General features: G+C 41.2%; 1 long non-coding RNA gene across 5 annotated transcripts; it reads left to right on the top strand.

Annotated features, from left to right (window-relative positions):
- The first annotated feature begins 14,636 nt into the window (after positions 1-14,636).
- LOC144377688 (uncharacterized) lies at positions 14,637-57,138 on the top strand. 5 transcript variants are annotated; one of them, XR_013438668.1, is made up of 6 exons: positions 14,637-14,856; positions 15,123-15,252; positions 46,900-46,969; positions 47,074-47,119; positions 50,499-50,614; positions 54,936-57,138. It is a non-coding gene; the product is annotated as an uncharacterized LOC144377688 (long non-coding RNA). The 5 variants fall into 5 exon arrangements; XR_013438666.1 differs by having other exon boundaries at positions 46,900-47,119; XR_013438669.1 differs by having other exon boundaries at positions 46,900-47,119; positions 50,499-52,018.
- Positions 57,139-61,211: the final 4,073 nt, after the last annotated feature.

The following is a 61,211-nucleotide window of genomic DNA, read 5'->3' as shown; positions in this document are numbered from 1 at the left end:
AACATGCTACAGTGCACAGATTGGCCTCGAAACAAAGAAGTGTTTGGCTCAAACTGCCTATAGTGATGAGATTAAACAATGCTTGTCTAAGGAAATGTTTCTGCTGGAAAAAGAGTAGGCTGGACCCTCACACTGCCCCACCCCGGAACTCTGGTTTTACTCAACCCTGACTCTGTACCTCACAGACTCCTGTTTTGCTAGTGAAGCTCTGACCTACTCTCCAAGCCTGTTAATAGTCTCAGAATCTCTTCTCCACTCACCAAATCCTTTGCTTGTTCCTAGTCGCAGAATTTTCTTCTCAATGTCTCCTCCCCAATCTCAGATTACATTTCAAAATCCCTGCCTTTCTAAAGTCTATACCCAGAATTTCTCTACCCCATGAGCTAGCTTTCTTAGCTGCAGGCATGAGCTCATCATCCCCAGAACCTTCTTTACTTTTCCTTGGACCTGGGAGCATAGTGGCTTCTAAGGAGCCTCCCCAGCTCTGAACCAGCAACTCAGAGTCAATCATTACCATGTAGCAGACATACACAAAGCTGCATTGAGCTGCACCCCCAACTGCCTAACTAAAAGCAATGGAATTCTAGGCTTTGGGCTGTCTGTTCCCATCTCTTTCTGGCACCAATGCCCCCTAGAATGGTAAGCCTGGGGCTTCCTTTTGCACTGGCTGAGTAGACAGAGAGGTTCCCTAAAAGAGCAGTTCCCCCAGCCCAGTGTGTTGGCTTGTGACCAGGGGCTAGGGTGAACCATTTGTCCTGGTTGGTACTGAGAGTTCTGACACTGGAAATTCAGGGACAACTGGCTTGGGGCCATCCAGGTCCTACAACTGAAAGTCCTACATCCTAGGAACTTCTCTGGGATGACTGTCCACATTGCCTGAGGTGGTCTAGCTGGGAGCACCTGGCTGAAGTAGAGCAGAGCTGAGCTGCGGCTTTCACTGGCCTTAAGCCAGGAGCATGGTTTCCCATGATGCTTCACAACTGCTTCCTGGGTTTAAGTCTGGAGGTATGTCTCAGAAACCCCGACTCCATGTTTTCATGGCTCATAGCTCAGTTCACCAGATGTCCAGTGCAATCACTCTTCTTTGGGACAGAAGAGAATAGGCTACAGTCCCCACCCTGGAGGACCTCTGACCTTTGTGTGTGAAAAGATAAACAACACAGTGTAGCAAGTACTGACTGTGGTGGGGGTTGGGGAACAATCGGTGAAGGCTTCCTGAAGGAGGCAGTACCTAAGAACAGAGACTTAGAGAACAAAGAAGGTTTGCCAGGCAAAAAAGGAGATTTGGGGGAAATTTCCAGATCAAGAAAATAATACATTGAAAAGCCTTGGCAATACTTACAGACTAAGGTGGAGTTGAGAGAAATGTGATTGCCTTTGATCATTAAATGAAAGTACTTCTTTATACTTATAATGTCAGGCTATAATTTTTCAAAATGGATCTACATCTATCTTCCTATTTTTCATTTTTATGACCTCTACAAGAGGGTGACAAGACAGAAGCTATTTTTTCAATTTACATTTTGGGGAATCTGGTCCCAAAGAGTTGAGCAATTTATGCAAATCACAACCTGCTGAAGTCTCCAGACTTTGACCTTGAGGCAGGCTGCAGGAATACAGTGGGGACTGCCTAAGCTTTGATGCTAGACAGGTGTTGTTAGGATCCTAGATTCTTCTCATATGAATTCCATGACTTTCAGAAAATCAGGGAGTCACAGATTTCTCATGTGCAATGGGGACAATAACACCTCCCGAGCAAGGACCGTTGTGAGGATGAAATGGAATAAGCAATTTAAAGGATCTAGTAAGAAGCTGGCACTGGGTAGACCATCGTGAAATGTTCTCTACAAATCTGGGCTCTTAATTATGAATATCAAAGAGTCAACTTTCTATTCAACTGAAGAGGCTTCCATTGTGCGGATCTTCCTTCTGTGACTCTGCTCCCTTGTATTTCTAACAATTTGATTCTCGGTGCGCTCAAATTAATTAAACAACCTTTCTTCAGGGATGAGAAAGCTGATGTGCTTTTGAGGGGATGCTAATTACACTTGATATCTCCTTTAATAACATGAGATTAAAAAGAGCTGGAAGTGAGATTTTTAAACATACGAGGCAACCATGGTGACGGCGAGCTGATCAAGGGTGGATCTACAAACTTGTTTACTGGGATTCTTTTCTTTGCTTGGTATTTTTATACGGATCTAAAGCAAGAATTAGAAAAGTGACTTTAAATGGCGAGTAACTCCAGCTTTCTACTTTTCATTCCAAATAGCCAAGGAGAGTTGATTTACACAAGCTCCATTATCTTTGTTCTCCTCAAACCTGCTCATGGAGTTCACTGTCCTGGTGTTGGTTTTGCTCATCAGTATGGCTTCCACTTGGATTTATTTGTTTGTTGGTATTCCTCTTCTTTCCCTTTATCTGCATGGAGGAAATAGCTCCGTTACTTGGGCAAGTTGGATTATAGGCAGCCAATGCCTCTTCCCTACCAATCATCAGAGGAGTGAGCACTCCAACCATTGATTCCAGGTCTACCTCCGCTGTTCCCTCTACTTAGCCATGGAAACAGCAGCATAAATGAGGAGGAGCCTGAGCTGCTCAGACAGTCTTCAGTTCAAATCCTGACTCTGCCTCTTATGACAATGACCCCTGTTTCTATTTCCTGAGTCTCCCCCATCTCATCTCGATGATGCTCATTTATAAGACTGCTGGAGGATTAAACACAGCAAAATATGTAAAGCACCTAGGCAGAGCCTGCATATAGCAGGAGTTAAATAAGATACTTTCTGCTTCTACGTGATCGCTGCCTCAAAACAGCCACGGCATTCAGGCCAAATTGGCTCGAATTCTGTAGGCTTTATTGTAAAGGCTATATGTAGATGAGACCCAAAGTGATTTTATTTAGTATCATTTGTTAAGTCATTATTCATGGATAAGATCTCCAAAATAACTCACTTTATTAGTTGATTTATTCCTTATCCTCTACCATGAGCCTGCTGCCTACCAGGCACTAAAAGCACGTCTGGGATCAGGACATGGACAGCCTCTGCTTTCCTGGAGCTCATAAATAATGAGTGAATTTCCACCTTCAAAGCAGTCCAGATGGCTCCAAGAGGGGTGGTAAAGGGTGGGAACTGAGACTTGTTATCGCTGAGGAAAACAGCTATCATTTCTTGAAGGTGGTATCACTCAAATCTTAGAAAAGCAAGCCCAAGGGGCCAAGAGCACAAAGAAACTCCATCAGGGAACTGTGCATATTTCCACTCAGGGCTACAGAAATCCCTGGGAGGCTGCCTGGTCAGACCAGGAAGAAGATACTTTAAAGTATCTCCTAAGGATAAAAAGACAATAAAAGGATCCATTCCAGTCCTGGAAAGTTTCCCCTAGCTCCATTACCCCTATAATTAGGCTTCATGGGCAAAACCCTAGGACGGTTTCAATAAAAAGGCATATGGTACAGTAGCCCTTCAACCAGAAGCCTAAAACTGCCACAATGGCAGAGGTTGGTAAGTAGCTCCCGTCAGGCAGTCCTGGTCTCTGAGTCAGAACTGGGAAGTATTTTTGCACTACATGTTTTTATGTAATTCTCAGAAAAAAGAGAAGCAAGGTCACTCTGGCCTATGATGGAGGAGAGAAAATCCTTGGGGTCTAAGTCACAAGTCAGGATAGATACTTATTGCAGGAGCCTGAATGATGTCCGTATGTCACAGCCAGGTCCACAGGGTGGATGGAACTTGACAAGGAAACACCAGGCACAACACAGCCCAGTGGCTCATGGGGTTCAACCAAACAACTGATATCCTGGGCTGAGGCCAGGGCAGAATCCTAGGCCATAGCTCCTGGTGCCTGCCACTCTGACAACAATCCCTCATCAGAGTACATATGATTGGCACTACTGTCTCTTACTTGAATATGTCAAAAAGGAAATTATTTAGTAAACTCTTGTATACATTTTAAATCACTCTGATTCTTCTTGTGCTGATTCACTTGTTTTCTCGAAGACTTAAAGATCTTTTGAAAGCAGAAATTTTAGATCTTATTGAACTAGAAATATCCCAAACCAGCTATATCCAACTAGTCATTCCAGGGCAGTGATTCTCAACTGGGGTGACAAGTGTGCCTTCCTCAACTCAGTGGTCCAAGGAGCTTCCTGAAGATATCTCAAGACACCTCAGTGATTGTGCTTGGGGTGAGCAGTGTTACTGGCATCTTATAGGCAGAGGCAGGGATGGTATTAAATATCTCACTGTGCATAAAACAGTCTTATACTTTAGAGAACCACTCTGCCCAAAATGTCAATTTCACTGAAGAGGAGTTGCCTTGCCCCTAACATTTGCAGAGTCCCAAATCAGCATAAAATGGAGGTCCTTGGCTCACACTCACATCTTCCACCACGCCCCAGGCTCCTTCTTGCACTGAGATAGGCCTTGCACACATGTGTGGACAGTTGTGTTCATACTATCATAAACCCAGTGGTACAGAGACAAGGAAGAGACCTAGAGAAGAATCATACATACCCCAGATGCAGACATGGGAGCCATTTGAGCAAGGAATTCTGGGACCATGAACACTTGGACCATGATTTAGGAGATAGGCTCAGTTTCATTGCCCCTGAGAGAGAGGTACAGCCACTGGGGAGTCATTACTCTAAAGCTTGGGGCCTAGACTCTTGGATCAGACTCAGATTATGGAGCAGCATCTAAGCAGATGTAAACCATGAGTCTCTGCCACATCACATACTGGGTATGGATACTGGAGGAGGTCAAGAATAAGGGGACCAGAGTTAGGAACCAAACATGATTATAGAAAGACTTTGCATATGTATTTATCCCTGGTTCACTCTCTCAGTTCTTTGGATCTCGAAATGTAAGGGAATCTCAAGCTTTAGAAGAAGGTAGGGTCCTGAGAGGAAAGAACACAGAATGAGAAGAGCAATATAAGAAGTAGAATGAAAACAGCCTCACAAAATTCTAACGGTTTACCAATTGTTGTTTTTGTTTTGATTCTTATAACTCTGAGATTTCAAATCCTATCACTAATTTTTCACTTCATAGTTATATCTTGGGAAATGACCCTGTTAAATACTGAGTCCAGGTTCAGCAAGTGGATGGCAGAGTTGACCACTCAGCCCTCCCTGTCATGTGATGTTCAATATTGACATGTCCTGGCATTCTACACCTGAAAGTCCTTCAAATCATGTGATTTAGTTAGCTCTGCATCACCATCCCCAAAAGATCTGACAAAAAAAAAAATATACAAGGGGTAAATACTTATTTTGGATCATTGTTTCAGAGGTTCGAATATTTATTTGGATCATGGTTGGCTGACTCCGCTTGCCTAGGCCCCAAGCTTTAGAGTAATGACTCCTCAGCTCTGGGGCTGAGGTGAGGTAGAATATCATGGCGGAAGGGCATGGTAGAGAAAAGCTACCCAGAACATGGCAGCCAGAAAGCAGAGATAGAGCTCCATTCACAATGGATAAAATATAAACTCCAAAGTCACACCCCCAGTGACTTACCTCCTCCAGCCACACAGCACTTGCCTACAGTTGCCACTCAATTAATCCATATCAGTGCATGAATCCACAGATTAGATTACAATTCTCATAATCTAATCATTTTACCTCTGAACTTTCTCACATTTTCTCACATATCAGCCTTTCTGAAACACCCCATATCTAAATCATAACATTCTAACCTCTGCCCCCAAAAAAGCTCGTGTGCATCTCACAGTGGAAAATATATTTAGTCCACTTGCAAGAATCCTAATATCTTCTTAGACTCCAGGCAAACTCCTGGATGATTTCCCCCGTAAAGGTCAAAAGCAATATATCCAATATATAATGGCACAGAGTAAATTTTTCCATTCCACAGGAAAAAATATAAAGAAGGGACGGAATCAAAGCAAAATCAAAATCCAGCTGGGCAAACAAGTTCTATAGATCCATGTGCAGCATCTGGGGTATGTGGCATTGTGATGTTCTCTCCAAAGGGCTTGAACAGCTCCATCCCTATGGCCTTGCTGGTTACATCCAACATGGCTAGCTCATGGCTAATCTGCTTGATTCATGAAGTTTCCTCAGCAAATATTATACAGTACTGGCATCTCTTAATCTTAGGAGTCTTCACTGCAGCTTTGACTTCCTTCTCACATCTTTATGCATCACCCTCTCAAGTGCTGCCTTCAGAGATTCCAAGCCTTGTTATACTTTGTCTGGCCCCCCAGGCCCTCCTTTGAAATCTTAATGGAAACATCCATGACCCCATAGCTCCAGCATCCTGTGTTCCTATAGAAACAGTACCACATGGCTGATGCCAAGGTCTGACACATCTCAAGCAGTACCCAAGCCTACGGAGACCACAGCTGTAGCAGTCTCTGAGTGCCTGGGTGACTGAGCACAGTAAAACAACTTCCTAATCCCCCTTGTGCAAAAATGATGGCCCCATCTTCTCTTCTCAATGGAACTTCTACTTTTACATCCTTGAAGTCTGAGATGGATGTGGACTTGCCAATTTCTGAGACACCCTCCAGCAATTTAGCCTGTTGTTTCTAAGCATCACTTTCATGGCTATAGCTCTTTAACACCTTCCTTAGCCCCGGTTTTCTTGCACTTTTCTGGCCAAACCGAAAGTTTTTCAAATCTTTCTGCTCTGCTTTCTGCTCTTGATTATCAGGGTAAATGTAGCTAACGGCCACCAGCAATATCCATGCTACTGCCTGAATATTGTTCTGCCTTGAAATGATCTCCACCAAATTAATTAATGTATCGCCTTCATATTCATTTTCACAGAAAGTCTCAGAACATGGGTAAAATGCACGCAACTTCTTTGCCAGAATGTAACATGAATGGCCTGTAGCCCAGTTTCCAATACAGTCCTCTTTATCCTGTGAAACTTCATGAGCCCAGTCTTTACTGTCTGCAGTCCTAACAGCATTGCTCTCTTGAGCCCCTACTAGAATAGCCTGTTAAATGTCACTTACAAAAAAGGAGAGCTTTTTTTTTTGGGGGGGGGGGGAACTGAAGTTTTTCCAGCTTGCATCTCCAAACTTTTTAAAATTTCTTCCCCAACAATCCAGCTCCAAAGACTTCTGAACCACATGGCCAAGTTCGTCATAGAAATGACGCAATTCTCAGTACCAATTTCTGTTTTAGTTAGCTTTTGTGGTTGCTGTGACCCAAAGATCTGACAAAAACAATTCAAGGAGGAAAAGTTTACTTTGGCTTATGGTTTCAGGTTTAGGCCATGGCTGGCCAATTCCATAGCTCTAGGCCAAAGGTGAATTAGAACATCATGACACAAGGATATGCCAGAGGAAAAAAGCTCAGGACATGATAGCCAGTAAGCAGAAAGAGAGCTCCACTCATGATGGATAAAAATATAATCCCCAAAGTCACATCCCTAGTGACCTACATGCTCCAGCCACACCCTTCCTATCTCAGTTATCACCCAGGTAGTCCATATCAGTGGACCAATTCACTGATTAGATCACAACTCTCATAATCTAATCATTTTACCTCTGAGCATTTTCACATTGTCTCGCACGAGTTTTTTGGTAGTCACCTCATACCTAAGCCATAATATCTATACTCTCCCCTTCCATCGCCGTCCCTCTTATTTCAGGTCTCATCATCTCTCACATGAACCAGAGAAACTATGCCTTAATGGGTCCCCTGATCCCAGACTCCTCCATTCCATTCTCCACACAGGCTGCCAGACAACACTTCTTATAATATATTTCCAGACATGTCACTCCAAAGCTCAGTGACTTTACCTTCCCGAGATCAATGCCCAAACTCCTGTCCATATCACTTTATAGTTTCTGCTCCAATCCCAAGTCCCAGTGTTCATGCTCAGATCCTCCAGCCAAAGGGAGTCTCCCAGGTTTATTATCCCAGAACATAAAGTGGTGTTGGATCTGAGTTCTCCAACAGTCACTGAAATCCAAAGCCTTTGGTGCCCTGGAAGTTTTATGTTCTCCTAGCCCAATGATAGTTTCAGGGGAATGGATAACAGAAGCACTCTCATCATATCCTAGAGGGACTTAAAGAACACCTTCAGGGACAAAGGCTAGAGGAGAGGTTAACATGGAGATGTGCTGCTCATCTCTTCCTTCCAGGAAGGATCTGCTAGCTGTGTAAGAGGTGTGCACACAGCCTGCACTTTCAGCTCCTTCAGGTTCTTTCTCCACTGCAGAGCCCTGTTTTTCTAAGATGCCCTTCTATGTGGAGCTCTCACCCAGTCACTAAGAGAGGTGGAAGAATAAACCCTAAAGTCCTGGATCAAGAGGATGCAAGTATGGTGATCGCCACTTATTCTAGAGAACATAAGATTGGCAAAAAAAAAAAAAAAATTGAACCTACTTGCAATTTTATATTTTATCTCCCTTTCTGTCCCATTTAACTGGAACACACAGCAGATTAGATTCCATAGAAAGACCCAGGAAACACGTCATTGACTGGACTTATAAGGAATGTGCCCCCACCTACATTAAGTCCAGCAGGGCATCTCTGTAGTCCAGGGCTGGGGGCAGGAGAGGTTGTTTTAGAACTTGGTTTGCTGACTGCAGTGGGAATAGTAATAACCTGAAACAACAGGGGAAGGGAAGCTGAACTGCCAAAAGGCAAGGAATTACAATTATCATAATAACCAGCAAAGACAGAGTGGCAATTAAAGGACCATGGCCCATAATAGACTGTGGAGTCTCTGGGAATCAGACAGATGGATAGTAGATAAGGATACTGTCCAGCTCGTAACAGCAGAAGAAATCAAGACTAGATCACCAGCAAATTGATGAGCCAAATTTCAGACTGAGAACTCATTGTCTGAACATTTATTTTTCACAGTTCTGCAACATGTGAAGTCCAAGATACAGGCTCCAACAGATTCGGTGACTGGTAAGGGTCTACTCTCCTGGTTCACAGATGGCAGCTTCTTGCTGGGTTCACATGATAGGAGGGGTGAGAGAATTCTCTAGGACTTTCTTTTATAAGAGCTCTAATCCCATTAATGCGGGCTCTACTCTCATAAGCTAATCTACTTCCAAATGTCCCACCTTCTAAATCAAGTTTGAGTTAAATTTCAATATAGTGAATTTTGCAGGAAGTACAAACAGCCATCCTATAATAGCCACTGAAAAGCTATACACAGGTAGGAAGCCTAAGGAAAGTCAAGAGACTTGCCCCTTCTTCTCCCTCTTGTAAGAATGATAAATGCAGAGGCTGAGACATGTCAAAGCATGAACTCAAATATTTTATGGGGGGTGATATTCACATTGGAGCATTAAGCAGGAGGCCACAGCTGGGCTGATGCCATTTCTTTTGCTCCCATCAAAGTTCTGGAAATCGCTGGTACTAGTGAGGAATGAGTAAGGACTAGGTGCCTGTGAACTGTGTGGAGCTGGCACTATCTCCTGCCATCAACTAGAGTTGGCTTTTTTCTCTGCACCTGTATTGTCTGCCCCAGACTGGTCTAAAACAGTGGCATATGGTACACACCTCTGCCCACTCTGGATACCCCTCTCCCTTTGATGCAGAAACATTTGTGCAAAAACTCGTCTATTCCAGCCTTGAAGGGTGAATCAATCAATCCAATTAACTAAGAAATCAACTAATTTCACTCTTTTTCATTTCTTAGATCCCACTCAATAGCTGTGGCTTGGCTCTAATCAAGAAGCAATCTAAGAGCTTCCTTCCTGTGTCTTTAGCCAAAACTGCCATAAGTTTCTGGAAATCATTTGTGGAAAAAAAATGACTATACTGGCGTGCATAAGCTTTCCTATTTTTCCCTAAATTCCTAATATTGATAATATTAATTATAATATTTGTTTAACTTCTGTTTGCTAGTTTGTAATTTACCAAAATTGTTACAAGCATTCTTTAACTTCCCAGTTCCTTCACAGAATGGGAGAAAATTGTCCTCCTTTAAAGATCTAGAAGCTCACAGAGTTTAAGGAACTCTCTCAAGCTCACAAAGCTGACAAAGCACAGCTAACTTCACTATGGCCAGAGAAGAGGAAAGAAGAATGTCACGGTCCCAGCCACTAGCCTAGCTCCCTGAGAATCTGTAAGATTTTCTTTCCTTCCTTTTTTCTTTCTTCCTCCACTCCCTCCTCCTCCTCTCTCTTCCCTTCCCTTCTCTTCTCTTCCCTCTCTCTCTCTCTTCCTCGCTCCCTCCCTCCGGTGATTAAACCTAGGAGCCCTCTACCGCTGAGCTACATCCTACCCCTTTTTATTTTTTATTTTGAGACAGGACCTCACTAAACCACTGAGCCTGGCCTCAAACTTGGGGTACTCCGGTCCCAGCCTCTCTAATCTCTGAGATTACAGGTGTGTGCCACCATGCCTGGCAGGTTTGTTTGGTTTTTAACCTTGTCCCAAATGAAGAGTTAGCCACATCACATGGTTCTCTGGAAAGAGACACAAGAATCGGAGCATTTTAGTTACATGCATGCTAATGTTCAAAACCTGTTAATTGGCTACATCTATAAATAAATGAGACGTTGTCAAGGTGGGCACGTGTCAGAATGTGAGAAGTATCATTCTCATGTGAGTACTCTCCAGAATTAAAGAAAAAAAATCACTGGGTATCTCAAGCCAGCACTTCCTTCTAGGAGCCAAAAAGAAGTTTGCTTGGAGTCCTGCAGCACCCTGGTGGCCCAGCTAGCTGGGATCCAGGGCAATAGTTTCCTCACAAGCCCAGAGAGGAGAGAGTGAAGGGGTTCTGTTTGCTGAACAGCCGCAATAGGTCAGGTTCTATGTACCTTACAGTGTGCTTTATACTAGTTTCTAACAACCCTGCCCCCAGAGTCCCCATGCCTCCAAAATTATAGAAGCTGAAACTCCAGAGAAGAAGGAGGCAGCTAAAGGTCACTGTCACAACTTCCTCCTCTGAAAACTCACCTTGAACTCTGCTGCCTGGCACACATTACTAAGGCCAAGTTCTGTCCTTCAGAGAAATTAGTGTTTGTCAATTAAAAATAAATAAAACTTCAAAATAAAATCAGAACTTCATGTAGAAGCCAACGAAATGTGTGCACATGCTACAAAAATAGATATATTTAGTATAGATATCAAAACATAGCTGCTAAAGATAGTCTGTTAGAGTGAGAGCGGTAGTGTGATATTGCTATTCCCATGGACTACAAATAAAAAAATCCACAAGTCAGTCTCCCTTAGAGCATGGAGGGAGCCCAGAGCCAGCTGGGCCAGGAAAGTCCCTGGGCCAGGACAGTGTGGGATTCCTTCGTGAGCCCTGCTCCCATGCCATCTCATCAGCACCAGCACTTCTAATTCTCACCCAAACACTCTTACATTTAAGTCTTAGTCTGTATTCATTATTTGCTCCAAATGCAAAATGTATCCTGGCTGTTTTTTGTTTTTTTTTTTTTTTTTTTTTGTAAAGCACTGGAATAGCAACACAATGCTGTGGAGCGCATTCTCTATCCTTGAACAATGTTTTGCAGCTGTGTTCCCTGTTTTAATAGCCTGCTAAGCCAATGAGATTTTGCAGCCCCTTCCTAGGAAAGTCTTTTCTGTTTATGGTCAGCACTAAAATTGATTCCCCAATTGCTCAGGCCAAGGCCTGCTGTCGTAGTCTGTTTTCTGCTGCTATAACAAAACACCTAAAACTAGATCATTTATAACAAATAGAAGTTTGTTTTGCTCATGGTTTTGAAGGATGGGGAGTCTAAGAATACGGCACTGGCATTTGCTTGGCATCTAGCAAGGGACTCTTGGTGCATCATGACATGACATGGAGCACCAAATAGCAGGACCGAGCAAGCATGCTAGCTTGGGTCTCTCTTCCTCTTCTTGTAAAGCCACCAGTGTCATCAGTGGAGATCCCTCATTAAATCCTAATTACCCCTTAAAGGTCTTACATTCAAAGACCATTAACATGAATTTGGGGTTTAAGTTTCCAACACATTAACTTTCTGGGGACAAATTCAAACCACAGCACCTGTTTATGGAACACCATTAATCCATCTTCAAACCAGCATAGTCAGGACATTGAGGTTTAATTGTTCCATACCCATGACCTCTGGGTTACCATAGCAACTACTTTGTATTTCAATCCATCTGTTCCAGCGCCCATTTCCCCTAGTGATTTGGGGGTTTAAGAACACCCGTATTTGTATTCTCAGCACCAGCATAGATGCTCAAAGTTTGTGGAGTGAATGAGGAAGACTGGGTCCAGCTGACTCCTCACCAAAGGGGGATCACATCATTCACCTTTGGGTCTCACTTCCCAGCCCAGCGTGTGCTCAGGTAAACCAGAGGATACCCACTCAAATGCCCACTGGGACCAGGAAGGTGCCCCATGTATAAGCACAATTGAGATGAGGTGTTTTAGTCACCTTTTTTGCTGCTGTGACTAAAATACCCAACTAGAACAATTGTAGAGGAAGAAAAGTTTATTTGAGGACTCATGGTTTGGAGGTCTCAGTCCATGGACAGCTGGCTCCATTCCTCGGGGTTTGAGGTGAGGCTGAACATGTGGTGAAGGGAATAGCACAACATGATGATCAGGAAGTAGAAAGAGGTCAGGTAGCCAATATATATATCCCAAAGGCATGCCTCCAATGACCCACCTCTCCAGCCACACCTACCCATCTTCAGTTTCCACTTGGTTAATCCCATCATGGGATCAATTCATAAGGAACTAATGTGACTCCATTTTAAAAAACAAATAAATAACAGCAGCTTCTACCTCAAGGCCTGACCCAAGGAAGGGGGCATGACCCTTGTTCTTGGAAAAACCCACAGAACACTCCTAAGCACACACCCTCCCTGCTGAGTGTAAATAACAGGAGAGGTCTGTAAATAACAGGAGAGGTCTGAGGCACCAGGTGTCCCTGACTCAGTCAGGCTAGGTGAGGACCCATAGCAAGCCCCCTAGCAACCTCCAATCAGCATGAGACAGGGAAAATACCTGGAATGCCAGACGACCCCCCAGTAGTTTCTGGTGGTTGATAACATATTGGGAAACCATGTAGTTTAGCATGTACACCTCTCGTGGCCTAAACCAATCAGTTCAAATGAATCCCCCTATTGTACTAACCAATCACCCCTACCCAACTTGTTCCCGTCATTGAATGTGCTAATCAATGTTAAGAGTTGTTGTTTGATTTTCCCGCGGTATGGAATGATTTGCTGTGTGATGTTGTGACGCATAGAGTATCCCCCCATAACCTATAAAATCTCACTGAATAAAGGACCGGGACTCACTCCCTGGGACCTCTGCATCGGAAACGGTTGTGAGTCCAGGCTCACAAAGACTCTTGTGTGATTGCTTCAGAGGTCTATTGGGGTCCCACGAATCTGGCATAACACTCACTGATTATGTTAAGGCTCTCGTAACCCAATCATTTTTCCTCTAAAACTTCTTGCATTGTCTCACACATGAGCTTTTGGGGGACATCTCACATCCAAACTATAGCAGGTGGGATATAGAGAACAAGAGAGCACCTACCCATCTAAAGAGAATGACTCCTCAACTCTGATGATTTGGGGCACAGAGAACGAGGGCCCACTGTTGCTAGATCATCTACTTTTTCAAGAGAATCTAGAAAATGTGATTCTTTTTTTTAGTTTTTGGTGGACACACTATCTTTATTTTATTTTTATGTGGTGCTGAGCATCGAACCTAGCACCCCGAGCATGCCAGGCTAGCACGTTACCGCTTGAGCCACATCCCCAGCCCTAGAAAATGTGATTCTTATGCCAATTTTCTCAGTATAGGTCAACAACATATGTCTATAACCCAAATACCACCCACTCCTCTGCTCTGTGATTCTTCCTGTTGATGCTCAGAGACTGGCAAACAGTTTGAGGGATGAACACCTCAGGTGAGTTTCATTCTAGCCTCAAGTGTGACGGGGCCTGGGACCGCTTCCTCTAAAGCACCACATTCTGTGTCTGCCTGCGCTCCCACAGAGTTGGTTCTGCTTTCAGAAGCAGAGATCCTGTGGGTTTCACACCCCTCTTTCTTATTCTCAAGGTCAATGAGTGGTTCCCAGTCACTGCTATATAGTTTCTAAGACCTGGGCTTCTACGCCCTTTAAAACTAGCTGCAGCCTTGCACTCGAGCGAGCTGCTCCCAAGCTGGTTCCCTGAGTTAGGTGCATATTGCATTAGAGCATAGGTCTTCTTTAAAAATCCGTATCGCCTTCATTCCAGTGAATGGTCTCTTGCTCAGTAGCAACTAATTTTGTATGTCAGCCGAGAGCGACAGGAAGGAGAGGATGTAGATGCATGTTAGCAAGTGGGTGCTGGAAGGACCCCCGCTCCCTGTGCTCTGAAATACAAAATGGCTCTGCTATTAAAAGCACCAAGTAGACCTCTTTATCTTGGTAGCAGTCCCAAGGAATCAGAAGCCATCGATGTGTATCAGGACTTTAAATTGTTTTGTTAATATGCATTAAATTGTAATTATCTGCATTAAATTCATTAGCCATTGTATTACCTAATTACCCCCTGTTTGCTGAGATCTGAGAATTCATGAAGTTTTCCCTCCCAAGCAAAATCATTCTGTGTGAGCCACACCTCTGTGTCTGTGCTCCCGCCAGTTCTTTGAGGTGGCACGTGTGCTGAGTCACAGCAGACCAGCCTTGAAAGTCCAGGAACTGATTCAGAATGGACAGGGAAGGGACGATGAGGGAAAGGAGGCCTGGGGCCCCAGAGACACTGGAGGGTGGGCTGTGTCACCCACTCTTACCCACAGACACCGTCCGGCTGCAGGCACTTCCTTCCCTGGAACTGTGTCTCACATAAGCCTGGCTGCTGCTCCAGAGGCCTCACCTACTCCAAGGACCTCAGGAGCCCAGTCTGCTCGGAGGTCACCATCGGAGGGTGGGGTGAGTCCTCTTAGAGTTTCCAATCTGCCTTTCTCCTTTTCAGCTGTCACTGTGGTGGGTCTGAAACAGGAGGGCTTATACCCAGCAATGACACAGAATCACAGTGTGGGGACTTGGGGACTTTGGGAGAACATTTAGAAATCTAACTCTGGGAGGTTTGAGAGGGCCCTGTGCACCATGAGATTGGGATATATTCCCAAAGTCTGGTTGGATGGGAGAAGGAGGCTCCTTCTAGTAGCTCATTTCCTCATTCCTTTAATCAACAGATACACATGAGTGCCTGCTCCATGCCAGGGTCTGTGCTTCTGTTCCTGGCGTCCTAGACCAGAGGCCTGATTGACTCTGGGGGTCCCCACAAACCAGGTCCAGCTACTCACCCAAGTACCAGCAGAACAGGTACTGGTGGAAAGCAGGAAAAGAATTTTAATCTGTATTGAATCAGTATTGAATCAGTACTGGGAAGGCAAAGTGAGATCCAGCCTCTCAGTCCTATCTTCGGGTTGCTGACAGGAGCTTTAGGCTTAAATAGAAGAAGAATTAGGGCAGGGGAGAGTGATATGCATAATTAAGCAGCCTCTGTCAAACTGGTCTGATTGATTATTCTTTCAGTGTTTGTTCTGCGAGGTGGCGCTGAAAAAGTCCTTGTTGCTTGAGGGGGCAATTTCCACTTGTTGCTCAGGATTTTTACCTATTAGACCGGTGATGGTGGACGGGAAGATGACTGGAATTTTCTATGCACCACTTCAGGGGTCTGATGTTGTCAAAGCTGACAGTCAAACATCCCTGCAAATCTTGGCTCAAGCTTGAAGGGAGACAAGATAGTTTAGGTAAATTTAAGGCTAATAAGTCTTCTATTGCTAGTTTTTAGATGAATACCCCTTAATGGATCAATCTGCCTACATGTAGAGCTAAACAGGAAACTGACCCAAAGTCCAAGGCAGAGATGCCAAGCTTCATCCTGCCTTTAGTTTCCCACTGGGCACCTCCAGGCCTAAGTAAGGAATCACTGCTTCTAGAAAAAAGGCAGCCTCTCTAAGTCCCTGTCACACTCCCAGTGAGAAGGAAAACAAGTTCATGCTTCCATGGAGTCTGCAGATCAGTACAGGAGACAGATGGCATTTAAAATAATTACAGAAATAAATACACAATTATCCACTTGCAAAAGGAAGAAAGAGAGGGAGGAAGGAGGAGGTGATCGAGAATGCAGAGTGACATGAATACAATTAATTGTGTTACGGTGGGGATCAGGAACAAAACTCTCCTGCATAGAAGGAACAAAAATTAATAAACTAGACTCAGAGAGGAGGGCATACTCCCCAGGACAGAGGTACAAGGAGGGTCCTTTGCTTTCTTCAAGCTCAAGGTAAGTGGATTTGAGAGTGTCAGCCAACTCACGTGTGGAACTGAGATGATGTTCCACACTTTGCACAGAAGTGAATGTAGATTCCACCCAAAGGAACCAGAACCTGAATAATTTCTGATTTCGAGGCAATGACATGAAAGGAAAAGCACATGCTTTGGAATCAGATGGATTTGGGGGTTAAATTTGAGCCTGGCATAGAAATGTTGTTAATTATTTGCTAGTACAAGGATTGTCATCAATGAATCACAGACTGACTGTCTTGAACAAAAGAAAGATATTTTCTCACAGTTCTGGAGGCTGCAAGTCCAAGACCAAGGTGTGGGGGGGTAGGGGGCTGGTTCTGTAGTGCCACCTCTCTGTGTGCATTCTTGGCATCTCCTCCTCTTTTGTGGACACCAGCCATAGGGGAATAGGGCCCACCCTATGATCTCACTGCACCTGAATTACTTCCAAATACAATAACATTGGGGTTCAGGGCTTCAGTGTATGAATCTATAAATCTTGGGGAGACATGATCCAGTTTATAATAGTGTTCATTAAAAGACCATTTCTTCCTTCACTTTTCCTCCCACTTGCAAAGGTAATAATAGAAGAAACTAGAGTCATGACTTTCACAATCCTTTAAGAATTAGGATGTTACCTAAGAATGTGCTACAGATGCCGGGTTATTTCTTCATAAGGTCTACAGTATTTCACTTTAAAATGGTCAAATAATATAGCTTGCAAGAATCCACTCCACACTGGACACTCACAAAATATAGAAGAAAAGGGGAGTTTGAGTTTAGAAAATTACTCAGGAAATCTTATGTCCCCATCTGCTCATTAAATTAAAAAAAATGACAAATAATCTTAAGAATGGTTATGTTATACTTCATTTTCTGTTTTCAAGTGCTTTAAAGGGTAGTTATTTAATTTTTATTTTTGAATTTGATTGACAGATAATGATCATGCATCTCCATGAGGATAAAGGGTGATATTCCACCATAGCAGAATAAGATCATAACAGGAAAAAAATAGAATTAAAGAATTTATTTTACTAACTAAAGCTAGGCCTCAAAAAACAGAAATGGTAAATGTTTGAAATGAGAGGACATGAAAATATAAAAAAGAATGAGAAGAGAGAGTAGCGTGCACATGCAGATTTTACCAATTAAGAACAGGACAAGCAAGAAGGAAGAAAGAAAAGAAGCAAAGCTTATACACTCTTTCAGCATTTATAAATGGGAATTAAATTGCATTTGTTTAGAAATCTTAAAAATAAGGATTGCAAAAATGAGACATGGGGGGCTCATATATTGGTCACAAATCATCTTTTATGGGATGGTGGAGAAACCTAAGGATCCTGAGTTGATCAATACAAATGTACAGCTATGGCGGAATATCACCCTTTGTCCCCATGGAGATGCATGATTGTTATCTGTCAATCAAATTCAAAAACAAAAATTAAATAAATACCCTTTAAAACTCTTAAAAACAGAGAATGAAGTATAATATAACCATTTGTCAAATTATACATCAAAGATCAAAAGAAAAGTTCTAGTGTTGTATGTATGCAGAGGGACATTGTAATTAGCAGTATTATAGAATTCAGAATAACTAGTACAGAGGATTTTGAATGTTTTCATCACAAAGAAATGGTAAATGTTTGAGATGAGAGGACATGAAAATAAAATGTGATGATAGATAGACTTGATTATAAAAATGGCAAGTGTCCTGTCTCAAGCTTTCTAAAGATTGTGGGTTCTTTTTCAAGTTAGTGTTCAAGTGAGCATAAGATACATGTCTATAACATAAAAATAAGAAAAGGTTAAAAATAATTTATTGGGCCCAAATGTGCCAGTCGAATTCAAACCAAAGAATAACAGAGTTCATTCTGAATAGCATAGCATTTGAAAGATTCACAAGTGCATAAAGCAAGAACTGTAATAAAATGTGGGAAACCAAACACAAACACACTTGTATGGGAGAATGAATCTTACCATTATCAATCTGTTACAGACCTGAATACACAGAAATTAAATGAGGACATAGAAAAAATGCACAATGCAATAAATCTTGTACATCTGATATACTTTAACCAATGCCGCAGTCTGGCTGGGCACAATTCAGGAGCCACTTGTCAAAAGAAACAAACTTTATTTTTAGAACCACATAGGCCAAACACAACAGCTCCTCAGGAAAAACCCTCAGAGCCCAACTGCCACCACCGGCTTCCCACAAGCCTCTCTCTCAACCACTAGCCTCTCCATCTCCCACAATCCTCCTGTTCTTGAGGCCGATTGGCTGGGTCACATGGGCGGAGCCAAAAAAGTCCCCCAATGAGCAGCTCCGTGGTCTGAAAGGGCAGGGAAACAGCCCAATGAGCATCACCGCAGAGGAGTCAATCAGCTAGATGTTGCTGGGGCCGCTGTGAGCCAATCATCAGCTGGCAGCTGGAAGTTTGCTGGCAGCTGGAAGTTTGCTGGGGCCCCTTCGGCTGTGGCTCTCAACAAACCAAACCTTATAATCCACAAATATGTTTTTTTTTCTTTTGAAGTATATGCACTTGGTCTATAAGCAAAAACGGATCATAGACTGAATCATAAGGAAAATATACATGAGCAGGAGTTTATAGATAATATTTTGAGATCATAATGCAATACATTCATAATGCATGCTAAAAAGAAAAGAAGTTCATGCATGTGGAAACTAAAAGTAACACCCTAAAGACTCTGCTAAGACAGAGGAAATTAAGAGAATAGGGGTGGGGTGGGAGGATGAGCAGTCAGAATTAATTTAAAATTTTTGGAATAGAAAACCACATCAAGAGAAAATAGAAAAATGAGTGAAAAAATTTGAAAAGAAATAAATAATTGAATGAGAAGGAAAAAAAGAAAGAAAAAGAAAAACAACAGAACGTAACCTGACAAGACCTAATTTTCACGTCAGCTGAGTCCCGGTTTCTATCGCCACTCTTACACACATGGCTCTGAGACTTTGGAATATTTAATTTCTTTGTTCCCTATTTTCTCATCTGGAAACATAGCACCATCTTCATCAGGTTGCTTAAGAAAAAATTAAGCAATGCCTGGACAAGTTCCAAGAACAGTGTCTGATAAGCAATTGATAAAGGCTAATAAATCTCAAGAGGCCATGGTGGTAGTTGCTGTTGTAATAAGAATAGAAGTAGTCACTTGTAATAGTGTCACTAACAACCAGAAATTTGAAAGGAAAGCAAAACAATAATATAAATAATCTCTTGGTCAACCTTTTAACACCATGTGAAAATAGAACAAATAGAAATGAGAATGGAAATCCAATAACAAGTAGAAAAGGACAAGTTTAAGGTATGTGGCAATGTTACATATAGTTGTATGATGAGAAAACTTCAAATTTCAAAGATAGATATTCCTTGCACACTTATGTGTTTGTGTGTGTGCACATGTGCATGTTTGTGTGGGTGAGAATATGCATGAGGATTGCAAAACACACCCCACTCATCCATCCCCCAGAATGAATAAAAGGCAAAAAGGAAAGATTTCCCAAAGAGTCTCCTGGGTTTATTGATAAAGGTGCACAAACATTTAGGACACTCACAATCTCCAACCAATTGTCAATTCTCAAGCATTAAAGAAAAATTTAATTCATTCCATACATTTCAAATTGCTGCTCTTGAAGAGATGAAGTCCCAACACAGATTAGATGTTGAATAAAATTTTTAATTAAACAAAGGAAGATTGAATCAATTAGAAGAAAATATCAGATAACATTTTATGGGCAGAGGGTGGGGAATTATTTCTTAAGGACAAAAAGCACAAATCATAACAAAATACTTTTAAACCTAACCACACCAAGGTTAAAATCTTTGTGGTGATAAAACCTAATAACATTAAAGGAAGAAACTAGAAAATATATTTGTGATATGTGGGAAGCAAAATAATCAATCTCCAAAATATTTAAAGAGCTTCTACAAATCAAGAAAAAGCCAGTAAAATTTAAACAAAAATGAAAAAGAAAAAGAAACAAAGAAGGGAAAAAAAACAGGTGATTCCCAGATGGGAAAAAATCAATGGTTTATATATGGAAAGATATTCAAGGTCATTAGTAATGATATGTCATTTCATACCCATTGAATTGCCAAGAAAAATTATTTTTAATTGTCAATATTGGTCTTGCTGAAGCAATGAGGAATCAGGTACTCTCACACTCCACTGGTGGATATGTACATTTAGATAATAACTTCCAGAGCAAATTAACATTATCTAAGATAATTGAAAACATTCACCCTGTGCCCCAGCATTTCAGTTCCAGGTCTACACTTTAGAGAATCTCTGCTCTGTAAGGAGACGCACTCATTACAGGATTGTTTGATGCAGGAAAGGAATTGAAAAGCCCTTGAATAACAACAGAGAAATCGATAAATAAAATGTAGTAATAAAAGTCAAGTTGCTGAATGTTCTATTCAGTATATTACTTTCGATGGAAATTTTAGAAAACACAAAAGAACACTATTAATCTTTCATGGACTCGTATGTGTGTTTTTAAAATATAACACAGAGAATGGAAGACACTAAATTCATTTAAGTGATTTCCTCTGGACACCCGAGGGGAGGTGGTAAAATAATAGGGTGCTACAGTTTGGGCTCTGAATGTCCCCCAGAGGCAATGTGTGCTTGACTCGCTTGCTAGCTTGTAGGGTAACTGGAGGGTGATGGAACCTTTAAGAGGTGGGGCTTAGTGGAAGGAGGCTAGGTTACTGGGCGCTTACCCTTCAAGGGAATTCTGGGATCCCAGTTCCCTGCTTTACTACCTGGATGCCATGAGGGGAACAGCTTTCCTCTGCCCTGAGCTCCTGCCACAATGCGCTGCCTTCCCACAGGCCCCAGAGCAATGGGAGAGCAACCACAGATGGAAACCTCTGAACCCATGAGCCAAAATAAATTATTTCTCCTGTTGAGTTTTTGAACTCAAGTGTTGGTCACAGAGACAGAAAGCTGACTAACATGCAGGGCATTCTTTTTTTTTTTTTTTCCTTTTTTCTTAACTGTGGTAAAATGCATATGATTTAAATTTTATGATCTGATCCACTTTTAAGTGTACAGTTCAGTGGCATTGAGCATATCCACACTGTCGCGCAGCCGTCACCCCATCCACCCGCAGAACTCTTTCCATCTTACAAAATTGAAACTCTATGCCCATTAATTACTAAATCCCCACTTTCCCCAGCCCCCTACCCCCTGGCAATCACCACTCTACTTTGTTTCTAAGAATCTGGCTACTCTAGGTACCTCATTTAAGTGAAATCAAACAGGCTTTGTCTTTTTGTTTCTGGTTTATTGCATCTAACCAAATGTCTTCATGTTTCATCCATGTTGTCAAATGTGTCCAAATCCCTTTCATTTTTAGGGCTGAATAATATTCCATTGTATGGTTATATCACATTTGCTCAGGCATTCATCTGCCAGTTGTCACATGAGTCACTTCTACCTTCAATACCTCGAATAATGCTGCTCAAATATCTCTGAGTCCCTGCTTTCAATTCTTCTGGGTATAGACCAACAAGTGGAATTAAAGGAGACTTTTTTTTGGCCTCAAAAGTTACATATCTTTTAAGAAAAACAAAACAAGTCTTGAAGCAAAAATGGCAAGCCGGTGATGATTTTTCAGTTCTAGGAGTTTCTCTGCTTTTTGCAGCTTTGCTGACCGTGTAGATTTCTTAAATTATAATTAAGAAGGAAAAGTTTTAAAAGAACCACATAACCCAGAAAAACTCTAAATTAAACCAATCACTTTTATTCATATAAAAATTATTAAAGTAAATTACTAAGAAAATCTGTAAGAAATGAAATAATATAGAGTAAAAGAAGTTTATGCTGTGATGATGAGGATGAAGCCTCAACAGGGAGAAATCTGTTAAAATTCATTAGAAGATCAAGCAAGAAAAATCTCATGGTCATTTTGATAGATACCAAAATGTTATTTGCTCCTGCTCTTTGATGCAGTATTAATAAAATACACTTCATAATATTATTAAAAAACACACTCTTTAGAAGAGGTTATAAGCCTGGTCATAGGAGCCAGATGACTGGATTCATGACTTCTCTCTGCTGTTGACCTGGGCACTTACTTATCAACCCCTCTGTGTCCTGTGGCCCCATCTGTAAAATGGAAATAATCTTTTTGCATAAAGGATGAATGAAGTGACCTGTGTGTAAAGTACATAGAATGGTGCTTTGCACATAATACCACATAATAATATGCACCAAGATATGGATTTATACTGTTGGTATTGTTATAATAAAAACAATATCTTCAGCTCAGTCTCCTCGAAGTGATACTTAAAGGTGAAACCGTACAAACAGATGTTCCCTCTCAATTCAGGAACTAAGAATGCTCTCAATCACCATTTAAATTTCATATAATCTTGAAATAACCCAAGAATGAAAGGACACTATAACAGACACAGATTAATTAGAAAGAGACAAAGTACCATTATGCTTTGTTACTATGACTACATACTTTTATAAACAGAAAGTTTTAACTGAAAACCTCCAGAATTTTTTTTTAAATGTAGTAAGTTAACCAGATACAGGATAAAGGATAGATGGATAGATAGAGATGTAGATATAACAAAATGGCACTTTTTTTGCACATTGGCTGTGGGCAAATAAAATATAGATTAAAAATTATAGCAAAAACATAGATTGTTATAATAAACATCAATATTTCATGGAAGTGACCTTTAAAAACAAAACATCCTATTTTGGATAAATTAAAAGAATTTGAGTAAAAGTAAAAACATAATACATTTGTGGATGGTTCTAGAAAGGTTATATTGTAAAGATGTTGGTTTCCCTAAATAAGTCTACAGATTGAATACAATGTAAAAAAAAATTATTTCTTTCAGTATTTTTGGGGAACTAGAAAAAAAAATCCTTAGTATTCTAAAGACAAAATAAATAGGATAAACTATGAGAAAAATCTGGGATGTGCTGGCTCTGCCAGATATTAAAATGTATTACAGTTCAACAATAATCAAAAGAGCACCGTATCAGCCCAAGAGAAAACAAATATAAACTATGTGTGAATTTTATATACAACAAACAAAAGAGCCATCAAAAACTACTGAGAAAGGAAATATTACCCAATCTAATGTTTGTGGAATCAAAGTGATTTAAAAAAAAAAAAAAGACCTATAACTATACACATCTAACATAGAAATAAATTGCAGCTGGATTTGAGATTTTGAAACACTTGACTGTGGAAAACTAAAATAAGAAATGAATATTTCACAAATAATAAAAGTAATTTGCAAAGAGAAAGGTAGGGGATTCTCAACCTTAAAAAACCAGAAACATGTCTGTGTTTTTAAAAAAATAACAAAAATTAGAAGGCAAGTAATAAAACCAGGAAAAATATTGGTGGAAGGGGTATTTTCTGTCTGTGCCCTGTTCTCTCGGCCTCCCCGCCCACCTTCCGTACTGTGTTAGGGAATGGGATGTACATAACTCACCTCCAGATGCCTAGCACTGAAAGTGCTGGCCCCACAATAAATGTGGAACTGCTGAACTGAACCATTAATTATATTAAGACAGAAGGAAAATGGCTATTGACAAAAGATGGGTTCCAACTGGAAAACTGACATATGGAAAAAGGTTTCAGCTTCCTGGTGATCAAAGGATTGCAAATTAAAACGACCAGGGGTTCCTGTTTTTCACCTACTTCATTAACAAAAAAAGCAAGTAAGATCCCAGCCTGATGGCCTTAAGCAACAAGGCAGCCAGGTTGTGCCCACTCCCGCCGCTCACTGGAGCGAGAAGTTGCTTAAGATTTACTGTGATAGTTGTGGCATTGCTGCTGCTTTGATTTGCTTATTTAAAAAAAAAAAAAAAAAGGCAGTAAACCTAAGCGTACACAACGTGGTGGCTGGAGACCATGAATGCCCATCTTTCTCTAGCGGCAGTTACTGAAAAACCTCAGAGGGCGGTTTTAATTTCCTCTTGCTGTTCGTCTGGGGTCTGGTTTCCCAGGCAGCCAAGGTGCTGGGTGAACACAGGGAGACCCATCCATCAATTTTGTGGCTGCCATAGCATGGCGATTTTGAATCTTGCAATAAAACAAGATTAATGGGCTTGACTTCCTTCGGTTTGACATTTCAGCAACGAGGGCTGTATTTGCCAGGTTTCTACACCTCTCTCCTCCTTGTCTCAGCCATTTTGTAATCATGAGCCAGGTCCCTTTTGTTCCCTTGGACTCCTGGAGAGAATTGTGTAAGAGGAAGATGTAGGGTACACTGGGAAAAGACAAATCACTCTGATTTCTTCTCATCTTCAAAGACAAATGGGGGTTTCAGTGGGGAAGCAAGCTCCCCCAGCCTGGGTGGGGGGATAAAGCATTGTGTATTTAGTCATTCTGTGATCACTTTATCCATCCACATGCACCCACCGCGCATCAGCACTGTGTAGGCACCTGGGAGAAGAAAGGGGGAATACACAGAGAATTACAGCAGCATCCCCAGATCCCGCAGTTTCATTTTCTGTGGCTTCAATTACCCGGAGGCAACTGTGGTCTGAAAATATTAAATGGGAATTTCCAGAAGTAATTTATAAGTTTTAAATGGCATACCCAAGGTTAAGCGCCCGGGGTTCGACCCCTGGTACCAAGGAGAGAGAGAGAGAGAGAGAGAGTGAGAGAGAGAGAGAGAGAGAGAGAGAGAATGAATTTAAAATAGAACAAATAAGTTCATGATTTCTGTTTCTTTGAGATTAATAATAATAACAAACCCGTGTTAAGCACTTGACATGTATGATCTTATTTACTCTTTCCAACATCCTAGAAGATGGGCTCTATTACTGTCATCTTCCATTAGCAAATGAAGACTGGAGGATTTTTACAGTAGCAACAACAATGAAAACTTCCAGAAAAAACAGGGGTTGCAACATCAATGTCAGAAAAAGTAGAGTTCAAGGGTAAAACATTATAGCAACAGAGGGAATCATAGTATTGTTGCTGTTGTGACGTCAATTCATGAAGGCAACAGTCTTTGTTTTGTTTATAAGTAACAGCATATCTAAATATGCTTTTTTTAAAAGACAGAAATAACAGAGTAGCAGTGAGAAAGATTGGCACACTTCCTTCGGATTCCTGCAGATGAGGAAGGCATATAAGAAATAAGAATAGAAAGGACCTAAATTAGTAAAGCAGATTAACAAATTTATAATCTGGCTCCTATGAACTTTAGGCTATTTTTATGGTGCCTGTAAACATGGTCTATGTTGGATGATGAAGAAAATTTGATAAGACCCTCTTCAAAGTAGAAATGATATGAACTCATTTTCCAAGCCTAATAAGATATTTATTTTTTAAATCTAATGTCTTGAAATTTTTAAAAAGCTGCATCCTAAATAATTCCAAGAAAAATTAAAACAAAAGTTATGAAATGCTTAAAAAATAGTAGTAATCAAAGACAAACTTTTGGGGGAAAGAGGAAGTAGTGGGGATTGAAAGGGAACAAATTAAATTCCATGCATGTATGATTATGTCAAAATGAACCCTACATCCTCATTAGAATAAGTTATACTCCACATATGTATAGTATGTCAAAATATACTCTACTGTCATGCATATAGATAGAACAAAAATAACTCCATAAATTTTATATTGATTTTATTACTAGGTATTTTATAGAAATTATGCTTGTTTAAAACTGTGTGTACATTGATTGATTTATATACAAGTACATACATAATTATATGTCAAAAATGAAATATTATATTTTATTAACAAAAAATGAACCCCACTATTATGTATAACTATAAAGCACTAATAAAAACATGAAAAAACAAAGTTATTATTATAAATCTATTAATTACTGAGGAATAAATATAAATTAACTCAATATATTAGGTAAAAAAAATGGAAAAGAGGAAAAAAGAATAATGATATAGACCAAAATTAAATATTAGTAAGAAATATAAAATTGATAAATTCACCCAAAAGCTATTTTTTTATTACATCAATATACTATATAAAACTAGCCTAATCAGGAAAAGCAAGTATCTATAATATGCTCTTATATTTAGCTGCGAACAGGAAGAATATAAAAAATAGTCATTGACACTCATAACAGATCTGGGAATCTAGATTTAAACTACTTTAAGTTTGTACCTCCAGGGACACCCAACCCCTTGCTATGGCACCCTCATGCCGGCTACTCTGACCCATAGTAACCTCTCTGGCCTGTTTGTACAATCCTAGAGCTCCCCAGACCATAATTTTTTAAAAATATTGGTCAATAGAAACATCAATTCTCAAAACTGACCCCCAAAGAAATAGAAACAATAAACATTGAGGAAACCAACAAACAAAGACAAAGTTTCTTTTCTCTACTAGACCATAAGCCAAGTGGAGACAAAGCCCACACCTCAGACATCAGTAGAACATGAGAAGAAGGTTAGAAATCTCAGTCCTCAGATCACATCTTTCTCCCATATCTTAGATGAAGGAGTCCTGCACCAGTTCAGGAGCATCAGCAAAATGGAGATTATAGCAGTGCCTTCCTCAGAGGCTTGTGAGAAATGATTGAAATTGTGTGCCTTTTGGATCTCCCCAAGAGATGCCTCCCATAAATGTTGGCTATTATTATCAACAAAAATAACAAGTAAATTGCAAGAGCATGGAATAAAAGGAGGACATTTACTTTTAGGACACAAAAGAAAACTGGAATAAATGAGACAGAGTTCCATTTCCTAATTTAGATATAATGCTTAAGAGTTGTCAATTTTTCTTGATTTAACTTATACACTTAATGCATTTTAAACTAACAATATAACAATCCCAACAATGGCAAGTTATTGCTTGCTGCCCTACTTTTTGGTTGTTCTTTTCATATATACATGACAGTACAGTGTATTTTGACATATTATACATAAATAGAGTATAAATCCCCATTCTTGTGGTTGTACATGATGTGGAGCTACACTGGTCATGTATTCATAAATGAACATAGGAGAATTGTGTCCAATTCATTCTACTATCTTTTCTATTCGCATTCTCCCTTTTTTCCTTTTATTCTTCTTCATCTAATCCAGTGAACTTAATATTCTTCCCTTCCCACACCCTATTATGTGTTAGCATCCTCATATCAGGGAGAATATTTGACCTTTGGATTTTGGGGATCGGCTTATTTTGCTCAGCATGATAGTGACCAGTTCCATCCATTTACCTGCAAATGCCATAATTTCATTCTTCTTTATGGCTGAGTAATATTTCATTGTGTATATATACTACATTTGCTTTATCCATTCATCTGTTTGAAGTGCTCCTAGGTTGGTATCATAGATTAGTTATTGTGAATTTTTGCTGCCCTACTTTTCATATCTCATTTAATTTAATCCCCAAGCCCATGAATTAGGATTCAGTTCTATTCTATACACGATGAAATAGTACTTCAATAACTTGCCAAATATCTCAATGCTAAAGGTAGAAAGACCAGAATTTACAGGTGGGCAGCACACTCTCTTAGACAATGTCTAGATGGAGACCATGTGCTCTCTTCCCCACAAAGCCTTATACCTGGTGTAGAAGAGATGGTCAGTGATGGGCAGGTCCCGCCACAGTACCACCCAACATGGACCAGGGCCATAGTGAGGAGACAGGGTCAGAACCTGTTGACACTGGCACAGAGAGAAATGATGAACAAGTGAATTTGATTAGTTTCCATGGAAATCCATTCACCTAAAGAGAGATCAGTGTGTTCCTGGATGGATGGAGGAGCTTCTAAAACCTTCATTATGGGCTTGAAGGAAGATTCACTGTCAGGCTGAAAATGATAAGATCTCACTGTTCTGCCTTTATTCAAACACCCACTGGGCCAGGCAATAGGACAGACAAGAAACTATACTGCAGCCAACAAAATTTTTGTGGCCCAATAAGGAATTTGAGAAAAGAGGAATTGAATGAGTCACTAATACTTGTCCCTTTTTGTCTGGGAACAGGACCTGCCCGAAAAGCAGCACTGTCACCTCTTCTGTCCTCCTTCCACTTGCCCCTTTGTGCTACTGGGTGCAGGGGATCACACCCTCCCCCACCTTCCTTCCTGGCTTCTCTTCATCACCCCTTCCTCAGCCTCCTCCTTCTCTGAACACCTCAACGGTTTGTCCTCTCCCTCTCCATACATTTTCTTTGGTGACCAGGACTTCCAGTAACCCCTGCTAACAAGCTCCAAGGCAGCATCTCCAACCTCCACCATCTCCACCCCATGTCCCTCAAGCACCTGCATCCTCATCCAACGGAAATCACCTTCTTCTCCTGCTTCTTCCTCCCGCTTCCTCCTCCTCCTCCTCCTCCTCCTCCTCCTCCTCCTCCTCCTCCTCCTCCTCCTCCTCCCATGCCTAACTTGAGCTAAGGAGACCATCTTCCTTCTCTTGTGCCCAAGAGATATACTCAATCATTCCTCTTTTTCCCCCTCCAGAGTTCTATCAGTAATTATTTTCTGATAATGCTACTTCCTCCATATCTCATAAATCCAGCCTCTCATTTCCATTTCCATTTATAAAACCTTAGGATGGGCCCCATCATCTCACACCTTGACCAGTGCTTCCTACTGTGTCTTTTCCTAATTGATCTAATTCATGGTCTCTGTCATCAAAAGTGCTGACTTTCCACATAACCAGTGGTGCTTTCACTATTTACTGACCTTCATCATTCCTTCAGAGGTCGCACTGTCACTTTATAATCTGTGTCTTCATCCTAGTCTGTGCTCCATCCTCTCCCCTACCTCAGGGTCCCTTGTCATTCTCTGAAAATGGTATAGAGTCCTCCACCCTTTCTCCTCTGCAAGGAGCCCATTCATCCTCCACACTCCTGCAAGAAAAGCCTTCCCAGACTTCCAGGAGAATACACCCTGCCTCTGCTATGTGCTCACTAAAATATAAGGAGACCAGGTATAAAAATAATGGCCATCAACATTTCTTGAGAGGTTATGAGCCATGCACCATGTTATCAATGATCTGTGTTTATTATTTCATGATCCTCTGAGCCCCCCTACCTTAATGGTGAAAAAAAAAAGCATTGTTAACACTTGCGTTCCATATGGTCTGTGTGCTGCCCTCCCTGTTAGGTTGCATATGAGCTTCCAGGGATAGAAGTGGTTAGCTAGATATCCCCAGCACCTGGCAAAGACAAGGCACATGGTAAAAGCCCATGCAGTCCTGAATGAAAGTGGGTGGGGGGTGGGGGTGGAGAAAAAGGAAAGGAGGGAGGGTGAAAGAGAGGGAAACCATTCTGGATTCTTACTATAGCCTAGACAAACAATCTTCTTTGCTCTAACTTCACACTTACCAAGCATCAGTTTGATTTGTCATTAGCCTCCTAAGCACATCTATCCCCCTCACTGGTCCTGGCCCTCCAATAACAAATTAGTACAGCGTAGCTGGCTTAATCATGGCTTCCCATGGGTTAACCTGACTTGTTTTCCCAGGATCTGTCTCCTCTGGGTGACCAAAGAAACCCAAGGTTAAGAGAATCCAAACGTGGCTGGAGATCTGGACCTGCATGACCTCCAGGAAGGTGTCTAACTTGCCCTACACCACCACCCTCTAGGTTACCCCTAGTCACTTGCTGCCTCTCCAGTTCCTCTCTTTAGAATCATCTTACAATAAGAGAGTGATGCACCAAGATTTGACTTCACCATTATTTCAGTATCCCTCACTAGACAGCTCTTGGAGCCCAAAGTTGCTCTCACTTGTGGTTCTAGATCCATCGTGTTGTCAGCTGCACCATGGGCTGGCTGGCTCACCAAGCTGTCTTTCCTGCATTAAAGCAACAAAGAAGCTGCCTTTTGATTAACAAGAAAGTAACTGCATGGCAGAAATCTCCTAGACCCCCCTCCAACAATTCACTGTGCACAGAGCAGAGTACTGTGTAGACAGCAACACCCAAGGAATTGACTTCTGGAGATAAAATACCCGGGCAAGACAAAGGGCTGAAAGAAATTCTTCTCTCTGAGGTTGGCTGCACAGTACTGTTTTTTTTTGTAGTGTGATGTAGCTGAGAAAGTTCAGTTACTTCCCTAATGCATGTGAGCCTGTGCCTCATATTTCATTAAAGTTGTCACTTGACAAATACAGGCTTCAATGCTCCCAGCCCAGGGCAGCTAGTTGAGAGGAGGCTGGCTAGACATAGCCATTTTGAAATCCAGGGAAAATCAAAGAATGCCAAGGCTATAGAAGAGGCCTGGGGTATTTATTAGGGGCACAGGGTAGGGGCACAGGGTCAGGCCCAGCTGTTGTCCCATACCAGGGGACCCTAGAATCTAGGACCCATAGTCCAACTAAGAATTTGGAAGAATAAATTCTGTTTATATCCTACTTTTAAACGATTGTTTTCCTTCAACTAAGTGAAGGGGAACAGAAAAGAAGTCAACATTTATTCAACACTTACTGTGTGCCAGCCACTGGTCTACATATTCTCTATACATCATCTCACTAAGCCAGGTATGATGGCATGTGCTGTCATCTCAGCAGTTTGGGAGGTTGAGGCAGGAGGATTGAGAGTTTAAAGCCAGCCTCAGAAACTTAGTGAGGACCTAAGCACTTAGTGAGACCTTGTCCTTAAATAAAATTAAAAAAAAAAAAGGGCTGGGGATGTGGCTCAGTGGATAAGCACCCTTGAGTTCAATCCCTGGTACAAAAAAAAAAAAATCTTATCCAACACTTTGATCAGGACACCCTCACTTTATCGGTAATGAAATCATGCTGGGACTGAAGTTCAGTTCCTTTGGCTCTGAAGCCTGTTTGCTGTGCTCCTGGATAATTTTGGCAGAGGATGACAGTCTCAGTAGAGGGTCTCTCAAATGTAGACATTGGATACAGAGTGAGATGTCCTGGCAAAAGGGGATTCTGGAGATCCCCTTAATTCCAGTTTGCCAAAGTGTCTTTCCGGACACCTTTTCTTTCCATACCACAAAACTCTCCTTTAAGTGAACCAAAGCTCTCCAGCCCCTGGATACAAACGGAAAACAACACAAATGTCCACATTCCACTGCAGCCTTCAACTTAGCCACAAGACTGTGGCCCCCCTGAAGACTTCCCACTCCACAGAGTGCCTGTGGGCTCCTGGTAGACGGGGCAGATGGGGGTCCCTTGAGTTAAAGCTTAGCCTGTTTCTGCTCAGAGCTCCCATCCGGATGCTCATCTCCCACCAGTTTTCCACCCTCAATGCTGCATCACTGAGAGTTCCAAGATGACAAAGTGGCACATCTTGTGCCCCAAGTTCTGAAAAAACCTCCTATAGCCACTGCTGGGAGCCCCCATTCCAAGGAGGCAGGATGTAAACTCAAGCACTGGCCCTTCTCCCATGTCCTTATCTGTTGAAACTCCCAGCCTTATGTCTCCTCTCCTTCAGCCAAAATAAAATGCCTCACAAATCAACGTACACAGTGAAATGATTTCTAGGCTCCAACCTCTTGGCAGACATGTGCAAGAATCTCAAGAAACCAGCTCTTACCAGACCACCTCACCACCTCCATCCCCATCCCCAGTAAAATATTTACAGCCCTTAGGCAAGTTTCCACACTCACCCAAGAATAGTTTTGTAAGAATACAGAATCTTTGGGACTAAAGAAGGCTGAGTTGGTTAGGTGGGTGTGGCACCTCCACCGGATGTGAGATTTTTGCTTACTCATATATTATCTCGGCACCTGTAACTGATGGGTTTTTCAATAATTTTGACTGATACCCTGAAAGTCATCTGCCCAACAGCCTTCCCACTGCAGGGCTTTTCCCTGGATATTCCTGACTAAATGTTATAAGATGGCAGCTGTAGTTGTCTGCCATCATGATTTGGTCTTAAAAGTAGCAAAGAAGGAACTGATCCCAACTATCTTCCCTTCCATCTGGTAGGGCTTCACCTATGCCTCCTACCTCTCTAGCGCACAGTCACCATATTAGATGAAAAGAGAAAGGCCATTTTATCCATAACCTCCAGGTGTGGCCCCCTTAGTGTGTCAAACATGTCTCTTTGTAATCTGCTTTCCTCTTCGGGCTTGCCCCACCTCCAGCCACGGTTGCTTACCAGAAAATGAGAAATGTAGGGAACCAATAGGAAAGGACACAAAGAAAAGGCTTGATAAATTGTCGTGTGAGCTGTCAGAGAGACCTTCGCTGGCATTCCTCTACTGGGACAGAACTACTCTGACCAGATCCCATTTTAACCGCTGGGGGCTACCTTTGACCATGCCTTACTGTCCCACAAACTCCCTGACCATACAGGCCACGGGGATATGCCACTTCATCAGCTGGAGGTCCAAAACAGAGTGCTTCCTTTATGATCTTTTAAGATATAAAGGCTCAGCTTGTATGGAAAGGCCCCTCTCTCTTTTTACTGGGGTCCCTCTTTTTTTTTTTTTTTTTTTTTAGAGAGAGTGAGAGAGGAGAGAGAGAGAATTTTTAATATTTATTTTTTAGTTCTCGGCAGACACAACATCTTTGTCTGTATGTGGTGCTGAGGATCGAACCCGGGCCGCACGCATGCCAGGCGAGCGCGCTACCACTTGAGCCACATCCCCAGCCCCGGGTCCCTCTTTCTTGTACAAAACCCTAAACCTATGGACTTAGCCCAAGAGCCAGAGGTGCAGCCTTTCTTAACCTGGTTACCTTCCCAGTGACCACCCTGACCTCACAGTGTCCTGTTGGGAACGTTCTGTGCCTGTGAGCCCCATGGGGGCCTTGGGGAAAGCACTGTGCCTGGACTCAAAGCAGTTTCTCCAAGCGCATGGGGTGAAGAAAGAAAGGATCCCTCTCCTCAGTGGACTGAGCCAGGAAATACAGCACATCTTTGCTGATGCCCGCTCCCTCCCCAGAGGGACAGGGTGCCCCATTAGGAGGGTCAAAGCTCTACCTGAAAACGGCCACTCCTGCATCTGTCTTGATCTGCCAGCTGAGTCTGGTCATTGGTCTGGCTCCTGCTCTCTCTCCTTTCCCTCCCATTTCTGGTACATTTGCCAGGGATGCAGTGGAGGTCATAAGAAGAGGGTTCAGGTCTGGAGAGTGTCCTTTTCTGCAAGTTGCCCCCAAAGACAAGCCACTATAATCACCAGAGAAATTGTTAAATTACAAGAGGTAGGGCTTCAGGTCTGCTGTCCTTATTTCCCCAGGAGGCATCTTTGCCTCCTCTATACAGATTTTTTTTAATTAAGAAATTTTAGTATAAGAGTACTCAAACTTATTAAAAAGTACAGAGAATCAAATTACTCTCAACTCACCACCTAGATTTAACCAACGTTCGAATGTTGTCAGGTTTGTTTTGATTTTTTTCAAAGAAATAAAAATGAAATAATCTTCATCCCTAGCCTCCTCTGTCCCTGTATCCAGAAGTGATCGCCTCATTTGATCCTAAAATTAGTATGCATTGTTCTAATATGCCAGAGACAGAGAGTTCCATAGCAGGCCTCAGGGACCAGGAAAAATAATGTTAATTAGTTTCTCTAACTACTGGTCCTGTGCGTCGGTTTCATCATCTGTAAAATAAAGTTTGGTGAATTAAGTGAGATAATAGTATCTAAGTTCTTAAACAGTGCTTAGCCCACGTAGGCTCTCAATACATCTTACTTGATAATACACATGAAAAGTAGCATGCTGCACATATCTTTTTAACTCACTTAAAAAAAACTCTACAGTATATTTTGAGGTTTGGATATGTTGAGATGTAAGTATTCAGTTCCTTGTAATAAGCTATAATATCCCATTATGTGCATATACTTCAATTTAATTATGCATTGCCCTATTGATGGACCCTTGAGTTCCTTCTAATTTTTCTCAATTACTGCAATAAATCAGCACATCCCCATGTGCATGTTCAAGAATTAGAGGCCTCAAAGGGAAGCCACTAGATGCACACAGCTTGAAGTCCGGTAGATATTTTTACTTCCTATAAATATTCTTGAGCTCTATCCTGGGACACAGTTAAGTTACTTGAAGACATTGTGTGTGATCTTTTGGAGACTTGCTTTCATATTTTGTTCAAGCAGCCTTTAGTCTAGAGCTAATTTTTCCCCACTATTGATTTCTTCTGATCACTCTCCCTGATATCCTGTGAATTACGAGGGTTTTCTATTCTGGCTGGTGACACAAACTATTCCTGGACTTGTATAAATTGCAGATATGGCTCCTGCTAATTCTTTCCATTGTTTTTCCCCCCAACTTTGGGTAGTTCCTTAAATAAATGATCAGTGTTCAGCTGAAGGCTGAGGGGAGCTATCTTCAAATCTCTCAGTTGTTCTTGTTCTCTGCAGCTTTTTTTCCTCCTCTGCTATTTCCTGTGATCTGCAGCTCCCCTGTCCTCTGTGGACTCCCGACTCTTCAACACAGCTCAGGAGTGCACAGGGCTCGGCCTGAGTCAGACACTAGAAATTCTGAAGACAGAAGCTGAGGCCATTGCAGGACTTGCCTTGTTTTCCGTCTCTCAGGGATCACTGTCCTACACTGCCTGATGTCCAGTGTCCCCTCTTCCCTATGATTCGTCTCATTTTTTCAGTCAATTCAAGAAAAAAGTACATATAGTCCCTGTGACTCCATCTGGACCAAAATGCTATTTTCTCTTTGAAAGGTCAAAACAATTTACAATTGTGTCAATAGTATGGGAAAGTTCCAGATTCTGCACTTCCTTCTCCATTGTCAAGAGTCTAAATTTTTCAACAATTTAATGTTATGCAACCCATCTCTTAACTATTTCATCTTGCAAAAGTGGTGCAAATGGGCATCTCACAATTTAATTTTGTATTTCTCTAATGATTGGTAGATTGTGCATCTTTTCATGTTTTGGCCATTTGGGTGTCTTCATGAATTTCCTACCCACTACTCTGCTCATTTTTATATTGGTTTATTGATCTTCTTCATGTTGATTTGTATGTTTCTTCCTTATATAGTCTGGATATTGATCGTTTGTCAGGGGAATGCATTGTGAAAATTTTTCCGGTCTATGACTTGTGTTTCTACATTGTTCATAGTGTCTATTGTTACACAAAGTTTTCTATTTTTGATGGAGCCAAGCTCATCTGTCTTTTATGTGGTTTGTGTTTTTTGTGTTATTAAGAGATCCTTCAATTCTCTGATGCGATGAAGATGTTGTCCTATATTTTCTTCTAAAAGTTTTTAAATTTAGCTTTCCCTATTACACCTTGAAAGGTTGTAATTACCTCTTGTAATTTAAAGGCTTGTAGGTAAGTGCCCTAATCCAGGAATACGGTAATATTGGCTTTTATTTGGCTAGTATTTGTTCAGAAAATTATAGTAAACCTCTCCTTTCCTCTGCCCTTATAGTTTCTGTGTGTCTCTTGTAAATAACATATCACTACATTTAAAATTTTATTTTCATACCAGCCTGAGAATCTGCTTCTTTAAACAGATAAATTTAATCTTTCTATATTTTTTAGGATTAATCATAAATTTGGAATTATTTGTATTTTTATTTTGTGTTTTATAAAATCTAGATACAGATAAAGATACACATTTTTTTTTAATCCAGGGGCACTTAACCACATCCCCAGCCCTATTTTGTACTTTATTTAGAGACAGGGTCTCACTGGGTTGCTTAGTGCCTTGCTTTTGCTGAAGCTGGCTTTGAACTCTCAATCCTCCTGCCTCAGCCTCCCAAACCACTGGGTGTGTGTTACCACACCGGGATCACATTGGCTTTCAGTTTTAATTATGGTAAAATACACACAACAAAATTTATCATCTTGAATATTCTTAAGTGCATGGTCCAACAAAGCTGAGTATATTCACATTGTTGTGCAACTCATCTCTGGAACTTTTTCATCTTGCAAAAGTGAAACCCTCGACCCATTAAACAGCTCCTTTTCCCTACTCCCTTAGATGTTGGCAACCACCATCCTCTTTTCTATTCCTATGAGTTTGACTCCTTTATATACCTCACATATGTGCAATGAAGTGGAATGTGACTGGTTTATTTCACATAGCACATCTTCAATATCCATCCATTTGCATCATGTTTCAGAATTGTCCTTCCTGTTTAAGGCTGAATAATATTCCTTTGTGTGGTATATACCACAATTTGTTCATTCACCTGTTGATGAACATTGGGTTGCTTCTACCATTTTACTATTGTAAATAATGCTGCTATGAACATGGTTGCATAAATATTTCTTCAAGATTTCTTTTTGGATATATATATTCCCAGAATTGGAATTGCTGAATCATATGAATTTCCCCTTTTTATATTTTGAGGAGCCATCACATTGTTTTTAATTTGAATTTCCTCCAAAGAGAACACAAATTGCCGCAATCTGGCTGGGCACAATTCAGGAGCCACTTGTCAAAAGAAACTAACTTTATTTTTAGAACACACACACCGTACCACACAGCTCTTCAGGAATCCCCTCAGAGCCCAACTGCCACCACTGGCTTCCCACAAGCCTCTCCACCTCCCGGACCCCTCCTGCTCTTGAGGCCCATTGGCTGGGTCATGTGGGCGGAGCCCAAAAGTCCCCCAATGAGCAGCTCCGTGGTCTGAAAGGGCAGAGAAACAGCCCAATGAGCATCACTGCAGAGGAGCCAATCAGTTGGCAGCTAGAAGTTTGCTGGGACGGCTGTGAGCCAATCATCAGCTGGCAGCTAGAAGTTTGCTGGGGCCCCTTAGGGCTGTGGCTCTCAGCAACAAATGGTTCCAATTTTTCCACATCCTTCCCCAAAATTTTTATTTCTGTTTTTTTGATAGTAACTGTCCTGATGGATGTGAAATGGTTTTGATTTGCATTTCCATTAATGATGTTGAGCACCTTTTCTTGTAATTTTGGCCATTCTTATATCACCTTTGAAGAACTATTTATTAAAATCCTTTACCCATATTTAAATTGTGTTACTTTTTTAAAAAAAATATTTATTTTTTAGTTGTAGTTGGACACAACACCTTTATTTTATTCATTTGTTTTAATGTGGTGCTGAGGATTGAACCCAGGGCCTCGCACGTGCCAGGCGAGTGCTCTACCACTGAGCCACAATCCCAGCCTAAGAATTCTTTACATATTCTATATTTTAACCACTTCTCAAATACAAATTATTTGCAAATATGTCCCTATTTATAGTTGCCTTTTCACTCTTTTGAGTGTATCCTTTGATGTATAGAAATTTTAATTTTGAAGATCATCCAGTTTATGCATGTGCTTTTAGTGTCACATCTAAGAAATCACTGCCAAATTCAATATCATGAAGATTTCCCCCTTTGTTTTCTTCCAAGCATTCTATGGTGTTAGCTCCTACATTTAGGTCTTTGCTCCATTTTGAGCTACTTGTTGCATATAGTATAATAAGGTCAGGGCCCATCTTCATTCTCTTTCCTGGGGATATCCAGTTTCCCCGGCGCTATTTGTTGAGCAGACTGCTCTTTCTCCATTGTGTCGTCTTGGCAACCTTGCTGAAAGTCACTTAGCCATATATGTCAAGGTCTATTATTGGTTTCCCTGACCTGTTCCATTGGTCTAAATTTAATCTGTTTTTATGTTAGTTGGACACTCACATGATTATCGTTGCTTTGGAGTATGTTTTGAAATCCAGAAACATGAGGTCTTCGATTTTATTCTTCCTTTTCAATATTGTTTTGGCTATTGATGTCCCTTGAGATTCAATATGAATTATAGGACTTTGTTTTCTCTTTCTGCAATAAAATACCCCTGGGAATTCGGATAGGAGATTGTGTTGAATCTGAAGATGGCTTTGGTATAGTATGGACATTTTATTGATTGAGTTTTCCAACCCTTGAGTATGGGATGTTTCAGCAATGTTGTGAGTTTTCAACGTAGGAGCCTTTCATCTCCTTGGTTAGGATTATTCCTAAGTAGGTAATCCTTTTGATGCTATATTAAACAGGGCTGTTTTCTTAATCTCTTTTTGAAATTGATAATTGTTAGTCTATAGAATTGTGCCTAACTTATAAATTCGTCATAGTAATACATTTATAAGAAAAAACATAGCCTATATAAAGAGTTTGCTACTATTCATGATTTCATGCACCCTGTGGGGGTTCTTGAAACATTTTTTCCATGGACAAGGTAGGATTGTTTGGGGTTCGGTTTGTTCTTGAACCAATTCTTTAAGATATAAAGTTAAATTGTTGATTTCTTTTTCTTTTTTAATATGTTTGCAACTATAAATTTCCTTTGTCTCACTGTGCTGCATTCTGTAGGTCTTGGTGTTTTCTGTTTTTTTTTTTTTCATTTGTCTCAAGATATTTCCTAATTTTCCTTGTGATTTCTTCTTTTATATCAGATTTACATGGCCCTTTGGGTGTCCACTCCATCTGCTCAAGTGACTGCCTTCTTCATTCCTAGGATTTAGAAAGGGATAAATTTTCTTTCCCTTTTTTTTCCTGTGTGGCTTTGTTCCCTTGGTGACACTTGATTTAGTATTAAAGGGGCACAGAGAAAACCATTTAACAAGTAAAAAGCAGTTCTATTCAAAACTGAAAAATATGATTCAAATGCTTTCTTCCCAAGGCAGAAATGTCCTTTCAGGTCTCTTGATCTCTCGACACTAAGCATAGACAGACTTCTTAACTGCCCATTGCTCTCACTACCAAACCATGAATGTGCTCCAGGGCCTGCCCTGCCCTCTCTGAATGACCTTGGAGGAGACTGCATCCTTAGACCAGCTCAGAAGGAATCAGGGAGAGTGACTCCATGCTTCAACTCAGAAGACCTCACACCTACATCCATCAGCTCTTGCTTCTTTCATTTCTAAAGCCAAACTCCTGAGAGAAATGATAGCTTAAAGAAAGAGAGAGAAGTATGAGAGTTCCAAACCGGAGTTGATTCATGAGGACGCTCGGGGAGGCTTCTGTTTGTTCCTTTCCGACTGCAGCTAGGTGGATGGATGGTCTGGCTTGTTGGCGAGAGCAGAAATCTATCACACCTCCTTTATAACAGAGTCCTGTCACATACTACAGCTGCTTTCCCCATCTGGTTCTCTTCCCCGTGAAAGTCGCATCCTTCATGTTACCCACATGTGCTAAGATGAAGGAACGTGAAGAAATCAGATTTGTGTACTCACCAGTCTTCAGAGCACATCTCAGATTCCATCAGCCATGGACGACGGCATCCTTGTTGCTTCCGTATATTTGCTTCTTTGACTTCTTTTCCAAGATAGTTCAGCCACCTACACTGGGCAGCTTCCCCTTATCTCCTGATATTCACCTCCTTGGCTGCTTCCAAACTGGGATATACATCTTCCCTGAAGATCCCTTAGATCCCTAGTCTTACTCCTAGGTGGTGCCATATTGTATTAAGTTCTTTCTTTGCTAATTCTCTCAATGAGTTATTGGGCTCCTCTAGGGCAGGAGCTATATCATGCTCATCTCTGTGATCTAGCATTTTAGACCCAAGTTCTGAGATGAAGTAGGTACTTGGTAACTGTTGAATGAGTAGGAGAGGCAATGACTCTCTGTAGAGAGAGAAATTTAAAATGATGACTTCAAGATCAATAACAGTCGTGTAGTGGCTTCCTGAGAACTTAACTCTGTATTAGTCAAATTCAGGCCTGATAGCTCCTAAACTCCTGATAGCTCCTATACCCAACAACATCAAAGGTCATTTATAAACCTTAGCAAGACCCCTGAGACCTGCCACTCAGATCCACCTGTGTCCAGATCCTGGACTAACAATCTCCTGGCCACACAACTGCTGCAGCTTGGGAAGTAAAAGGAAGGATCTTCCTCCCCTGGCCCAACCCAGAGAAAGGACAGACACTTTTTCCACATGTCTCATCTTCCTACTAGACTTTCTAGTTCTGAACACAACACCAATCCCATAAGTTTTCCAGACCTGGATGGACTCTTGCTCATTAGCTCCTAAACATGTCCCTGTAGCTTCTGATTCCCCCACAGAATGGGTGTGGTTTCATGGCAAAGAAAATAGACTTTACCCAGACACAGAAAGACACATGTGTGGAAGCTAAAAAAAAAAAAATGTTAACCTAAATGTAGAATAACTAGAGGTTGGGAAGCCTTTGGGAGTTGGCAGGGGGTAGATAAAAGGAAGGCAGGATTTGATCAGGGCACACTACTATATACATGGATTGAAATATCACACTGTACCCCATTTGTATGAACAATTAGTACACGTTAATAAAAGAGAAAAGAAAACAGGTTTTATTGTCCAAATTACATGAGTTTGAAACATGGCCCTTCCCTTGCCGGCTCTCTGAACTCAATCAAGTTTGATTCCTCTCTGTGCTTCAGCTTCTGTGTGTGTAGGGTGAGAGTAGACACGGGAATGGAGTGAGCATAAATAAGACACATCACACTCACGTGGACAGGGTTTAGCCTGCCCATAGGGAATGCCTGTTAAATAGTCATTATAACAGAAATAAAAGTTATCTTTGCACAGAGTCTAACAGGGAAGGTAAACAAATTAAAAAAAAACAAAATAATCATCATACAATAAAGTCAGTGATACAATAGAAATAGGTGGGGGGTAAAAAAACAACTCCAGGAACCATGGTAATCCAGGTACTGTTGGTGATATCTGACTTGTAAATTAACAAATGGAACAGGCAGGTGTCAATGGGATGGGGGTACAGGATGAACATCAGTAATCTCAGAAGTGAGATTTTTATGAGGTAAAAAGTAAGTAAGGTTTTTATGAGGATTTACAATGAGTTTAACAGGATCAAGAAAGGAGACTCCTTAGAACACTTGGAATGGAACCATCATTTGACCCAGCTATCCCACTCCTGGTCTATACCCAAAGGACTTAAAATCAGCATACCCATGCAGCCACATCAATGTTTATAACAGCTATTGAGCTAAAATATAGAACCAACCTAGATGCCTTTCAATAGACGAATGGATAAAGAAACTGTGGTATGTATACACAATGGAGTATTATTCAGAATTAAAAGAGAATAAAATCATGGCATTTGCAGGTAAATGGATGGAGTTGGAGAATATCATGCTAAGTGAAGTAAGCCAATTCCCAAAAAACCAAAGGCCAAATGTTCTCTCTGATAAGTGGATTCTGATCCATAAGTGTGGAGTGTGTGGAAAGAATGGAGGAACTTTGATTTGGCAAAGGGGAGGAAGATTGAGGGGAGGGGGCAAGGGGCAGGAAAGATGGTGAAATGAGATGGACATCATTACCCTAGGTTCATGTATGGCTGCCCGTATTGTGCGACGCTATATCATGTACAACCAGAAAAATGAAAAGTTGTGCCACAATTGTGCGCAATGAATCAAAATGCATTCTGCTGTCATATATACCTAATTGGAATTAATTAATTAATTAATTTTTAAAAAAGAAAGGTTCAGTGCAGGGTGCACTGCCTGAAACACTAGGACACAAGGTTCAGCTGCAACTCCCCTAGCCCACTGAGTGTGCTGGGTCCCCAGCCTGGGCTCCTGTCTCAGCACCATGACTGCATTACAGTTCTTTCTTGGATTGAATTTGCCAAGACCATCTTGCAATTTCTTTTCTAGATCCTACGGCAGATCATTTTTAGAGACACACGAAAATTATCGTCTATGTCTCCATCTTTTATTTTGCAATTTTTTTTGTTGCTGTTTTATTTTTTGTAGAATCCACTTCCCACCCCTACCCCTTCTTCACTTCTTGTTAATCAGGCAAGATATGTTTAAAGAAGGGGATTGTTAGCAAACAAGGTGGGCAGAATGCCCTTGATCTGACTTTCTGTCTCCTTGTGAAATAGCCAAGTGCCCTCTCTGATTACAGCAGAAAGTAAATTGGCATGAATGCATCCAGGTATAGTTTCCATATGTCAGACGACTTCTATTCCCTGGCATTCTAATGAAACTTCTGTCCTGAATGTCACTTCTCTAACAGCATGGACTGTGGGTACCTTGGAATCACTGTTCCCAGCATGCACTGCTCTCAGAGGCTTCCAGGTTTTTCAGGAATTTCACCTCCTGAGATGCCATGTGTCACTTCCTTTCCTACTGACATTGGAGCTGTTTCTTTGAGGTAGAAATAGTGGATGGTAGAAACAATGGATGACCCATGAAGAAACAAGTGCCCAAGAGTCAGGTCATTTCATGTATCAGGTTTACAACAGACAGTTTTCTTGGTGGCACATCTTGGTCCCTGAATAAGGAACAGGCAAAAGAAGCAGCCATGAATCAACTTTCAAGCAGCCATGAACCAACTTTCCTTCAGTATTTAGGTGGCCTTGACGTCATACCTCACTTCGCAGGATTTCCATAAGGAGACTCCTGGTGGGCTCACCCATAACTCAGGTTCATTTGCTTTGCGATGGGTAGGGCTTCCACCCAGACTCAGAGGTAGGTGTCTTTGTTAGTCTCATATTTAGGCAGAGCAAATCCCTGTCTCCTTGTGTGGCATTAGAGCTACACAGTGGCCTTGGGAGGGACTAGGTAATTTTCAGCCCCCGCTCTTGGATTCTCTGTTTCTGACACTGTTGACTCATTCCTCCCGTCTATTCCCACCTCCACCTCCACTCTGCCTCTGGATATTCCACAGGAACATTTACAAGTCTCTCGAACCATGATCTTAGTCCTTTGAGATTTTTCCATGATTTTCATCTTTCTGAGTCACTCCTTTGTCCCCTGCCTGTCTGGGAAATTTCTTGTCATTCTTGACCTTTCCCTGGTGCTTCCAGAGTCAAGAACTTCTTCATCTGTGCAATCTGTCTTGACTGTTTCTCTAACCTAGAACTCTGTACACGGGCTACATGTATTACAATCCATTTATGTGTGTGTGTGTGTGTGTGTGTGTGTGTGTGTGTGCGCGCGCGCGCGCGCTACAGGAGAATGCTTTAGATGTTAATCATTGTTTCCTTACTTACTCTGGTCTTTCCCTTCCCTCATGAGGTCTCCCTCTACTTATTCTGGCGGCTGACTGGGGGATGAATTGTCAAGGGGAGGAAAACAAAATTATAAATGGCTTTCCAATCTTCTCAACTTTCGCTCACAAAACGTAAGTTAAATAAAGAGACTGCTAGATTCCTCTGAGAGAAGCATCAAGAAATAGAAAATGAGAAAAATAAGAAGAGGAAGAAGAGGAGAATTGAGGTCCAAAGCAGAAGAGATAGAAAGGCAAATGCTCCTCATAAAAAGAATGCAAAGCTGTTGCCTATCAACATATGGAAACCTTGGCTAGCTAGACACTCTGGCCTGGGTCCACACCCTTCCCTCCTACCTGTGATCCACAAGGAGTAGAAATGATTCTTGTCCCCCACATATGACAGTAAGGCAACACGGGAAGGAGACAGGAATAAAAGACTCTCTGTTCTGACCCAAGTGCACCCATCTCCAAGGACTTTCTCCACCTCCAGCAGCTGGATGATACCACCTGTGACTAAGGTCATTGTCTCTGCTCAAGCATATGAGCAAAAGCAGAAATGAGTCATGGACACACAGGTCTACTTTTTGCACACCTTATTTTGTGGTATCAGATTTTTCGTCTCTCTCTGCCCCTTCCAGGCTAGACTGAAACATCTAACAGAAGGGTCTATTTCTTATTCTCCTTTATTTCTGGTGTTTCTCATAGTCTCAGGCACATATAAGTGCTCAATGAATATGTATTGAATAACAATTTTAAAGATATTCTCATGTCTTAGTGTATTGATTTGATGACATTCTCAGTTGCCCATGTGACTTCTCTGTCAAACTGGGAACTCAAGGGCAAACACTATGTTTTTGTCCTCTATATTCCTGATGTTTATCTCAAGGCAGGAAGCATAAGAGACAGACACTGAGAGGTAGTTTGCTGACCCAAAGAATGAATAAAGAAATGAGTGAAATAGCATACCAGTCTAAGAGAGGGAAAGATGGAGTTTTTAGAGACAGCCGAGTTTGAAAACTATTTTTGAAACTTTCTAGCTGCTGGATGTAGATGAATTACACAATCTTGACTTCCTTGTCGGTAAAAAATAAATGTAGATAATAATATCTATTACCCAGAAATGTTTTGAAGATGAAGTCAAAGGAGACAGCATTTGTGAAAGGACTTTGCAAGCCAAGGCATGCAGGAGACATTTTAAAAAACGAGAAAAACAAACAATCAAAAATCTTACTCATTGATTACCTGCGAATATGCCATTTGAAATATTCATTTTTCTCAGACCCAAAACAAGAATAATAGTCTCTGTCTCTGCAGAATGGGATCTGCTTGGAATTTTTATATGTGCATAGATTAAAACTGTAATCTTGGTTTTAAAACAACAAGAAAGCAGGACAAATTCCCTAACATTATCCCCTAATAGTGATATTAATAATAATGTTAACCCTAATAGTATTTCCTAACATTATCTCTTAAATAGAAATCCAAAGTCAGCATCTTAAATGTTTATTTAAAACATTGAAAATGTTGAGCTCTGTTTTGAACACATTATCATTAGATTATCTGACATTTTGATTAATAAAATTTGATCAGGTTGCTCAAACACATATTATAAATCATTATCCAGACACCTGGATGGACCACCTCTGACAGCTGTTTCCACGGTCAGGAATGGTGTCAGGGTTGGTGGGTGCCTCACCTTAGAAGCTATGGCTCCTGCAGACACACTGAGAAGTGCACTAATAGAAGCAGTGCTGCCCGGCTGTAAAGTGGTAGGGTGGGGGTTGGGGGCTCACCCTGAAGGCCTCTCACCCTTCCGGAGATGAAATGCATTCTGCAATATCTGAGGTGATATCAGCCAGGTCAAGGGGCGGTGGAGATGGTCTCCTCATCCAAAGCAGACTTTCTGGGAGCCCACAGACTTTCTTTTCTCCATGGCAGCCTCCAGGGAAGGATTGATTACTTTGCTCAAAGGGTAGAATCAGCAGCTGTTACTGATATGGGACTCCATGAGACTGGAATTCTGTATTGTGGATAGCACACTAGGCTTCTATTTTTTTCCTTCTTTATCTTTTTTTTTAAGTCAAAATGGCATTAGTGAAGCCTTTAGAAATAAACCACAGTTCTCATTTTAATGGATTCAGTGTTGGGTCATGTGCAATATCTGTTATTTAAAATGTGCATTTACAGGCCACTGTTGAAAATAGCTGTCTTTAAGATCGCTTAGGCTTTAGACTTGCTACATGGGGCAAGACTCTGTTATCAGAGTTTTTGCCATTATCACCATATGTCTTCCCTGCTCAGCTAGAGATGCTGAGCCTCCTACTGCAGACATCTTTTCTAGAACAAGGGACATGACATTTGCCTCCTTTTTGTGTCTGATGGCAAATGAAAGAGTGAGTAAGAATTCTGAATACTGGTAAATGAGAGTGGAACAATCTAAAAAAAAAAGAAAAAGCCAACAAGTAATAGTTCCAACCTTTTTTTTTTCCTGAGCATTCTGCTTCCTAAGAATGTGATTCAATCACAGTTAACTTCTCTTCCACCCACCAGTTTTCCTCCCAAAGGTCCATCTTTTTGGAGTTCTTGAGCACCTCCTAGAGGCTGGAGTATGATATTGTAGGGAATCATAGCTCCACCTGGGGGTGGGATGTAGACTTACACTGTGGTCAAAGATTAAGTACCTGAGAACATTGGATGCTCCTATGTCCACCAGGTCACAGTCTCTCCCTGATCTTCACCTTCTTTTCTGCATCTAACTAAATCGATGCCTCAGTTCCCTTTCCAGTATTCCTGGCGCATATCTGTTATTCTGGGTAGGGGGAAGGATGAAGACCCTGACTCCAATACTTGCAGCTCCTAGGTAGTGCTCCCAATGGTCTTCTCAATTAGAAACAAAATGCTCATGATCACACAGTACCTTCTGTCCTCTCATCCTATTTACTGGAATAGCCCTCCTCATATGTCAGTGTTAGCCAGGGCTAAGGCTAAATCAACCCCAAATCACTATTTTATAAGCTTTGCTCTCCCTCTGAGAATCTCCTACAGCAGGGACCATGCTTCCAGGCACTCTGCCTGCCTAATTCCAACTCATTATCTCTATTAGCCCTGGATTTCGAGGTACCCACCTGCCTCACTGCAAGATGACCAAAGGCATTCACTCATCTTTTGATGGTCACCTAAACCCTGCCATGAGCCAAGACTTATGCCGAGTACCCAATGACTAAAAGGAACACAGATCCTAGCCTCCATAGTTCACAGTCAGGTACAGGAGACACACAGTGGCTATTTACCACTGTTAGCGACCTCTGTTAGAAGTGAGCACCAGGTCCTAGGGAACCATAGCAGCCCCTGGTGGGACTAGGTTTCCCAAGAGGCAAATGAAGAAAACAGGTAAAGCAGGAATATAAAAGATTATTGAGAAAATATTTGGAAGAATACAGATATATTCCAAGGTACACTGACTTATCATATGGGAAAATCAGAATTTTTTTTTTACTTACACAGATTTTATGGTTTGGTAGCATTTTAACTTGAAATACATATGGGTGCAGGATGTCAATAGAACTATTCTTGCTAGGCCTCTGAAGGTTGAAGCTATCTTATAGAAGGACTCAGGAAAAGCTTCCCTGACAAACACTGGAGACTCTTAGAGGAAGGAGGGAGTTTCCTCTTCTGCTTGATACTGTATTTCATTTCTGTCTTGTTGAAAAGAAAAATAAAAAAGTAAATAAACCAGTTGGAATAAGTTTGCAGGTCTCTGGGTGCAGTTAAGGACAATGAGTAATATATTAGCTCATCAAATAAGTCACTGCATTCATGCTACCCTGGAGAGGAGCCATTTGCTAATGCCAGTGGCTGGCTCTATATCTTCCAGAGAACCCAATGGCCTCAGCTGCAATCCAAACACCACAATCGTGATACATCAGCAGAAACTGAAGACAGAGGTAACACACGTGCAACCCAAATTGCAATTGTGGGAAGAGAAGGTTAAAATTGCGAAGAAATAAACAACACTTCTTATAATTAACATCCTTGAATATATCTTCAGATCTGCATTACACCCTGAGATTCTAACGGGCACCATGCTCTTGCAGGTGAGATGTTAATAGGGTCCCTCTCTCTGAAATGCACTCTGCACCAGCTGTGTTCTTGAGATAGTTTTAAAACGGATTCCTTCACCCCTGTCTTCCCTACATATTACCCTGTACCATACAAAACTGTTTGAGGCTTTTTTCTGTTCTATAACAAACTACCTAAAACCAAACAATTTATGAGGAACAAAAGTTTATCTGGAGCAAAGCACAGTGGCGTACACCTGTAATCCCAGTAGCTTGGGAGGCTGAGGCAGGAGGATTGCGAATTCAAAGCCAGCCTCAGCAAAAGTGAGGTGATAAGCAACTCGGTGAGACCCTGTTTCTAAATAAAATACAAAACAGGGCTGCGGATGTGGCTCAGTGTTCAAGTGCCCCTGAGTTCAATCCCGAGTACCCCTCCACCCAAAAATTATTTATTTGGCTCATGGTTCTGGAAGCTGGGAAGTCCAAGAATATGGTGCTCACATCTGCTATATTTCATTTCTGTCTGGTTGAACAGAAAATGGCACCTGGTAAAACCTTTCTTCCTGCATCATTACATAACAGAGGGCATCTCATGGAAAGTCAGAGCAAGGAACAAACTCCAGTCTTTCTTCCTTTTCTTGTAAAACCACTAATCCCATCATGAGACCCTCACTCCCACAGCTTTATCTAACTCTAATTAACCCCCAATGGCCTCAACTCTAAATTCCATCAAAATATGAATTTTAGTCAGATTTCCTACCCAGCGCCTAAAAGCAACACAGATCCTAGCCTCCACAATACTGCCACAGTAGCAACAAACTGGAATACATGAACTTGAAGGTGGGAGACACATTAAAACTATAGAAAGAAACTTCAGTTGGGTTATTTCTATTCCTAGCTCTTCAGTCCTTCCTCCCTCCCCTTGTTTGCACTGCTTCTCCTGACTTTTCATTTCTGCTTTTCCACTGTATGACAAGCTTGCAGGAAAATCCTCCCCACATGGCACAGAGTGTGCACTTAATAAAAGTTTGTCAAATTGAATTGGGTGGCATCAATCACAATACAGATTCCTGAAGATTCTGTTCCTGGATTTAAATGCAAGCAGAAGATTTCTTTGAACTTATCACAATTTAGCAATTTTTCCAGCCTAAATCTTCCATAATAAACCTCTTCAACAGAATTAAAGTGAAACTATAAATTATACATGAGTTGGGGGTTTGGGGGGTGCTTTTTAAGGAAAATAGAAGTCTTATATTTGTTAGCCATGCACATGAATGTTAGGCAAATATCTGATCTAAGTAAATGGCAAACAGAGACTTTTCTTGTTTAAAGGGGAGGGATTTAAAGGAGTTTCAATTTGAGTCAAATTGTGGCAAATATACAAATCCTCTAGGCTCAGTAAAAACACCATCCTTTCCCCAAGTACAACAGAAAACACCAGATTTTGTAAAGTTAAAGTTGGACATCTGAAAAACATGGCAGCCTACAAGAAAGTCATTGACAAAATCATACTGTGCAATAGTAGAGCCGTTAACAAGTGTGATTGGCTGAGTTCCCAATAACTGTCGACACACAAGCCTCACAGGTAACTGAGACATGGTCTTTGATCTCCAGGGACTCAAAGTCTACATGGATACAATGTAGTCGTTACTAGATAGTTTATGGCAAGGACAAGTATAGCCAGACTTGACTGGGGTTGAACTGCCGTCAGCAAAATCTTCCTAGAGCCTAGAGCTGAATTTTGAGAGCTAGGGAGGAATTTAATGGATGACTAAAGAGTCAAAGTCTGAAAATAGAGCCAATAAGCCCTCGTGCAAGATGGAACTGCATGAAGTTCAAAGTAGCTACAGCAGATATGTGAAGAGAGGCCAGGTTAGAAAAGTCCCCAGCCTGTGACGTGGGAGCCTGACACCAGACTAAGGAGCGAGTACATTACTACGGCCCAGGGGCAGGACCTGAGGTGGAATGGGCCCTCGCTGTGCATTTTATCAAGATCATTATGACATAGGTATGGCAAATAGATTTGAGAAAGTTGAGTCTGGAGTCAGGAAAATTAGGAAGCCACCATATTTGTTCAGGTGAGATCCAAAAAGGGGTGAGGAGAAAATCGCAATTCATCAGATTGAATTTGTGAAGTCCGTGATTAAACTAGACACAGAAGGGAAGGAGGCAAGATTTGTTCCAGAAGTGGAACAAATCACAAGAGTAAAGTCTGGGCTGGCATAATAAAAATGAGGGTAAAATTTGCTTTTTAAAATATATTTGAGGATTTATAGTTTTTCACAAGATGTTATTTCTTATGCCCTAAAAAGGGAGGCTCCAATCAAATGAGTTAGGAACTACTGACATCAGGGACTTTCACGAGAAGAATTTTGGAGAAGTGTGGGGCACAAAAACTGAATTCAAGTGGCTCAAAAAGTGAGTCTGGTGAAGAAAAGGACCAAGTGTGATCTTTTTTTCCCCTTAGAAGCATCATCATAAGATAAGGGTAAAAGAAGGTCATGAGTAAGGGAGGAGGATCAAAGATAACTTTGCAGAGGAGGGAGGTTGGAGAATGTTGCTGCTAAGAAGGAAGGAAGGGTCAGGGAAGAGGGAAAGTGTAAAATACCAAGTGGATTAACAAGTGAGGTCTCTGAGAAGGTTGGGGTGGAGTTGAAATCCCTGTCTCTGGCAAAAGCTGAACAACAGGAAGGGTATTGGGGGCAGAAAGGAAAGAGGAGAGGCTGGTTTATTCATTCCTACAGTTGCTATGACAAAACACCACAAACTGAATGACTTAAAACAATAAAAAATTATTATCTCACAGTTCTGGAGAACCTGAAATTAAGGTGTTGACAGAGTCATGCTGTTCAGAGGTGGAGAGAAGACTGTTCCACACCATGCTCTTAGCCTCTGGTACTACTGGCAACCCTTGGTGTTCCATGGCTTGTAATTGCATATCTCCTGTCTCTATCTCCATCACCATCTGACCTTCTCCCTTCAAGCATCTGTGTTCAGATTTACCTTTTCCGTAAGGAAATGAGTCATATTGGATTAAGGGTCCACACTACTCTAGTATGACTTCATTTTAATTTAGCTAAGTACATCTGCAATAATCCTATTTCCAAATAAAGTCACATTCTGAAGTATTGGAGGTTAGAATATCAACATCTCTTTTTTAGAGGGAGGGGGCAAAATTCAATTCAGCCCATAACAAATGATAACTCTACTTTTCAGGGAAATCAACAACCACCATGGTGGAGGGCTTGGGTGATAAAGAGTTGATCTCATTCCAAGGGCAAAGGCTAATTCTTTGCCCCTTTCTTCCCAGGCCCTGGGCAGTGTGCATATGCTGAAGTCATACTCCAATAGTGACCTACGCATCTGTCATTCCTCATAATTTCCTTTTTCCATGTGATCCTCCCTCTGATTCCAGGCAGCCTGCCCTTGCTCTCTCCAGCAAGCCAGACACACGCTGAACGACAGGAGGAAAAAAAGAAGCAATTCTCAGCTCTTGACTTTCAAATCAGACTTCTGAAATTCCCAGCAGAGGTAACATTGGATAAAAAGGGGTTGTGAGTCCAACAAAATTGCTGAAGTTTATGCCATAAAAAAGAGTGGGAAGGATGGATGATTTCTTCATTGAAGAACCCAAGTTCATGCCCTAGACATGATTAAGATTAGACACACTGGAGGGGAGAAAGGGAGTTGGAGGGGAATTGAGAAAAGCAATGAGGAGGGTCCTTGTGCCAGCTCCAGCTCCAGGCTCTGGAACACCCCCAACCAGAACTCCTCCAACTTTACCTGATTTGCAGACTGAGCTGCCACACGTGATTAAGATGGAAGAAACACTACTGCTATGAATAGAGTCTATACTAATGGAGACTAGAAGGCCAATCTCTTCATGTTTCTAAGAGCGGTTTTAAGGTTCATGGAGGGGTGAACATTTGTTCATGGAAGGGCCTGGGGCAAAAGTTCATATCTTCTAATTTCTGATTATTTTTTGTAATTTCTGTTAATGGTAGTTAAATTGTTAAATTGTTCTTTTGTTTCTGCATGAGGAAAGTTTGCACAGAGCTCTAAGGAAGCCAAAATCCCTAACTATAGCTTCCCTTCTTTTAGGCTGATCTACTAACCAAAACCAGAAAAGAACTCCTCTGGAAAGAAATATGTGTATTTTTCAAAGCAGATCATATGTATTGAACACCTAGGGTGTGACCGGAACCATGCTAAGCACTTTGCATGTATTAGTGCCTTCAATGCCCAAATAATCCAATAAGGAAGGTATTATTCCACAGATGAGCATGCAGAATCAGAGGAGTTAAACAACTTGCTCACATAAGCAGTAAGTTAAATACAGCAGTATTTAAACCCAGGAATCTGTTGGAAATAAAACTAGTATACCTAAGTGCTCTGCTGGCTATTTATAATATAATACAAAAAAAACTTCCTTGTGATAACTAGAAAGAAACACGGGAAAATGAATTGCCAGTAAGTACCTACTATGTGCTAGGCACTATGCACTTGCATATATCATCTCATATCTAGTGCTTGGAAATTCCATCCATCACTAACTTTAATCTTCCTGGAAGAGAGCTTAGGTTCCAGAAAAAGCACCAGATTGGTCTATGGATTAGCAATTTCACTCAATTGACACCTGATGAGATTCATATAACTAATTCCTCTATTCTGATGCTCAGACTCTTATATCGGTTTCCCTGTCTGGTTCCTAAGGCCCTTACAACCTGTATAGTCAGTTTCTTCAGTGTACATATTCCAACCCCATAAAATCTGAATTAATATGATTAGTATGTCTCTTCTGATATGCATATGTTTATCTGTGTCTCCCACAAATAAACATTATTATTTTCTAATTTTTATATTTTTAAATAGACATTATTATTTTCTAATTTTCCCTATAGCTATATCTTCGCAGGAATCTCCTTTGTTCCAGTGGTGAGTTATTTGAAGACCAGTTCAGTATTTAATGCTTGTTCTTCAGCTTGTTCCCAGACATTCACAGTGTCTGGCATGTGGTAAGAGCTCAATCAGTGTTAGCCAAACAGATCTTTTAAAATTGAAGACTCTGCTCTTAATTCAAAGGGAGAAAAAAAATATCATAAAAGAGCCCCAACCTAGGAAAGCTTTTACACTAAGCCAGTGCAGACACTAGACAGACCACAAACCTCACCTGGAGCAATGTAAAGACAGTGCGGGAAGGAGAAAGTAAGAAGGAGCTTATGTGTCAGGTTTTCTAGTCACAAGCCGCAGAAACCAATTCTAGCTGGTGTCAGCAAAAGAAATATATTGGAAGGATACTTGCATGCCCACAAAATCGTCTAAAAGATTGACAAAACTCCCAAGGTGTCGGGGCCTGGAATTATGAACTTCTAACTCCTCTCACTTTCTTGTGTCCCTCCATTTGAAAGTCAAAGTTCTAAGACAAAGTGCAATTAGCCTGAGGTCACATGCTCAGCCCTCTGCTGAGACAAAGTTTCTGGCACAATTAACCTTCATATCCCTGTTAGCTTCCGTAATGACAGGACTAGACAGCTGACCTCCATATCCCTGTTAGCTTCCATAACGACAGGACTAGACTAGACAGGACTTAGACAGTGTTATTTCAGAGCGACCTGAAGGTACTAAGTGCCTCACATCTTTTAAATTCACCCAGAAATCCTTATTTCCTTTGTCAGGACCCCCACTCTTTCCTGATAAATGCTCCAGCTGTCATGCAAGCCCTGGCACCGCTGTATACTCAACTGGACATTGTCATTAACAATCTGTGGGTCAAACTGAGATTGGTCTTCAACTCTTTCCGTTCTGGAATTATAAGAATTGAGAGATTATTTGGGCACTGTCACTAAGCATCCCAGAGTTTCATTCTATTCCTTTAAGTTAGGAGGTAGGAATTGGAGTGTTTGGGTTCTTGTTTGATGATGTCCAATGCTATTAGAGACTACCTTTACCTACTGTGTCAGACAGTGTTCCTGGTCACACCCAGAAAGAACTACCTATAGCTTAGTTAATGTACTTATTAAGAAGATAGTAAGGAATTCAAAGTTAACCCAAAGGCTAGACAGCCAGACTCTGAGGTGGGATAGAAAGGAATCTGGAGGGTAGAGCTGAGGTGAGTGCCATCCCTGGCTGCAATAGGGCAGCAAGGGAAAGAGGTTCTGGCCAAAGGGATGTCCAGGGGACGCTTTGGCTTCTATTGTGGGCAGGCAGGATATTTTTATTTACTCCGAGGAACTGCAGTGTTTAGGAGAAGATGAATTAGATGTTACATGGCTAAACATTTTAAATGGAAACCATTTGTTCCTGGCCCTTAGGCAAGGTTTCTCTCAGGGATGTTGCCTCCATTTTATGCTGCCTTTCAAAAGGGTCCAGCAACCCCAAACCAAGACTGGCTGTGTTCCTGATGGGGAAGGAGAGTGGAGGAATGTGCTACTATTAAGTTTGGTCTTGTCTGGAGTCAGTTCAACAGCCTAGGCTGGGTTCTGTCATGGCTCCTTGTAAAAATGCTCCGAGTTAGCCATCGTTTAATTACCTACTTCAGTTTTTCATCAGGCACCCATATAATAGGAGACCTGTTGGGTAAAACTGCTATACAGGCATGGCCCTATATCTCGTGGCCCATAGTTTCCTTTTTTTCTGATTTTTCCCTGAAATACAGGAAAGATACAGGCCCCAGGTGTAGCCGTGGCCAATTATTATGGGAGTTGGTAGAGACGACGCTCTGGCCCTAGGTAGAGACAACTCGGAGATAGTTCTCTGCCATCTACCATAGGTCCCCACAGGACTGAGCTTGAGCTGCCCACAGGGGTGACCTGCTCAGGGCCACACTTAAAAAGTATGTCTCCTACCGCCATTTCTGGGGTCACCTCCTAAATAAATGACTTGTACTCCCATCCTTATTTCAAGTCTTGCTTCTGGAAGAATCAAACGTAAGACACCTACATCAGCTTTCCTCCAGTTCACTCCAAATGGCTGGGGCTCACTTTCAAATAAGAAAAAGATATGTAAATTGTACAAAAGTGAGCATCTCAAAAATCCAAAGAACAGCTGGGGTTGGGGCTCAGTGGTAGAGTGCCTGCCTCTCACGTGTGAGGCATTGGGTTCCATCCTCAGCACCACATTACAATTAAAAAATATTCATCTACAATTAAAAAATATATTTTAAAAAAGTCCAAAGAGGGCTGGGGATGTGGCTCAAGCGGTAGCGCGCTCGCCTGGCATGTGTGCGGCCCGGGATGGATCCTCAGCACCACATACCAACAAAGATGTTGTGTCCGCCGAGAACTAAAAAAATAAATAAATAAATATTAAAAATTCTCTCTCTCTCTCTCTCTCTCTCTCTCTCTCTCTCTCTCTCTCTCTCTCTCTCTCTCTCCTCTCTCACTCTCTCTTAAAAAAAAAAAAGTCCAAAGAGGCCACACATTGTGTGATTCCATCTATGTAAACTATCCAGAATCGGTGAGTTAATTAAAACAGAAAGCAGATAAGCAGTTGCCAATGTACTTCTAAAAGTACTGTTCACAAGCATTAATTATATTCACAATATTTACAATCATCACCTCTGTCTCCAGATATTTTTCATTGCCCCACAAAGAAACTCTGAATTATTAAGCAGTTGTCCCTCATTCAGTCTTCTCCCTAACCCCTGGCAAGTGGTAAAGTCAATGATATATGTATTTGACCACAAAAAAAAAAAATCAAATGAGAAAGTCAGATGGAAGATTTTTTGCTATATTTCAATGTGTAAGAGATTCTATAATTATTGGGTTTTTTTTGTTTTTGTTTTTGTTTTTGTTTTTTTGTCATGTTTAAGACAGCACCCATGGTAACCTTTACCATTTCTTCTATTCCCCAGGTCTTCTTGGTCCTTGGTCTCTCATTACCATGCTGGCGATCGAGAACCGAGTTTGTCCCATCTGCAGATCCCTCTCAGAGCCCAAGCAGTCCAGCTAATCTGCCTTCACTATTCCTCCAGCCACTTCCAGGGAGCTATGTCCACAGAAAGCCGTGGCCCACAGATGGGTATTTCCCCTGAGCATACCCTGTGAACTCCTCCCATACCCCTTGACAGCCCTATCTCACATTCAGACCCTGAGGGTCAGTTTGGAGGCTAATGACACCCATATGGACAGCACTTATGCAGAAAATGTGTGCAGCTGTTGAGGCTGCCAGAGCCAGATGTTCAGCTGATGGTCTTTTTTGGCTCAAGATGAACTTGTCTGGAGTGGCATTCACAGGAGACTGCCTGCTGAGAAACTATGCTCTATCTTAGAAAATGGTTGTCTCTCATTGAACCTTAAACAGAGGACCTGAACAGGGCAGGACACAACAGAGAGAAACAATGATTTGGAAAAGCAGAGATCACTGACTGATAGGTGAGTGCTTTGCAAATTTTTATTTGGCTAGAGCCAAATTAAAAATTTTTTTTTAATGAACTGCCATCATTTACAAATTGCTTACCCAAGCACCACCTCCTACATCCCACACCTGACTTGCCTTCCCAATTTCATGTCACCTGCCTGGCCAGACCATGGATTCATGTTTGTTTTCTCCAAGTTGATGACTTGGAGGCATGAGATGATGGAACAGCTTCCTCTGACCTGCTATTCCTGTGTAGGCATGAAGAGTGGTACATAGACAGAATAATTACATCCTGCCCTTATTTTTCTAAAATGAAATTCCCACTCAAAGCACACAGTGATTTCTTTTACCAAAAGGAGTTTAGAAACCCTCTTGCATTGTCATAGGATACAAAGAATAGCCATAACAGAGATCTCAGAGATGCATGGGGACATTCAGGAGGCAGATCCATGGTTCTGAGAACTCATCTGATTGTTACCAGCCATCAGTTAGAAGGCATCAGGACCTTCCTACATCTCAATCAATATAACCTCATTCGTCAAGATGAGGGATGCAACAGACAATACTACAGCAAATCTCAATTCCTTTTCCTCCTGACTGTTAAATCAACCCACTTTCCCAGTCTCCTTTAAAATTTGAAGGAAGTATGTAGCTGAGTTCTAGCTGGCTAGGCAGAAATGAAGAGTTCCCCCTGCCTAATAACTCCATCCTCTTTCCCTTTCTACAGTTGGAATGGAGCAGAGCTGAGGTTTTGATGGGAGGCAGAGTTACAAAATTGAAGAAGGATTCTGGGTCCCTGGGTCACTGTTTAGAGGAGAGGCTCCAATAATAAAGTACCGATACTGGACTCTTGAATGAGTGATAAACTTGTATTAGGTTAAGTCACTGAAATTCTGAGGTTTTCTGTTATATCAATTTGTCTATCCTCATAGTTCATAAGACAAGATGCTTAAAGCAAGTAAGGAATACAATTGCACAAATTACAGACAAGACCTTCAGAGGGGATCAGAACTAGCTCTTGGTCTCATTTTACCAATTTTCACTAGTCTTAGTCCCTACTGAAGTTTGTCAGAAACTCCTCACTGCCACTGGAGCCACCACAGATACCTCCAGCTCCACTGGATCTTCTGGGACATGTGATTCAGGCAGAAGGGTCATTTCCCTACAACCTGCATGCACTGCAGAGCTCTTTCTTACTCTGTGCCCTACCAGAAACTGGCAGGCCTCAGAATCACCCAATAGGAGTCACCCACATATTCCCAGCTGTAGTTTATGCTGCTTCCAAAAATCAAAGAGATCTGATTCTGTCTCTTTAGGATGAGCAAAAACTTGTTGTTACCCATGGAAGAGATATTCTGGCATGCATCATGACTTTGCACTCTTAGGAACCTCACCAGGCCCTAGAGTCTTCACGGAGTTTATCTCCTATCCTGGTAGATGTGGTTTACTGAGGCACTGGAGTTCCCACCAATTACTCTCTTGCCCAAGCTCAATTGGCATGATGCCATCAATATGGTGAAATAGCTTAATGTTCTATGAAATGATGTCAAGGTCCACAAACTATGTTGTCACAGAGAACAGAAGAGTAAATCAACAAAAGCATAAATTGTACTTCTGTCCCTCTCCTGTCAATGCAAACTACTATTCATCCTCCTTACTGATGGGAAATTGAGAAAAATACATTCACTGTGTCAGAAGTTGTTTTTTTTTTTTCAATGAAAAAACCATATCAACCCCACAGTTGTGACTGAAGCTACCCCTGATTAAGTTTATGATAGTCTACCACCTTCTATTATCAACCATTTAGTTTTTAAATGAACTGAATAAGTGAATTGAATGGAAATTTTAGTATTCGTGGTCAAAAAAGGCTCAGTAACATTCATTAAGACAGTGGTTTTCAAACTTCATAAAGTTCACTGGAGTCATCTGGAGAATACATTAAAATATAGATTTCTGGGACTTACCACCATATTTTAAAACAGTAAGCCAGCAGTAGGATCTGTAAATGTGTTCTTTTAGAAAGTTCCCAATTAAGTGACGCTAATGCTACTGGTCCAAGGACCACATTTTGAAAATCATTGCTTTAAGTCTTTGTTAAGGATAATGTTCTCTTCAATTTCTTTGGACATTTGATATCAGTTCTGTCCTACTAACTTGACCAGCATGTTGGAGGGCAGGTTCAGAAGGTTTTATTTGGCCTATTCTATCATGATGGTTCTTATTCCAAGGTCAGGGAACCAATGTGAAGTCTCGATTAGTTGCTAAGTATATCCATCCTAATTATACACTCAGAAACCAAAGATATAATGACCTTTTGGATCCAATCTGAGCAAATACAGGCTAGAACTACTATCTGACTTCCATAAGCATTTATTCTGATAAATGCTTATGGATTCTTTTGTAAAAGAATTGGAAGGGATATTTATTAGAAATTCTTACAGTAGCATTTCAAAAGCACCTGATCTTCCCTCTAATCAATGAGTTCTGGGTTGATGATAAGTTTTGGATCTGGAAACGAGGTAACAGACTTTGACTTTTCATCATGATAAATGATATTGGCTTTCTGCTGCTAAGTTGAGTTGTTTTTGTTCATCAAGTCAAGTCACACCTAATCAGCTGCCTCAATATCTTACCCTTCAGGACTTAGTTATCTCCTCTGGCCAAACTACTTCTTCTCTGTCCTAAGGTCCATCACAGAAATTATACCCTCCTCATCTTCCATATTTAAGTGCCATCAAATGACCCTTCCCATTCTGGTACCCTGTCACCCCCAGTGACATGAAGAAGATCCTTGGCAGCATCTTCTATTATTCACCCAGCGGTCAAGGGTAGCCATCACTGAGTGTATCTTCACAAGTGTATCTTATTAGCTTAATGAAGGGAATGTCCTCTGGGACTTTCAGGGAACATCTTCAGATGGTGGACTCTTCGTCTTATATAATAACTCTGCTTTAATACTCTCACCTTTCTGGACTTTCTGATCCCTGCCTCAAAACTCTATTCAGGCAATTTCTTACATCTCCACCTGATTTACTTCAGGTCATCGTTGTGTCAGGTTTCAAGGAGCTATATCAGGAGCATTTTGGACCATTCCAGTTGTTCTTTCTAGGACATTAAATCCTGAGTCATGGGAGAAGGCTTCCATGTAGTAAATTCTTTTTCATTCAGTCAACATTTACCTAAGCCCAGCAATTTTTTTATTAGTGGGAACAATAAAAAAACAAAAGAAGAACAAACAAAAAACTGGACATTTGTGTTGTTTGTCAATTCATGAAAAAGCATCGCCATAGAGGAGACATTGAACAACCAAGGAGACAGGATGACTTATTCAATGAAGGTCATGCAGATTTTCTCTTTGGCCTTGCAAGGTTTATGCAATAGGGGTGGGGAACGGTGACCAAGGGGAGAATGATAAGAAAAGCTGGTTACTCAAGGGCCCAAAGGCATGGGCTTTGTCTTATCAATGAATGACTAGTCTCCAGACCTCAGAAACCTTCATACATGTAGCACCAACTCTCAAGGAGACCAGCCACTTGCTGGGAAGTGAACTACCTTTAATTTCTTCCATCTTCGAAGAGAGCAGCCTTTCACACAATGCTACATATGGGTTTGCCCACATGGCTTTAGCCAGCACACCATTCAAGGGCTTGCCAAATTATTTTTTATGGCTCTGGGTTTATCTTAGATCTAAAAACTCCATTTTGTAAAGTTTGTGAGACCATAGACTTACGGGTATAGGATCCACTAGTCTTATTGGCATGGCCCAAAGAGTACCGTTTAAGGGAATGATGGAATAGATTATGAAGGGTTTTACCGAGGCACAATTTGGGGACCACCACCCTGTTGAGTTGGAGTGTTCCCTTCTAAGACATAACATTTGTGATGAATCAGCAATTAATATATTGTGCTATATCCTCAATAACTAGAATAAATAGATATGGGAACCAAGAGATGCAAGTAGAATTGATTTCTCTAACCATCATTCTCAGTGATCCATCTTTGAAATTTGTGCTTATTATCCTCACAATCTCAGGCTCTGCCAGATTAGAAGTCCTAGCTCCTAAGGATATGGTTGAGAATGCTTCAAGTAGAGGCACAGTAAGAGTCACAATGAACTTAGAGATACAACCATTGCCTGAATGGTGGTGCTGGCTAAAGCCATGTGTAAAAACCCATATCTGGCATAGTGTGAATAGCTTCCCTCTTCTAAGATGGAAGAAATTAAATGCAGTCTACCTCCCACCAAATGGCTGGTCTCCTTGAGAAAAAGAAGCTACTATACTGGCAGAAGTGTTCAATCCTGATTAGCATAAGGAACAATATTTGCTATTAGTAAAACAAGAAATAGTATGCCTGTGAATTCAGGGATTCACTATAGCATCTCCTTTTATTATCCATTGATGAATTAGAAAGTTAAATAACCACAGCGTAAAGAGGGAAAGGCAACTAAGGGTTCAGACTGCTCAGAGTTACAGGTCTTGGTCACTCTGCCAGGCAATTACTTAAACAAGCTTAAGTGCTGGTCAAAGCAAGGGGAATGAAGAAGGGAGGTAATGAATGCCAAATACATCTTGAAGACAAGGTGTAACAATGGATATTATAGTTAATTCGGCTAACTCTCCTCCATTAAGTCTTGGAAAGAAATATGGTCGGTCATTAATTTGAAGAGTAAGCAACATGTTGGATTTAATGGAGGACACAAGCAGATCTGAGTGGTACAGGGAGAGCCATATCATGTATCCCTTGGTACTACCCCACAATACCTCGGCCTCAACGCTGCACTATACTGTCTCATTTCCTTTGTTGTGGGCCTTTTGCTTTTGTACTTGACTCCTCCATCAAGGGAGCCTGCTCAGATCTGCATATGTGCTGCCTAGATATGTGAAGAAGCTAACGCCCCTCCCCCCCAGCAGGCACAACACTCAAGCAATAGATAAATTCTTGACTCTCCTATCTAGCAATAGATAATGTTAGATGTATTCTATGTGATCCACACAAAGTCCCAGAAGGATCAAGTTCCTACTGTGGTCACCGGCATGACAATGCATCTTTATATTAGCTTTATCTCATTAACATATTTTTGTTTTATTTGCCCTCCATTCCTACTCCCTGAAATCGTTTTCCAAATAAACTACCTTCAAGTAAGCCCTCGGCTCAAACTAAAACAAGTGTTAGCAACATTTCAACAACATTTTTGCTCAGGTAGTATATGAAGAAAAGAAAGACAGGATGGGATTCCTGAGATCCACCAATATCAAGAATTAAGTTGAGGAATAAAAACAGAGAAAAAAAATAAGTGGTCAGAGAAATAAGAGGAGAATCAGGAAAGAAATTTTCCAGAAGCTAAGGGAGAGCACTTCAAGAAAGAGAGAAAGCACAGTGAACTCCATCAGAGTCAAAGAGTAATAAATTAAGACAGGGCTGATAAGAGTCTACGGATCCTTGCAGAACTTGTTGCAAACAAGTGGTCCAATAAGTGTATCTTGTGGAACTTGTTGTAAGCAAAGCCCATGAAGTGATGGAGGAAGAACTCAGATGACAGCAACAAGGCACTGGATAGGAGATGAGGAGGAACAGAGAAGGAAGGTCACTTTTTTTTTTTTTTTTTTTGGAAGCTAAGTCAAAAGAAACACATAGAACAATAGGAAGCAAAAATAATTTGTCATTGAAACAGAAGTTTGATATTGTTTTTAAATGAACGAAGCTGATCAGTCTAAACACAGATGTGAGGGTCAATTGAAGGTGAGAGGTTGATGGTAGAAGTGTTGAA

The sequence above is a fragment of the Ictidomys tridecemlineatus genome, chromosome 5, assembly GCF_052094955.1.
Source record: "Ictidomys tridecemlineatus isolate mIctTri1 chromosome 5, mIctTri1.hap1, whole genome shotgun sequence".
In the NCBI taxonomy this organism is placed as follows: Eukaryota; Metazoa; Chordata; class Mammalia; order Rodentia; family Sciuridae; genus Ictidomys; species Ictidomys tridecemlineatus.
Note: the sequence above shows the minus strand (reverse complement) of the source record. Positions and strands in the feature narration are given on the sequence as shown.